Source organism: Hypanus sabinus, chromosome 7 (assembly GCF_030144855.1).
Source record: "Hypanus sabinus isolate sHypSab1 chromosome 7, sHypSab1.hap1, whole genome shotgun sequence".
NCBI classification, from domain to species: Eukaryota; Metazoa; Chordata; class Chondrichthyes; order Myliobatiformes; family Dasyatidae; genus Hypanus; species Hypanus sabinus.
Genome location: NC_082712.1, coordinates 124,958,250 through 125,030,338, shown reverse-complemented (window position 1 = coordinate 125,030,338; position 72,089 = coordinate 124,958,250). Strand labels below are relative to the sequence as shown.

The window sequence follows — 72,089 nt, the reverse complement described above, 5'->3', positions numbered from 1 at the left end:
CCACTGCTGCCTAACAAATCCAGGCCAACAGTTTTAAACAAAGTTGTTCTGCTTAACCTGGTGAAGTGTATGCATGGCCTATATGTTTCCCAGGAAGGAAGTGATCCGTCCTTCCTCTCCTTTCTCAGAGGAAAGAGCACAAGAGGACATAGTGCTTCAGGTGTGTTCCCACAAAGATCCCTAGTCAAGGCAGTGGAATGGGAGGACCTGCATTCCTCACTTGAATGATGTAGAATTAGGCTGAGGGTGATGGGCTGGTAATGTCCAGAACAAATGTCAGGCATGTGAATTGAGCAGAAACCAAACCGCAAATCCCAAACTGAGTCAAGCAGTGATCCACATTATCTTATAAATAAAGAAATTTCTCTGTTTCTCTGAGCAATTACTCCCATATGGTGGAAGATTGGGTGGGGTGGGGTCTGCAGAGAACCAGAGATGAATGCCTCAAGCAATTTTTGCACCCAACTTGGCTCAGGATGTTCCCTTTCTTTTTTTTTTGACTCTCCCAGGAAATTACTATGTGACAAAATCCGTGCAGATCCTGTGGCAGGGAAGCCCAATGCAGATTAAATATAATTCCAGTGCTGTCCCTCCCAACAGGGTAGGCCCACTGAGTCACTACCAACCACCACTCTAGCAGCAAATCAACCATTGCGATCCAAGCCTCCAAGCCAACTGAAACGTCTAATAGACGCCTGAATGAGCCCACACCCAGCCCTGTGATCTCTTTTTTTTTACTGGTTTTGTGGCTGCAACAACTTGCATTTATGGAGAGCTTCTAAAATATCATGGCAGTGACTAAACCAGACTAAACGTACTAAAGTGTGAAATGAAGTCATGGAAACAGCCTCTTCAGCCAATTGACTCATGCCAACCAAGATTCAGTCTCATTTGCCTGGTGCCTGAAGTTTTGCCCACCAATAAGGAGGCAATGAAAGTGGAGTTGTACAAAGGGGAGTATAACATGCTAAGAGAATTGCAAGACTGAAGAGTGTAAATATATTGAAGGAGAAATAATCAAGAATATTGTGATGAAAAGAGGGGAAGTTTAAATTCAAGACATTGGTGTGGTACCAATGTATGCCAGCTAGCACCTGAGTATTACTTGCCCTGGGCTTGTTTTAAGTTAGGATGGATGGGTGGGGGGGACAATAAGGTTTTATATACTTTCAAAATCTATTGAAGCTGTCGATGGACCATTGTAGCATTCTGGAGGTTAGAAAGAAAAACACTGAGACACTAATGTCAGGAGGGCTGAGATTTTGATAAAGTACAAATAAACATTTGAGCACAAATTGGTGATGTTGAAGAAAAAAAGGACAATGAAACATTTAGCACTTTGCAAAGCAGCTGTTCAATCGACACATAAATATCAAAAACTGTCCGAAAGGAAGACACTAAATTGAGAGGAAAGTGATATCCAAAAGATTGAACAGGTTCTTTGCTCGAGAAAAATCAGTGATAGGGTTTTTTTGTTACCATAAGCAGAGGCAATTGGTAGAGCACCTCAAACAATATGCCAAATTCATTTCACATTAAAGTGATTGTGTAAAAAGGTTAAAAGCTTTCTTCTTAGGCAGTCTACAGAACTGAGGATAATTTCTGCTCTGGTGTTGTGTGTTCTGAGGTGGCGAATGAACCCATGTGGGAACTGCAGACTTCTTCACAAGTGGAAAGGATGTAAGTTTGTGTGCCACTTACATGTGACTTCTGAGTGCTCCATTACATGAACTCGAGAGTCTGAATCCCATCGCAAATGCTATTGGAATCCCCAGAAGTGAGGCCTTAAATGTATTCAGTCAGTTCCATTAGACAGGCCATGTCATTTGCATGGCCAATACCAATCTAACGAAAGAAAACACCTCCTCTTCCTATTTTAGTCAGGGAAAGTTATTAGCACACAGATAATGCTCAAAAATAACTTCTTAATTAATTTTAGAATATACAGGAATAAGAAACATCACCAGAAACAGGTAAGTTAGCTCTTATTCAGTAACATCACATCTGATCAGATCATTGCCTCAACATTAGTTTTCCTATTTCCTCCCCGATTCGCTGACTCCTTCATAGTTTAAACATTTTAGTCTCAGTGCAAAGCGATTCAGTGATTCTACTTCAGCAGCTCACAAGGATGGAGAATTCCAAAGATTCAAAACCCACTGAAAGGAAGAATTTACCCCCACCTCTTTCTGAAATCAGTGACCCCTGATTCTGAAACTGCACTCCCCTCATTCTGGGCACGTCAAATGGGGTTAATATCCTCTCAGTAACCAACCTGGCATCTCCTCTCTCAATCCTAAATGTTTCAATGTGCTCGTGTCTCACTCTTTTATACTCCAATGAGTACAGGCTCAATCTTTCTTCATGTATCAACATTTTCATCCAAGGAAACAACCGAGTGCGCCTTCTCTGGGCTATCCCTAATACAAGCTTATCCTTCTTTAAAAGTGGACAACCACTGCTACGGGAACAATCTCACCAGCACCATTTAATGTTGCATCAAAACATCACTACAGTTCCTTTCAGTGCCTTTGCAATAAATATTACACTCTATAATCTTTATTTGCAGTACTAGCATGCTAATATTTTGTGGTTCTTGCACTAGGAACTGCAAATCTTTTTGTACTGCAAAACTTTCTAGTCTCACTCTTTTTAAATATAAATTATTCACTTTTATTCTTCTTTCCTAAGTAGATATACTCACATTTTTCCCACTTTGTACTCTATCTACCAACTTATTGTTCAAGCACTAAAGGAATCTGCATTCATTTGTTGCCTCTCTGGGTCCTGTTCACAACTTGCTTGTCCATTTATCTTTGCATCATCAACAAATTTGCTATTAGTCCTTCCATCCATACCACCAACACAGGTAGTCAGGCACAACAGAGCACCCTGTGAAGTCCTACTTGTTACAGATTATCAGTCTGAAAATGATTCATTCTATGGGTTGGTCACTCTCCCAATGTATTGACCCAACCCATCCCATGCAATAACCTTTTAAATGAGACATTTTTGAATTACTTTTGGAAATCCAAATACACTGTACATATTGGTTCCCTTATCCACCCTTTCTATCCATCATCATGAACCAGTCCAATATGATTTCCCTTTCATAAAAACACGTTGACTTTTTCTTGTTTCCTTTATGACTTTCCAAATGTCCTGCAATGACCCACTTAATAATGGATTCCAACATTTTCTCAATGGCTAACAGGTCTATAGTTACCAGCTTCCTGACTCCCTCCTTCCTGGAACAGTGACACTACATCTGTGGTTTTCCAGCCGACTGGCACCTCTCCAGAACTCTGGGAATTTTGCTAGATTACAGCCAGCACACCCACCATTGCCATAGCCACATCCTTTCAGTCCCAAGGATGTAAGCCATCAGGTCTCAGAGTCAAATTTTCTTTCAACCCCATTAGATTGCCTACTGGATTTCTTTTTGGACACAAAATTATCTCCTATTATTATGATACTGTTAGTGCCTTCTACCATAAAGGCCAATTTAAAATTATTGCCCAAAAGCATGTCTTTGGGGCAACAGACAAAGGTGAATGATAGCTTTTGTTGCTTTTGGGAAGTGCATAGCAATATAATCACTTTAGCAGTAAGTCACACAAATGGCAAAATTGCTTTTACCCACAAAATGCAAACCGTGAAGTGCATCAGGTGATATGATCAAAGGTGTTTTACTTCATAAAAGGATCCAGTTGAGTAAATGCAGAGAAAACATTTCCTCCAATGTTGAATCAGTAATGAGTGTATGTAACTTACTTACAGACCCAAGTTAGTTTGGATTGGCAACAACAGCTCCTCCACAATCTCCACCAACACAGGTACACCATAAGACTGTGTGCTTAGCCCCCTGCACCACTCACTTTATACATATGACTGCATGGCTAAGCACAACTCCAATGTCATATTTAAGTTTGCTGACAACACCACTGACAGTGGCTGAATCAAAGGCAGTGACAAATCAGCATATAGGAGGGGGATTGAAAACCTGACTGAGTGGTGCCACAACAATCTCTCCCTCAATGTCAGCAATGAGCTGATTATTGACTTCAGGATAAGGAAGCTGGAGGTACTCGAGCCAGTCCTCATCAGAGCTTCAGAGGAGGAGAGAATGCGAAACTTAAATTCCTCAGAGTTATCATTTCAGAGGATCTGTCCTGGGTCCAGCATGTAAGTACAATTACAAGCAAAGCACGGCAGCACCTCTAATTTCTTGAAAGTTTCCAAAGATTCGGCATGTCATTTAACAAAATCCTACAGATGCGTGGTGGAAAATATATTGACTGTCCAGGCATGTAAACACCAATGCCTTGAATGGAAGAGCCTGTAATAAGTAATGGGTACAGCCAGTTTATCATGTGTAAAGCCCTCCCCACTACTGAGCACCTCTACACAAAGCCCTAGTGCAGAAAAGCAGCATCCATCATTGAGGACCCCCAGCATCCAGGCTGTGCTCTCTTCTCATTGTTGCCATTAAGAAAAAGGTTCTGGAGTCTCAGGACCCACACCATCAGCTTCAGGAACAATAATTACTCCTCAGCAATCAGGCTTTTGAACCAGAGGTGATAACTTCACTCGGCCCATTACTGAACTACTCCCACAACCTATAAGCTTATTTTCAACGACTCTTCAACTCATGTTCTCGATATTTATTGCTTATTTAATTTTTTTTCCTTTATATATTTGTACAGTTTGTTGCCTTTTGCATATTGGATGGGGATAGTCATTTTGATTCTATTGTGCTTCTTGAATTTACTGTGAATGCCCACAAGAAAATGAATCTCAGGCTTGTATATGGTTCAATTTAATATCAGAGAATGTGTACAGTATCCAACTTGAAATTCTTACTCTTCACAGACATCCAGAAGAAAGGTCAAAGGTTGAATGATAGTAACATCAAAGCCCCTCCTCCCCTCCCGTCACAAGCAGCAGCAGAATCATCGCCCCCTTTCTGCCCCACTTGCCCCACCATGCAAGCAATAACAGAAGTTCACAAAAAGGCCTCGATGTCAAGTCCACCAAAAACTAGAGTCCATAACCCTGCACTTTGGTATCTCAGACAGGCTCCCCCTCATGAGAGAGAGAGAGAGAGAGAGAGGGGGGGAGGGAGAGAGAGAGAGAGAGAGGGGGGGAGGGAGAGAGAGAGAGAGAGAGGGGGGGGGAGAGAGAGAGGGGGGGGAGGGAGAGAGAGAGAGAGGGGGGGAGGGAGAGAGAGAAGGGAGGGAGAGAGAGGGGGAGGGAGAGAGAGAGGGGGAGGGAGAGAGAGAGAGGGGGGAGGGAGGGGGAGGGAGAGAGAGAGAGAGGAGGGAGGGAGAGAGAGAGAGGGGGGGAGGGAGAGAGAGAGGGGGGGAGGGAGAGAGAGAGGGGGGGAGGGAGAGAGAGAGGGGGGGAGGGAGAGAGAGAGGGGGGGAGGGAGAGAGAGAGGGGGGAGGGAGAGAGAGAGAGGGGGGAGGGAGGGAGAGAGAGGGGGGAGGGAGGGAGAGAGAGAGGGGGGAGGGAGAGAGAGAGGGGGGGGAGGGAGAGAGAGAGGGGGGAGGGAGAGAGAGAGAGGGGGAGGGAGAGAGAGAGAGGGGGGAGGGAGGGAGAGAGAGAGGGGGGAGGGAGAGAGAGAGAGGGGGGAGGGAGGGAGAGAGAGGGGGGAGGGAGGGAGAGAGAGGGGGAGAGAGAGAGAGAGAGGGGGGGAGGGAGAGAGAGAGAGAGAGGGACCTTCACCTTCACCACCTGCTGTCCCAATGTTTCAATCTTCCATGACTCTTCAGTCAGCAAAACCGGGGAGGAATGGGTCATCGACCGGGCTGCTCCCCGAAGGTGCAAAACTTTGACGCTGCTCCTGGAGATACCAGAATGGCAGGCCCCACAGCCGATCCAAAAGCCCACCGCTCGCGGATAACCGTAGTTTAAGCTGCAGCTGCAGATCACAGACTCCGACAGAATCTCAGCCACCTTGAAAAGAAAAGTAAGATGTAAGAAAAAAAAGGTAACTTGTTTTTTGGATGATTCAGAAGAAGTTGGCTGGCTCTACAAAAACTTCTGTCGCCATCTTTCCTAACTCCTCCCACTTCCTTTCTATCCCCACCCACTCCCTTCCTAGCTCCTCCCATTCCTTTCCTAGCTGCTCCCACCCTTCTAGATCCTCCCACTCCCTTCCTAGCCCCTCTCACTCCCTTCTTAGCTCCCCAACTCCCTTCCTAGCCCCACCCACTCCCTTACCTAGCCCCTCCCACTCCCTTCCTAGCCCCACCCACTCCCTTACCTAGCCCCACGCACTCCCTTACCTAGCCCCTCCCACTCCCTTCCTAGCCCCACCCACTCCCTTACCTAGCTCCTCCCACTCATTTTCTAGATCCTCCCACACATTTGGTGGCATGTATGTACTTAGATAACAAATTTATTTTGAACTTTAGACTTTTAACTCTTAAATGGATGGATCATTCAAGAAGAAGATCATATTCAACTTCAAGTTTAATTGTCATTCAACCATTCGTAAATACCCATGAATACAGCATTCCTCTGGGGCCATGGTGTAAACCACATTACCAACAGTTACACACAGCACAAGGCTAATGTAGCACATATATGTTATCAGAAAACATACATTAACACAATAAAATATATATACAGTATAGCCCATGCCCCTGAGCATCATGTCCTGTAAATTGACACCTGAGTGCTGTTGACAAGAACGAACGGTTCTGCGCAGTTCACAGACGTACATGTGCAATCCGTCTGGTCTTCCAGCGAGCAAACACTGGAGGGAACGGACAAGGCGGAGCAGCCGCCAATCCAGCATGGGCGCCATACCGCACCAACTCTGGCATCTTCCCTCCAGCCAAGCCCACGGTATGAGGTCTAGTCTTCGTGACAACCGAGGAAACTATCATCCAAAGTACTTTATCGGCCAAAGGTTGGTTGGAATCTGGAATTTGCAACCACAAAAGACTGTGGTTGCTGGGATAAGTGAAGCTTTAAACAATGAGATCAGCAGAGTTTGGTTGCTCAGTGGAGGTATGTGGAACAATGGCTGTTTTCCGGAGGAAAGACACAGAATTGCCAAGATTCCTTCGAAAACTTGAAAAGGTTAAAGCTCTGAAGGCTAATTCTTTTCCTACATTCCAGGCATTACTCCTGTTTAAGTCGATGCTACACCGACACTGAATCCAATTACAAAAGTATTTCTGTGTCTCTTACACCTCGCAATGTAAAAGAATAAAATTAATGACTTTGCCATAATCACTGTCTCAGCTGCAATACAGCCGATGGTATTAACTCTGAAGAAAAGCAGAGCAGCAGTCTTGAATATTTTGGCTAATTTTTCCACTTAATAAATATTAAGTAAAACATTATCTGCTCATTATTTTACTGGTATTTTACTGATCTCTGCATGTTAATAATATTCCAAGAATGACTACACTTGAAGCACACACTGGCTGTAAGGCTTTGTTTGAAGGCCTGACATAATGGAAGACATTCAAAGATTCCAGCTGTTAGCTTAATAATGCTGGTCAGCACTTAGTGTGACAGGAACTGGATGTCAGAATTAATTCTTAGTAGGAATCCTGAGTTTACACCTGCGTCCTGATTTATATATATGCACAACAGTAGCTCTTCCATTAAAGCATGGTACCTCGTTTATTACAGACCACAATGACTTAAAATGCCATCTTACTGCTTCATTCATTTCTTCTACTGGTGCCAGTCAAGTAGGTGTTCTGAATTATGATTCATGTGGGTTTAGTTTCCCAGCTAAAGCACACTTATACTGTAGATATATATATATATATATTTGCAGTTGCAGTACAGGTGGCCCAGGTTCAATTCCCAACACTGGCTGTCAGGAGTTGATACGTTCTCCCCTCAACCACATGTGTTTCCTCAGGAAATCTGGTTTCCTCCCGCAGTCCAAAAACATACCATGTGGCAGGTTAATCCGTCATTGTAAATTATCCTGTGATTAGGCTGGGGTTAAGTCAGGGGTTGCTGGGCAGCCAGAAGGGCCTATTCCTGCTGTATCTCAATAAATAAATGGTTTCTTAGTTTATAGACACTCATTTTATGAATTTTCGTTAAAACTCCAGCAACAGTTTGGACCATGTGCCTTCGAGTAACTAAGCTGTTTCCCACCATTATAAACCTGAGGAATGTTTGTTGTAGCAACAAGATTCTCACATGGTGGTAACCTGATTATCTTGATTGGATGCATGGTGATCAACTGAAACCAGAAGTTCGGAAGGTTTTTTTTAAGTTATGGAGAAAATAAAGAAGTTCCAAATAAAAGTGGCATTCAACCACAGTTGATCAAACATGGAATAATTAGAAAAAGATGCTTTCTAAGTTCTGTTCCACAACGATCGCCATTTATGGAGCAGTACTGAGGTTTGTAAACCAAGCCAATGTCGCAAATAGTTTAAGTTGGATTACCTCTTTGAAGTTGTCTATGTAAAGATGAGAACATGGGTGAGGCTGTACTGTCACATCGACCTCAAGCCAAGGCTGTTTAAGTGAGAGAGTCAGCAGGCCAACCATAAATGTCATTGCAATGTGATATGTCAGTGCTGTGGAACTGAAGATTTTGCTGTTCAGTACATGGGAACTGAGGAATTTACACCTTTCCAAATCTATGTTCTATCTATGCTGAGAGTGATTGATGTTAGCTCTTAGTTGCACATTAAGACAGAAAACTATTTTCATATCAGTTACTTTTCGCCAGTGTTCTAAAGATGTTCTCCTTGACACAAAATCGCTTTTGGGCATTGTAGCATTGAGGGTTTGATATGTCATATGTATAAATCCAGATTTAAAATTAAACAAAAAGGCTAAACTTTGTAATAAAATGCAGGTCCAGTTCCATAAAATTTGCCATTTCATTATTTCTGCTGTTCATTATTTTGCATTGATTTATTTGCATAAGTTTTCCAGCCAATTAGTTATTCTGGTACAATGCAGGCAATATGGGGCTGGCAAATTGGGCAGAAATCCATTGTGGGTAAAGCTTAATCTGCCATTTGGCCAAAATGTCTAAAAAACTTTGTTTTATTATGTAATTCGTGGAAATTGCATTTAAATCAAAGAATATGCTGTGCACTGTGCTTTCCCGTATAAAATACATGTTGCATGCCAGGGACATTGGAAGCCCTCAGAGTTATTTATTAAAGTTTAAAATGCATGTTGTTAACAGCTGTATTTTCTCAAAACTTTGGATTTACTTTTAAGAAGAGCAAAAAGATAAAGGCAGGGAAGATATAATCATTTACAACAGAGGTAAGATGGGCACAGCCATACTTAATCATGGCAACCAGATGCAGAAGCGCTGTGTGGCAGGGATCATTGAGTGTACTTTATTGAATGGCGGTGCTATCTGTCAAAATCAATTTTGACCAAGCGTCAGAAATTCCATTGGCAGAGAAAGTTGCCACACCACAAAAAGATACATGGTTGAATCAATGGAAATTACCATCAGGAGTCTGAGTTCATGAAGGAGGCCAATATTGTGTTCTTTACCAGAACAGGCACCATTATCAGAGATCTCAAGGCAACTGGCAGCAGGATGTAAGAACTCAGCAATGTTTATACACTGTAGACTTTCTCTTGTTCGCAGATTTACTGATGGCACTCACATGGCTATTGTGCTACTTCTCAGAATTTAATCACTTTGATGAATTGCAAGTGCTCCACACCCACAATAAGCCAATACTAGGCAACAAGCAACACAGGATCATTCAAGGCAAGGCTTCCTTCATAAGCAGGATCCTTAATAATTAAGAGTAACACACACAAAATGTTGGCAGAACTCAGCAGGTCTTCACTCTCACTGAGCGACGCTCGATGTAGTAACATCTAGTGCCATACGCGGAGATTTCTCGCAGCACAAATTGGGCCATGGCTTGTACAAACCAAATGATGATATTTTGCTCCCAAAAAGCAGTCCGAAGCGACTCTGGAATTGTCCAAGAGTATTGGGACATCAGAGGTCTGTGAACACTGTGGTCGTCTACTGTTCATTATGGACACCCTCCAAGGTGACGCTTCTTGTGTGACACGGATGCTCAAGCATCACCTATTGATCATAAGGCAAAGAACAACAAAACCTCACTGGAGGCTGCCTACGTCAGGAGGATCCAGACTTGCAGGACACAATGAGTGATGTTCTGCTTCAACAGACGACGTTACACATGGGACTTCGTCCTGGCTAAGTTGGCCAGACCTCTGTTTGGCTCAGGTTTACTTTGTGCCCAAGTACTCTTTGTTGATTTTGAGAACTGCTAGCTTGTGGATGTCAAGGAATTTGGGTCATTACCCTACAGGTCAGGCAGCATCTGTAAAGTGGAATAAAGAGCCGACGTTTTGGGCCAAGACCCTTCATCATCAATTCATTTTCTTTCATGGTGGCAAGAATACTTGTTAGAGAAAGATGACTGGAAAGGTAGTTAATTGTTACTTCAATTCTGCCTCGTGGTATTAATAGACAAGCCATTATGAATAGTTTACTGTGGTCACAATGGAGCCCGCCCAAGCAGACAAATGACACAAAACTCTACTTCTGATGCTAAAGTCTGGTTGGTTTATTTTGCCTGGTGCAAGCTTGCAAGTTTATCTCACAGAGAAAGCTGAGCACAGAGGAATCATTGGAGACAGCCAAATGTAACTTGACAATAACCCATTTGAAACAACTGCACAGCCAGAGTACTCAAGGTGTCAGCTTTGGCTCAGTCATAATATCCTTTCCTCTGTGCCAGAATTGGATAATGTTCTGACATATTATTGCAGCACTGAGGACATGCTGCACGGTCAAAGATGAAACATTTGACTATGTCGATGAACCAGGGCCAGTTAGACACATGATACCGAATGATAGTAGACACTTACACACAGTCAACATTTAAACAACTCTCAATCGGCATCCAAAACCAAAGATATGGACACTTTTTTATTGCTGTTCATGGAAATGGGTGTATTTTTTCTCTAATTGTAACTGTGACAAAACTTCAGAAGTATTCCTTATGTTCATAGTCAGTGGGATATTGAAAGGCATTTCTATAAATTAGAGTCTTTCTGTTTTCATACCCTGCATTCAGATGAGGTTGCCACTTCAATGCACAGTCCTTCCAACATATTAAAAGTTCTCTTCACATGTGCACATTGCAATGGCCCAATACATCAGGATTTTCCTCAACTGCTTTGGGAACTTACCCACATCACCAGCTGACAAACTCCAACAACATTCTCTTGAGAGGCTTTCCTGTTGTGCCTATCCTTGATAACTATTCCAGCTGTGATTCTTAGAATACTGATGATCCAAACAAAAACTTGCATTCAAGTCCAAAAGGAAGTGGAGGTAGGTTTTCTAACTTGAATATGCCAGAAATATAACCGCGGAGTAGCTGTGTCAAGTTTGGAAATGATTGGTGGATACCTTGGACACCTGCTTCCTAGGCTTTTTTTTTGCTTTGCCTTTCTATTTATTCGAAGATGTAAAAACTTCCATGGCTACGTGATGAGCATAAGAAGTACACCTCAGTGTAAGAAAGAAAGGCATCTACTATTTTTTAAAAGCATGGAATGCACAGCAACATTCATGAAAACTGACCTAGAAAGCATATCATTTATTTGTGAATTCATCTAAACTTGGTGCCCGTTCAGATGCTTTGTAGTTCTACAGTCAATAAAAGGCAAAAATAACACTCATCCAACTGTTCTTCAGGAACGCTGCAATCTTGATTTGGTTTTGATTTGGATTCAGGTGCAGGTGTAAGATTACAGTTTCTAAAGCACTTATCCTTCACACCTGAAGGGCATTAACAGTGATTTAGCATGTTAATAAGCATCTTATTAGCACATCTGTGGATTAAAAGAAAAAAGTTTGCCCAGACAAACATTGCATTTTCATAATGTCCTTGCTCTTTCCAGAACAAGCATTAATTCTATTAAGGTACTGGAGTGAAAATTTCTACAATTTGGTGCTATAACTGCACTGTCCCTTCAGCTCAACTCTGACCAACCAAGCATTCATTGCTACATATATCCTATCGGAATCCACTTTATTCTCCCCATGTTCTTATCAACAGTTCCCCCCCCCCCCCCAAACCAGGCTCATCTACCCACTAGAGGGAATGTAGAGGTCACATGACTACCAAGCCACACATGTGTAGTATTTTTAAGGAAATCAGAGCACTAGGAAGAACCAACATGAACTCCAACAGAGAGCACTGGAAGTCAGGACTGACGCCCAGTGTCTGAAGCCATGAGGGTACGGCTCTACCAGCTGTGCTGACACCATCCAATAATCAACAAGGTGTTGAGAATGTACTCAAACTATTAGCATAGTGGTTAGCACAAAACTTTGCAGTGCAGGAGAACCGGGTTCAATTCCCACCACTGCCTGTAAGGAGTTTGGACGTTCTCCCCGTGACCGCGTGAGTCCAAAGATATACCGGTGGGTAGGTTGATTGGTCATTGTAAATTGCCCCATGATTAGGATAGGGTTATATCAGATTGCTGAGCAGCATGACTCCAAGGGCTGGAAGGGCCTCTTCCACACTGTATCTCAATAACTAAATAAATATGCTGTAGAGAAGATCTCTCACCTTCGTTCACATCATTTTGGATAAATCGGAAGTGGATCTTTCCTCTGGAGCCAAAACAATCAACTTGACCAAGAACAAAATGACACATCCTCCCTTGACTTTGGTGACCTTCACCTTAATCACAAATTGGTTTCTGCTCTGCAGGCATGAATAATGGTGAGTGCCAATAACCTCTATTTAGAAATCAGGTACTATTTAATTGGCCTGTATAAGAAATCAATATCTCAGCAAAGTACAAGGACAGAGAGTTCATTATGGTTTTGAAATTACACAATATGAAAAACATCACTACTCTCTCATGTCAAATGATCACAACTATTGTTCCTTGCTTTATGGAAACCAGTGACTGAACAATATTTTTCCAAAGCCATCTTTAACTTTTAATGTCAGAAAATAACTCAATTTAAACACTTAGAAATAAGTAATGAAGCTAATGCAAATTTCTTATATTGTCTTGTGATACAACAAATTAACAGACAGATAGCAAATGAGGAAAGAGAAACAGAATTAAGATTTCAGGTCAAACACCCATAGAAACAGAAACATAGAAAATAGCTGCAGGAGTAGGCCATTCGGCCCTTTGAGCCTGCACAGCCATTCAGTATGATCATGGCTGATCATCCAACTCAGAACCCTGTACCTGCTTTCTCTCCATACCCCCTGATCCCTTTAGCCACAAGGGCCATATCTAACTTCCTCTTAAATATAGCCAATGAACCTGCCTCAACTGTTTCCTGGGGCAGAGAATTCCACAGATTCGCCACTCTCTGTGAGAAGGAGTTCTTCCTCATCTTGGTCCTAAAAGGCTTCCCCTTTATCCTTAAACTGTGACCCCTCGTTCTGGACTTCCCCAACACATCGGAAACAATCTTCCTGCATCTAGCCTGTCCAATCCCTTTAGAATTTTATATGTTTCAATAAGATCCCCCCGCAGTCTTCTAAATTCCAGTGAGTATAAGCCTAGTCGATCCAGTCTTTCTTCATATGAAAGTCCTGCCATCCCAGGAATCAATCTGGTGAAACTTCTCTGTACTCCCTCTATGGCAAGAATGTCTTTCCTCAGATTAGGGGACCAAAACTGTACACAATATTCTAGGTGTGGCCTCACCACGGCCTTGTACAACTGCAGTAGAACCTCCCTGTTCCTGTACTCAAATCCTTTTGCTATGAATGCCAACATACCATTTGCCTTTTTCACCACCTGCTGTACCTGCATGCCCACCTTCAATGACGGGTGTACAATGACCCCCAGGACTCATTACATCTCCCCTTTTCCTAATCGGCCACCGTTCAGTCACCCTGCATCCTCAGCATCCTCCTCACAGCTAATACTGCTGCCCAGCTTCGTGTCCGCAAACTTGGAGATGCTGCATTTAATTCCCTCATCTAAATCATTAATATATATTGTAAACAACTGGGGTCCCAGCACTGAGCCTTGCGGTACCCCACTAGTCACTGCCTGCCATTCTGAAAAGGTCCCGTTTACTCCCACTCTTTGCTTCCTGTCTGCCAACCAATTCTCTATCCACATCAATACCATACCCCCAATACCGTGTGCTTTAAGTTTGCACACTAATCTCCTGTATGGTACCTTGTCAAAAGCCTTTTGAAGCTCTAAATTTACCACATCCACTGGCTCTCCCCTATCCACTCTACTAGTTACATCTTCAAAAAATTCTATAAGATACGTCAGACATGATTTTCCTTTCACAAATCCATGCTGACTTTGTCCGATGATTTCACCTCTTTCCAAATGTGCTGTTACACATCTTTGATAACCGACTCTAGCATTTTCCCCATCACCGATGTCAGTCTATAATTCCCCAGTTTCTCTCTCCCTCCTTTTTTAAAAAGTGGGGTTACATTAGCCACCCTCCAATCCTCAGGAACTAATCCAGAATCTAAGGAGTTTTGACCCTTTGTCAGAACACCTTACCTGAAATCTTTGTGTCAGACAGCTTCAGTTCTTATGTATGATCAACCTATTTGTTCCCTTAGTTTGTCAAGCAGTAAATGTTGGACAACTTTCTGGGAACAGATTATTATACATTCTTAAATTGTATCAAATACATTGGTATCTGAGAAACCAGTGTCAGTTGTGATAGAGATGCAGGAAGAATTCGGCTGGATATAGGCATGCAGAAAGAATCAACAAAGACAGAACAGACAAGTCTCCCCACCACTTTCTGCAGGGATCACTTTCTATGTGACTCCCTTGGCCATTCCTCTCCCTCCTGGCACTCCTCCTTGCAAGTGGAACAATTGCCACATCTGCACCTACACCTCCTCCCTCACTACCATTCAGGGCCCCAGACAGTCCTTCCAGGTGGGGCAATACTACGCCTGTGAGCCTGTTGGTGTCACAAGCTGTATCCGGGGCTCCCAGTGTGGCCTCCTGTACATCGATGAGACCTAGCGTAGACTGGGAAACCACTTCACTGAGTACCTATGCTCCGTCCAGTGGGATCTCCCAATGTCCACCTACTTCAATTCTACTTCCCATTCCCATTCCGACACATCAGTCCATGACCTTCCCTACTGTCACGATGAAGCCATGCTCAGGTTGGAGGAGCAACACCTTATATTCACTCTGGGTGGCCTCCAGCCTGATGGCATGAATATCGATTTCTTGAACATCCAGTAATGTTTCCACCACCCCCTTCACCATTCACCATTCCCATTTCCCTCTCTCACCTCATCTACTTACTGCCCATCACCTCCCCCAGGGCTCCTCCCCCTTCTATTTCTTCCATCGTCATCTACTCTCTCCAATTAGATTCCCCCTTCTCCAGCCGTTTAACCCTTTCACCTATCAGCTTCCCAGCTCTTTACTTCACCCCTCCCCTTCTCCCGGTTTCGCTTATCACCTACCACCTTGTTTTTCTTCCTCCCTTGCCCCACTCTCTTACTCCAGCTTCTTATCTTTTTCTGGTCCTGATGAAGGGTCTTGGCCCAAAACGTCAACAGTTTACACTTTTCTATAGATGCTGCCTGGCCTGCTGTGTTCCTCCAGCATTTTGTGTGTGTTGCTTGAATTCCCAGCATCTGCAGAATTTCTCTACATTATCCATCATTAAGGACCCCCATCACCCAGGACATTCCCTGTTCTTATTGCTACCATCAGGAACGAGGTACAGGAGACTGAAGTCAAACACTCAACAATTTGGGAACAGCTTCTCCCCCTTTGCCATCTGATTTCTGAATGGACAATGATCCCATGACCACTACATTACTACTTTTTAAAAGTTTTTGTTTTTGTTCTACTTATTTAATTTATACTGTATATACTTACTGTAATTTACAGGTTTTTTTTCCTGTATTGTTATGTATAGCACTGAACTGCTGCCTCAAAGATGACAAATCTCATGATACATGCCGTAGAGATTAAACCTTATCCTGATTCCGATTCAGATTTGGATTCTGATATACTGTGGAAAACTGTCAGGTCATCTACTTAGCCAAACACAATTAGGAGCAGATCTAACAGAAACAGGACAAATTCCAACTGGTTTTGGTGAAATCAATGCAGGATGATATGTCCATGTCCGGAACCAATGGTTATTGTCTCAGAATTGGCAGTCACCCATTCAGAACTTAGGTGAGTGGAAAATCCCTACCATCAACAGGCAGATGACCTTGGATATTCCCTAACCAAAGTGCCTGTAAAGCTTCAGTATATTCAAAACAAATATCAATAGATTTTGGGGTTATTACAGAAAAGCAATGCCCGCTTAAAAGATTAGCTTTCATCTTAGTGAATGGCAGAACCAAATGGCCTACTCCTGCTATTTCATATCCTTCTATGCTCTATTTTTAAACTGCACCGAAGTCACCAACCCACTGTAGTAAGAGGAAAAAAATTGGATAGGTATATGGACAGGAAAGGAATGGAGGGTTACAGGCTGAGTGCTGGTCAGTGGGACTAGGTGAGAGTAAGCGTTCAGCACGGACTAGAAGGGCCGAGATGGCCTGTTTCCATACTGTAATTGTTATATGGTTATGTCTCTGCTTCTCGTTACTTCAAACACCTGAGCCACATCAGAACCTTGGGTTGCCAACCCTCCTTGTGACCAAACATGGCTTCCAGGCAGCTGCATTGACAATCAATGACAAAAAAAAATTCAGTATACAACATGTATGAATTCATAGACACTGGATTATACGTAGTTGAAAAGTTGTTTGCAAATACACAGACAAAGCCTTCTGATGCTCTTGTTTCAAGATGGCTGCATAGTAAACTGAAAATGTGAGAGGCAAAGATTGGATGAAAAATAAAAATGATAGAAAAAATGGAAATATTAGGTTAAACAGCATCTGTAGACAGAGGAAAAAGTGTTATGTTTCGAGCTGGTGGCCTTTCATCAGAAGTCTGATGTCATTTTCAGTATCTTGTTGTTGGATGTCCACAAAACAATTGAAAATTATTTCTTTATTATTCATCTAATATCCTAAATGCTGCACAGCCCACAGTACAATTTCTGTCCAAAAAGAAAAAGGGAATATGAAATATAAATGGCAAAATTGCTTAATAGACTAGAGGTTATCTGTGGAGAGAAAAACCTAGCCAACACCTCTCCTTCCCCTTCTATTGTCTCCAAAGGGTCATGCTGCTTGTCCAATATTCAGTACTAAATGGGCAGAAATTTCCTCCGGTTCACAACTGGGTAGACAGAAACCATCTTTGTCCTCCTTTCCAAACTCCATTTCTACTGACACAAATCCTGTCTTTGGGAACCAGGCAAGAACACTACAAATGTATGAACCATAATCTTCCAAAGCTGACTTCAGGCAGGAACTGTCTATGAGCTTTCTGCTCTCAAGTGTACAGAAGGTAATAAGAGAAAACCAGGAAAGTAAACCATTCAATCATCAGGAAATTGTCAGACTGTGTAATTAAGGTGCATCAGCATCTTGGAAATTTTTATTTGATTAAGTAAAATCAGTATAGATTTGTAAAGTGTAATTTGATTAATCTGAATTATTATTTTAAGAGCTGGTCTAAATTAATCAAGGAAATACCTATGGGTGTTATGGATTTATTATGGATGTATGCATTTGCAGAAGGTATTTGATAAAATCTTTCATAATGAGCAATTGTCTAAACTTCATGTACATGGAATTAAAGGCAAAATATCACTCTGACTTGTGAAGCGGAGAACCAAGAGTGGCGTTAATGAGAATATAATTAGAATGATCTGCAGCATGAGGGGAGTTGCCTCACCTAAATTTTTATGTTGAACCTGCACCAGTTCACTTTGTCCATTACTCATTACACCATTAAATGACTGAAACACAAAAGAAGGCCATCTGTTCCTTTGAGTCCATGCTGACTGTAAAGAATGAGGCAGGTAATACCACTCCACCACCAAAACCCTGCAATATACTGATCCAATTCACTTGTGAAAACCACCCATTGTGTCTACCACCGCCACTCTGTCAAACAAAGCGTTACAGCTGCTTACCCCTGTGTAATTCTTTTCAAGTCACCTTTGTTTTATTTAATGATTGGATAGAAAACCACATGTCCAAATTTGCTTACAGCACAAAACTTGAAAAGAACCTCTCCCTCAATGTTGCAAAAACAAAGGAGCTGGTTGTGGATTACAGAAGGAATGGAGACAGGCTCACCCCTATTGACATCAATGGATCTGGGGTTGAGAGGGTGAATAGCTTTATGTTCCTTGGCATATTCATCACCGAGGATCTCACGTAGTCTGCACATACTGGCTGTGTGGTGTAAAAAGCATAACAGCGCCTCTTTCACTTCAGATGGTTGAAGAAGTTTGATATAGGTACCCAAATCCTAAGAACTTTCTACAGGGGCACAATTGAGAGCATCCTAATGGCTGTATCACTGCCTGGTATGGGACTGTACTACCCTCAATCATAGGCTCTGCAGAGAGTAGGGTGGAGAGCCCAGCGCATCTGTAGATGTGAACTTCCCACTATTCAGGACATTTACAGTGACAGGTACATAAAAAGGGCCCGAAGGATCATCAGGGACCCAAGTCACCCCAACCAGAAACTGTTCCAGCTGCTACCATCTGGGAAACGATACAACAGCATTAAAGCCAGGACCAACAGGCTCCGGGACAGCTTCTTCCACCAGGCCATCAGACTGATTAATTCATGCTAATACAATTGTATTTCTAAGATATATTTTCTGTCCTGTTGTACATACCATTTATTACAAATACTATAAATTGCACATTGCACATTCAGATGGAGGCGTAACTTAAAGATATTTACTCCTCATGTATGTGAAGGATGTAAGAAATAAAGCCAATTCAATTCAATAAATAGAAGTATGATGTTTCAGAGATATTTTAATTTATTAAGCAAATAAGCAACTGAATGTGAAGAGTTTCAGATGTAGGATACTGAAAAATCAGAATAACTGCAGGTGCTGGGAATCTGAAACAAAAATTCAGCAGGTTAAGCAGGATTGATGGAAAGAGGAACGATTAGCATTTCTGGCCAAATACTTGCCTCTTGTAGGGATCCTATTCTGTTCCCTCAGCTTCTCTGTCTCACTACATTTGCCACAATGAAGTGACATTCTACTATGATGACTCTGAGATCAAGTCATTGTCATTTCAACCATAAACTGCTGGTACAGTACACGGTAAAAACAAAACAAAACAAAACAAAACATTCCTCCAGGACCCTGGTGCCACATGAAACAACACAAAACTACACTAGACTATGTGAGACAGCGCAAGGCTACACTAGACTACGTAAAACAACATAAAAACTGCACTAGACTACAGACCTGCACAGGACTACGTAAAGTGCACAAAACAGTACAGGGCAATACAATAATTAATAAACAAGACAATAGGCACAGTAGAGGACAATTTTCAATATAATAATAAATGATGTAGATGTCAGTCTAGACTCTGGGAATTGAGGAGTCTGATGGCTTGGGGGAAGAAACTGTTGCACAGTCTGGTCGTGAGAGCCTGAATGCTTTGATGCCTTTTTTCAGCAGGCAGGAGGGAGAAGAGATTGTATGAGGGGTGCGTGGGGTCCTTCACAACGCTGTTAGCTTTGTGGGTGCAGCATGTGGTGTAAATGTCCGTGATGGTGGGAAGAGAGACCCCGATGATCTTCTCAGCTGCCCTCACTATCCACTGTAGGGTCCTGCAATCCGCGATGGTACAATTCCCGAACCAGGCAGTGATGCAGCTGCTCAGGATGCTCTCAATACAACCCCTGTAGAATGTGATGAGGATGGGGGGTGGCAGATGGACTTCCCTCAGCCTTCGCAGTAAGTAGAGACAGTGCTGGGCTTTCTTTGCTATGGAGCTGGTGCTGAGGGACCAGGTGAGATGCTCCGCCAGGTGAACACCAAGAAATTTGGTGCTGTTAATGATCTCAACAGAGGATCCGTCAATGGTCAGTGGAGAGTGCTCACCCCGTGCTCTCCTGAAGTCAACAACCATCTCTTTTGTTCACATTCAGAGACAGGTTGTTGGCTCTGCACCAGACTGTTAGCCACTGCACCTCCTCTCTGTATGCTGACTTGTCGTTCTTTCTTCTTTCTTCCTTAAGCTTCCTCTGTACAATAGTAGATAGAACCTTTGGCAGTGTTTCATCCATACATTTCAGGTCTTTGATCTGAAATGTCAAATATTCCTCTTTGAACCAATGCAGCCTGCCTAACATGCTGACTTTCTTTGGCATTTTCTGCTTATATTTATGAAATTGAAAAGCTATCTGCTTTGTATCTTTAATGAAGAGAATGGGGTAATATCTAAATGCTGACAAGGAAGAAACTGGAGGTCCAGAGGGTATTGGAACATCATTGCATTAAGATCATAAAAAGTGTCATGAATGTGTGCAAAGAATTATTGAAAGGTTTAAGAAATTGCTGGCCTTTATATCGGGATGACAAAGGACACACATTACGCTATGCAGCAGCTATTTAAATTCAACATGATCACAACCAAACTTCTGTGAGCTCCTATAGAAGATAAAAACTTAACAGAGGCACATATTGGTCTCGGTGGGAACGTACATACAACAGAATGATACCAGGACTTCAGGGGCATTACTACAAGAAGTGATTACACAAACTAGGATTGAGATCCTGGAATTTAGATAGTTAATGGGTGAAGGTACAACTTGATTAAGAATTTGAAGATGTTATGGTGATAGGATAGATGGGGAGAAACTACTTCTGTAGGTGGAAATGTAATCTACAATATAAAACACGATCACTGAGGAATAGAGAGTGGAAGCATTTCTATCCAAGAGTGTTAGAGGTTTGGAATTCCCCTCCAAGGCACGTTAATTGTTAATTTAAAGTAAAAGATTGCTATTTCCTATTAAAACTGAAGATAATGGAGGATAATCAGGGTAAGTTGAGAAGATGGGTGGTAAATCATTATGAGCTTAGTGAATAGTGAACAGGCTTGAATGTTTAATTCTGTTCCTTCAAATACGACAACCACAAAGTACAAATTAAATGTAACAACAATATATGGAAGCAATGTGAACATTTCCATAAGTGGCAGCACAGAATCAAATGGAATGCTCAAGGGATAGTTCATTTGGCACAAATGTCTTGCAAGATGGACTAAATGAGATTAAAAGGTTGCATTATTGATAAGGAATTATACAAGAGTAATAAGCGATAATTTAAAGCAGGAAGTAAGTTTGAAGAATAATGTATCCTGAGCAATGACAGGAGTGATAAACTATTAATTGAAAAATGCTAACAAGACACAGTAAAGATAACAAGTGTGTAAAAACCAGTTAACCAGATAAGAACATGGTGCAGTTTAATGTCCTAATTATGGAAGAATTTCCAACCACTCATAGTTCAAATGGGCACGACCTAGGAAAGAGAGAAGTTCAGTGATGGAATTCAACTAGTGCAACTTGTGAAGATTGGTATTTAGTGATTCACTATCCATGAGCTGCATTTAACGTTCATAGGTGACCATGGAACTGTTACATTTTACACTGTTGTCGGAGGGCAAACACAGTACTGTGCAGCTGGCACTACATATTGAAAAGGCAGGGTCTTGAGAAGTAGGGAGGGGGTGAGGATAGTAATGCTAACTTGAAAAAAATTCAATATTACTTATGAAGGATGAGATAGAAAGGCAAAATCCATTTACCACAATATCAAGAAATGTAAAATGTGGAGCACTAGGATTCCTTAAAAAATACAACTGGGAAAAACAAGGCCAAAAAATTAAAGGGGATTAGCAAAACTGTTACACTTGTGAAGGTAAAATGTAACAGCACACACAGATTCCTTTCCCCATTTCTGGTTAGGGACAAGTCTCACACATTCTATTTTAGTTGCATGTTCTGATTAATCCAATTACAAATGTGGTGTATGTACATATATAAACTGTTACAATTAAACATAGCTATCATCCTAGTAATCTGGGTCATTTGGTTGACTGTTGCAGACACGCTCCCCTGATGTTACTGGTCTGAGTTATTCCACAACTCAAGTACTCGAACACTTAAATACACTACCAAAAGTTCCTAAACATCTTCTGAGCATTCCTCTTTCACCTCTGATGGTTGAAGAAGTTCGGCTTAAGTCTCCAGATCCTAAGGACTTTCTACAGGGACATATCTGAGGGCATTCTGACTGGTATGGGAACTGTACTTCCCTCAGTCACAGAGCTCTGCAGAGAGCAGTGCGGACAGCCCAGCGCATCCGTGGATGTGAACTTCCCACTTATTCAAGGACATTTTACAGTGACAGGTGTGTAAAAAGGGCCCGAAGGAACACTGGGGACCTGTGTCACCCCAACCACAAACTGTTCCAGCTGCTGCCATCCGGGAAGCGGTACCACAGCATTAAAGCCAGGATTAACAGGCTCCGGGACAGCTTCTTCCTCCAGGCCATCAGACTGATTAATTTACGTTGATACTATGTATTTCTATGCTATTTTGACTGTTCTGTTGTATATTTTACTGTGTATACTATTTATTACAAATTACTACAATTTGCACATTGCACATTCAGATGGAGACATAATGTAAAGAATTTTACTCCTCATGTATCTGATGGATGTAACTAATAAAGTCTATTCAATTCAATAATTTCTGCAAGACAAAACTACTACTACCCACACTTTCATTCCCAAATGTTTTTGAATACACTTTGAATACACTTTAATACACTTCTGAATACAGTAACTTATTCCAAACCCTGTCCCCTATCACAGCCCAGGAATAATGTGAGAAGCAGATATTTTGAAATGTTTGTACTTATATTACAAAGGAGAATTAATCTTCAGTTCACATATGCAGGTAAGTGTTACACCAAATCAGAGATGGAGGAATAAACTTCTAACCACAAGGACACACCCTTTATACATTAAGGGGAAGGCTATGCTGGAATTGAACCTCCCATTTCAGAAATGCAGAAATATTTACCAACATGGTGCCCAGTGAAGCGAGGTTTCGTACATTTACAGTCTGTCAAAGCACTGGAAATTCCTAGCATGTCTGGCACAGCCGCAATAGAGTAGTTTCAGAAAGCTCCTATAATTTGACTAGAAACAAGGAAAACAGGAAAGCTTCCTGGTGTGCGTACAGTGTTAATGGTGCACATGAACCAGTGGAGGTCTTCTTTAGTGTCTTTAATAAACACTGATAGCATCTTGTCGATGTGGAGTACCCTTGGAGAAAGATGTTGCTGCAGCTGATGTTCATAAGTGAAGGAATTAATCACAGCTGTTAGAAGCAGTACCGATGGTGACCTGAGTCACTCGGTTCACTTGCACTCTTTGAACCAGGACCAGCCTTCATTCACTAAAGCTGCATGATCAAAGATCCTCTGCACATAAAAGTCTTTTTCAAGCAGAAAAAAAAACAGGCTGAGCTTCCAGTTAACGTTCATGGGAGTCATACACATTTTTCACCCTATCTGTTTACCCTCAAAATTGGTGCATGATGACAAGGAAATGAGGAAGGCTGTAATCCCTCCTCCTCTTTCCTGGCAGTCACGCTTGGCAACATGGGGCAGGAGAAAGTAAACAAAAAGACTGGTGCAACATTACTGTCAGCAGTGACACAGGCTTTTTAAACCAGCTTATTTTCAGAAGCATTTTAGGACAAAACAGATGGTGATGTAAGGTCATGCGGCTTTGTGAAAGCATGCCTAAGCGGGTTGGTGCCAGCCTAAACTTGTTTGAGCGAATCACTGTATCGTGCTTGATACACTTATATTGGTGGGTAGTGGGACAAGGCTAGAACAAAGTAATATAGATGGCAAGCTACCAGTTGTTCAATCCACTGAAGAGAGAGGAGATCACATATAACTGTGTCTAAAGTTCACCAAGCAATGTAATGTTCCAAAAGGTAAACTATGCACTGACTTCTTTTTTTTTCAGTGCGCTTGTGTATTGTTGGTGCCTGAATGCCTTTTTATTTGTTTGAATAGCTGGAGAGATGGGAGTCTGTTCTGGTCTTGCTGCAGTTAGAAGCTGTTCACCCACAAGCTGGACAAGATGCACATAAGCAGAGAGGATGCAGAGTACATGTAGCTGTTTCTTTCAGCATCAATGGGAGGGATAGCTTTGTAAGCGCACAGTGTGTAAGACTTTGGGCACAGGCTGTGCCATTTCAGAACAGAAGAAGTTTCAAACAGCTGACCTCCCACTATGACACCCTATGTCTCAACACTCCATGGACTTTGTGCTGGTAACGATGGACACCGAGGCTTGGATTGTAGCATTCACTCCACTCCTTCCTCAATATCATTAAAGCCTCATGAATCCCCTCTAATCTTTGACACTGCCTCTCTCTCTCATTCTTCAGAAGGTTAGTAGGGTGGGTGAGAGACCCCAGGTTGAGAACTCTGTTATAGAAAATGGCCAGCAATCTTCTCTTCTCAGATCAACCCACTGCTGGTATCCAAGCCAATGTGTTATACATGAATGATTTACTGCTGAGAAATCCTAAAGATCCCTCCCTGTGCTGCCTTAGTCCCAACCTCCTCTGCCCAATACTCCTAAATTAGAGAATGCCTTACTCACTGCTGGATTCAGTACAAATTCAGCTCTTTATCTCTACCTCAGTACTTTAATATAGTCATAGCTGGCACATAATACTGCCCCGAATGCAGCTGCTGCCATTGACTGAAAGAATATGTGCAGGAAAGTGATTTATTTGCTGATTTTTGATTTACTTCTTAATACTTTAAATTCATTCTTATCACTTAAATGGGTTTTAAGTAAAATTATTAGTTTTCTTACCCTTAATCTTTTTTGTCAGTATTGAAGTACTTCTGAAATATTTTTAACTGCTTGTGATTACCAAAAACATTTCATTCAATTACCTATCTGCTGGGAGCAAGCTGTTAAAACCCCTTCAAGATGGTTGGTGCAGTGAGGCCTTAGGATGCATCACCTAAGGCCCAGTAGACACTTCCAGACCATTTTGTTTCCTGGGACCACTGTGGCAGTGAGAGTTTGAGCTCCACTTGAGCATGAGGTCACAGTCAGCACAAGAATAGTGAGGGTGACACATGCAGGAAGCAGATAAGATCAAGCACAATTCAGCCCAGTAACAAAAGGAATGAAGTAATACAACAACATACCACTTGACAACCTCTACATCTGGTGCTAATTGTGTTATATATTACCACCTGCATATTTCAGTTTGTTTCTGAAATTCAACTGGTATTCAATTTCCAGCAATCATATTTTAGAAACATTTGGCCAAGAGCAATTCTCAAAAAAGTGCAATAAGTTGTTTCTCATTATTTTTATTGTTATTTCCTACAGTTTTTTTTCAAGCTGAAGCAACCAAGGAAGATGTCAAACATTCAACAGAATGCCTTGCTGAGCAGTTCTGGTACATTCAGGAACAGAATGAACATGACATTTGCTGAAACCCTGTGTAGAAAAGTACAACCAACGACCCTTCAGCAGAGAGAGGTAAATAAAGGCCACATTTTTAACAGGGATCAAGAACAGGGAATTCTAGGGTATATTGGACCTCATTTGTCCACTTACACTGCACTTTATCTTTATTTTTAACTTTGTTTTTCTTTTTGTCCTTTTGTACTGCCTCAATGTCGTTGTAAATGGAATGATCTGTTTGGATGGTATGCCAACAAAAGCTTTTCACTGCTGCTCAGTGCTTCTGTCAATAATAAGCTAATTACCAATTATGTGCATAAGTCATTGAAAGCGACAGTGTAGATTGAGAAAGCAGTTAGGAAAGTATATAATTAGAAGCTTGAAATGCATGACAAAGCTAACCACACTAAAATGCTTTGGATGCAAGTGGATTCAAGTTTCTACTTATAGATGCCAAACCTCAAGAAAATAGGTAATGGTTTTATAGAGGGTGCAGAAGATATATACCAGAATAACTCCAAGGAAGAGAGGCTCTAGTTGTTGTAATTAAGATGTTTCCTGGGGTGTGGGAGGAAAGGAAAGTGCCCATAGTGGATGCTGGGGACGGGGGGATTGCAGGAAGAAGTGACTGAGTTCTGGAGCGTACTAATAGAGATGGTGATGAAGACAACAGTTAAAAAGTATTGAAAAAGTACTTGAAAAAAGGACTATGGAGGATGGAGTGTAGGGCACGTGGGATAATTTGATAGCTGGTGAATAGAAATTGCATATACTTAATAGGCCAAGTGCCCTTCTTCCAATAGGGAAAGATTCTCTGATCCTATGAGTTTACTTTGTGACTGAGTAGAAATGGCCTACGCCCATTACAATTTAAAATATTAAGAGATGATACAACACATTAATTTCCTAAAATGATTGCCATGAGGGTGTTGAGAGAAGTCAAGGATTAATGGGGTATGGTCTCAGGTTAAAGTTTAGCCCTCTGGAACAAGGTGAAGAGAAGTTTCTCTCTGCAAAGGATTCTGAATGCTCAAAATCCTCTACATGACATTTAACCTTTAGTACTGGATATATTCAAAGACTGAAGGTATGAAGGGAATTGGGAAACAGGCATAAATCGGAACAAGTTTACAAACAATCACCAACTCATTCAATGGCAGAGCAGATTCAGGGAGGATCTTTGTTGTAATATTCTGCTACATTCTACATGTCAACAAGCTATGTATGTCAATACCTTCTCTACATCTGTCCTATCAAACCCTTCATAATGTTAAAACTTGTATTCAAGCATGTGTTACCCTTCAGTGTTTCTTCTGGGAATAAAACTCTATCCTCTTCAATATTATTTATTCACAGCGCACTACAATATAGAAACAGACTCTTTGGCCCATCTAATCTACGTTGGCCTGGTTACCTGCCTAGTCCCATCTATCTGCACCCTGACCGTATCTCTCTCATACATGTGTCTGTCTATCTTCAAAGTTTAAAGTAAATTTATTATCAAAGTACAGCTGTGTCACCATATACAACCCTGAGATTCATTTCCTTGCAGGCAAACTCAACTCAATAAATCTAATAACTTCTCCTAAATGTTATATTTGAACACGCATCTACCACTTCCACTGGCAGCTCATCCCACACTTGCAATACTTTGAGTGAAGTAATTCCCCCTCAAATTCCCATTAAATATTTTACTTTTCACCCTAAACGTGTGACCTCTAGCTATCGTCTCACCCAGTCTCAGAAGAAAAAGCCTACAAGTATTCAGGTGTTGTCACCAATAATAAAACAAATAAAATGAAATATCTAAAACAGCTGGATACAGAACACACGCTCTCTTATGACTCAAACATAATTTATCTTACTTGTGCACTAGGAGAACAACACGGCTCCTCTCACTGCAGCGTTCTGAAGACTGAACAGAAAACTGCTGTACTTGTACACAATTAGCTTATTGGTTACGATATTGACCATTCAGTGTATTGTGTATGCTTCACTCCTTAATTGCAAAATCGATCGTCCATTCAAAATACTGATGTCAAAAGTCACTCAAAACTTCAAGCTGACAACTGACAATCTTTTGAAGTTAGTAAAGCAATCGCCCCTTTGCTGTTAGGTCTATTTCGCATCCTTCCATTGTCTGTCCCTACTGTGGAAAGGGAAGCCATGTTTTTCTAGGCTGATAACACACTGACGTACTCGTTCTCACCTGTCTTCCTGCAATGGGCAAGGTTGGCTCCAGCAGTCCAATTTCAAAGGTCCCCCTTATCTGGGTTTGACTACAAACCACCTGGTTGTTGTTTTTAACCCTTGCCTTACTGCCATTTCGACGCACGTACCTAATAAATTGGCCATTGAGTGCAGTTTTGGATGTTCATGGTCTTCTGCTGCTGCAGCCTATGCACTTCAAGATTCGATGTGTTGTGCATCCAGAGATGCTCTTCTGCACACCGCTGTTCAAATGCATGGTTATTAGATTCACTGCTGCCTTCCTGTCAGCTTGTACCAGTCTGGCCATCCTCCTCTGACCTCTCTCACTAACATGGCATTTTTGCCCACAGAGCTGCTTCTCACTGGATATGCTTTTTTTTTGTTTTTCACGGCATTCTCTTGTAAACTCCAGCAGGGTTCCCACCCTGGGGTCCATGGACCATTTGCTTAATGGTATTGGTCCATGGCATAACAAAGGTTGGGAACCCCTGGTCTAGAGACTGCTGTGTATGAAAACCCCAGGAGACCTGCAGTTTTTGTGATACTTAAACCACCCCCTCTGGCACCAACAATCATTCCAGAGTCAAAGTCACATTCCTTCCCCAATCTGATGTTTGGACTAAATAACAACTGAACCTCTTGACCATGTCTGCATGCTTTTATGCAGTGAGTTGCTGCTACATGATTAGCTGATTAGATTCTTACATTAATGAGCAGGTGTACAAGTGTACCTAATAAAATGTCCACTGAACGTATACCCCTCATAATTTTGTATACCTCTATAAGATCTCCCCTCACAGTCTGACACTCCAAGGAATAAAGTTGTAACCCATTCAGCCTTTCACTGTGAATCAATTTCTCTAGTCCTGCGAGATTTTATATTGTGTATTACCAATCTTTTGGTTCTGGCAGTTCTGTAGAATATTTTCCTACTTCTCCAGATACTTCATTTCCTTTATTGAACATCAGTTGCAATCACAAGTGATGAAATTATTGCAGCTCTAAACTTTAGACCACCTTCTGTTTGATAACTGAGAAGTTAGAAAAATAAATTGACTTGAGTATGGAAACACGATGTTGGAATATCACATTATATTACTACAAGGTAGGAATTAGGACGCAAGGGTGCTGTCATAACACTATCACAGCTCAGGGCATCAGAGTTGAGAGTTCAATCCTGACGTTCTGTGTAAGAAAGTTTTTACGTTCTTCCCATGTGGCCATTGGTTTCCTCCCACAGTCCAAAGATGTGCTGGTTCATAGGTTAATCGGTTATTATAAATTGCCTTGTGATTAGGCTAAGGTTCAAAGTCCAAAGTAAAACTTGTTTCCCTAAATACATAGAAATTGCTGTTCTTCATTATTAATATCTGCCCATGTTTTTGAAAGGCGATTATAAGTGCCAGAATTTAATGAAACCAACTGCAGAATAACAGCTGTTCCAATTAATTTCTTTCCTCACCAAATTAAGACCACTTTCAAATAACCCAGCTGTAATGACTTCACAGGGCTTTTCCCAATTTCCAGTCTGAGGGACTGGAGTGCATTGTGAAAGGTAAGCTCAAAACAAGTACTGCCACATGGAATCACAAAATAGGACCCCTTTAAAAAATTGACAGGACTGTTTATGTTTGTCAATAACGTTCCCTTGGATTATCTGAAAAGAATTTCTTTCAAATATTTCTGTTTACGTGATAGCCATTGAAAATCAGCAATATCACTTGTCAATTTTGCCAACTAAATCTAATCAGTCCTCTATAATTGTTGCTCTAGGCTGGCCTATCAAACCTCTACAGAAACAAAAGTTGAATCATCCATGGATGGCGAGTTTACAGGACCCTTGTATAGGTGGTAGATGGAGCATACCACCTCACGAACCGCTCACGCACCAGCCTCATCACGCCTGTCAGGCTCCTTCTGTGCTTTGGTGGAAGAGTCCGCAGTTTTACCATAGTAACCTCCTCAGGGCCCGCAAAACTTGAGTATAAGCAAGTCAACCTTGATCCCAAGGAACCGTCGAAGAAGACGAGAGCCCCTATAACATAAATGCATAAACAATCCATCAAAATAACTCAATTAGTGTTGATGCTGGTTACATTTTGCTGTAATCAGAATCAGGTTTATTATTACTGCCATATGTCATTAAACTTGTTTTGTGGTACAAAATGACATAAAAAGTGACTACAAATTACAATAAGAAATAAAATAGATATATACTGCAAAGGAGGAAAAGTGAGGTAGTGTTCATGTGCTCTTGAACCATTCAGAAATCTGATGGTGGAAGGGAAGAAGCTGTTCCGGAGTTTGTGACTTCAGTTTCCTGTACCTCCTCCCTGATGGTAGTAATGAGAAGAAGGCATGCCCCAGGTATGAGGGTCCGCCGTGATGGATACCACCTGCCTGAAGCTTTGCCTTTTGAAGATATCCTTGATAGTGGAGAGGCTTCAGTCCGTGAGGAAGCTGGCTGGGTCTACAAGCCTCTGCAGTCTCGTTTGATCTGTCCATTGGACCCTCCAGTGATGTAACCAGTTAGATTGTTCTCCATGATACATCTGTAGAAACTTGCTAAGTCTTTGGTGACAGACCAAATCTCCTCAAACTCCTAATGAATCATAGCTGCTGGCTATCATATCATCTGACCTTTTCCTTATCATACTTTTAAGCTATTGTGTTGTACTAGGCTTGGCATTAATATTCAGTTTTCCGGGAATAACTTCATAATCCCATGGCAAGCTGCACACATACAGAGCATGACTCAGAGTTGTTCAGCAATTCTTTACACACTGGTAGCACCTGATCATAGGGTTACTTCTCTGTAAAATATTGCTTCATTGAGGGGCCAGATTAGTTCCCAATGCAACCATTGTTAATGCTTTATCACTTTAAATGCTACCACCAGTCACAAGGAAGCAATACCATGGGCCCCAAAATCCAATGTGATTTCACTGGGAGTCCCTAATGAAAAGGTGGATGAAGGCAAAGTCAGCAGCAGTCTCAGATCATCTTTGGTTCCATAGTTTAATACACCCAGATCTGATTCAGAATACACAGCAGCGGCTGGAACTTTTTTTTTAAGAGAATCTTTGTTATGTACCAGTTAGTGTAGGACTCTAGATTCGTGCACAAGCATGAGGTAGAAATTTCACTTTGTCACCTCACAAAGGTAGACAAGTGGGAAGACAGTTGCAAAAATCTATCCTGACACATACAAAATGCTAGAGGAATTCAGCAGGTCAGGCAGAATCTATGGAAATGAAAACAGTCAATGCTTCAGCTCCAGACTCTTCATCGGGACTATCAGGACCCTTCCTTTCTCATTTATCCATCATCAGATTCCTGTCACCTGCAAGACAAGAATCATAAGTTTGTTATGGATAAGAAAGTCCATTCATCCCAAATCATATTTAGGTCAATTCCAGTAAGATACTATCCCGTTGTTGAAAAATTCTAATCTTCAGTATCTAGCTCATAGGGTACTGATCTCCGAAGTTCCCATTCATATACCAGGGCCCTTGTTTACACATTGGCTTTGACAACACCAGGAAATAGGAGCAGTTGTAGTCACCAGGCCCCTTAAGCCACCTGCCACACAATATGATCATGGTCAATCTATCCTAGACCCTTCCACCCCCAATCTATCAAAATAACATCCACCCTCATACTAAATACTTCTAACAATCTCGGAAGTAGAGAATTCCTGAGACACACACTGTGAGAAAAATGAATGTGGTTTTCCTTCATTCAGGATTCTCCTACAAGAGAATACAGATCAAGACTAGCACACACATTTCCAGCATCAGCAGAATCCCTTCTGTTTAGAAAACATATCCAACCTGTTGAGCCTCCCTTGATAGGACATTCCTCTCATCCCAGGAATTAACCTGCTGAATCTCCTTTGGACTGTCTGCAATGCTACAAAACTCTTCCTAAATAGAGACCAAAACTGTGCACAGTATTCCAACAGCAGCATCACCAACACTCTGAAGAACTGTAACAAATTATTCTAAACTCCACCTCCTTTGCAATAGTCCCACATGCCATTTGTCCTACTAACTACTTGCTACCTTTTTTGTGATTTATGTTCAAGAATACCCAGATCCCATTGCATCATTCATTTGCTGTCTCTCTCCATTTAAGTAATAACGTGCCTTTTGATTCCAATTTTCCTCATGAAATTCTATTTGCCAAGTTTCCATCCAATCACCCACATCATGTCCTGTTCATCAATCTCCTCTTCTTCTCGCTACCTATATCCCACCCACATATCCTTCACCAATCCCCTTCTGCTTTCACTGGCCATATCCCACCCATACACTGACTGCTCTACCATCCCCTCCTACTCTCATTGCCATCTCCCACCCATGCCAAGTCCTGTTCACCAATGCCCTCCTGTTTTCACTGTCCATATCTCCCCCACACCAAGCCCGGTTCACCGATCCCGTCCTACTCTCACTGTCCATACCTCACCCACACCGTCCTGCTCTGCAATCCCCTTCTGGTCTCATTGTCCGTATCTCACCTGCACTAAGTCCTGCTCACCTCCTCTCACCTCCCATATCCCAACCACACCAAGTCCTGTTCACCAATCCCCTCCTGCACTCACTGCCCAACTCGTGATCTCCCAGGTCATGCATTGTACTTTATTTGTTCATTGGAGCTGCAGTTTTGCTGTAGCTAAAACATTCTGTGTTTGCATCTTACTACTCCAAAGTACTTATATATGGCACGACCAACTGAGTGCACACAAACAGAAGATTTTCGCTGCATCTCAGCACAGGTGACAAAAATAAAACTAATACCAATCAGGAACCAATCAAAAATAATATCAAGTTCAAGTTTATCGTCCTCTGACTGTACATATATACTACCAAGCAAAACAATGCTCCTCCGGACCACAGTGCAACCACAAAACCCGTATCACACATAGCACATAAAACAAAATATTACCACAAATAATTTTATAAAATGTAATTCAAAATGCATACAGTGCACACAGGCAAACAGTAAACGGTACAATATAGAGTAAGCAGCTGACTGTCTTAGTGACGAGAGCTTGGTGATGTCAGGGTGCTCATCCAGCTGTGACCCGGTCTGGCAGTCCCGGTCTTGATGAACCTGTACCTCCTTCCTGACAGTAGTGGGTCAAAGAGTTTGTGGGATGCATGTTAGGGATCCTCAACAATGTTTTGGGCTCTTCAAATACAATGCTTCCAGTTAATGTCACAAATAGGGGGAGGAAGACCCCAATGATCCTCTCGGTAGTTTTTACTGTCTTGCAGTCCAATGCCTTACAGCTTCCACACCACAAAATGATACAGCCAAACAGGGCACTCTCGAGAGTGCTTCTGTAGAGAGTTGTTAGAATGGGGGCAGGGAGCTTTACCCCAGAAAGTGTAGATGTTGCTGTGCCTTCTTGACTAGTGAGCGCGTGTTGTGGGTCCAGATTAGATCATCCATTATGTGCACACCAAGGAACTTTGTGTACTTCACTCTCCCCACAGCAGCACCATTGATGTACAATGGAGAGTGATTGGCCTGGCCTTCCTGAAGCCCGCAATCATATCTTCTGCCTTGTCCATGCTGACACTCAGGTTGTTCTCGTGCCACTCGACAAGTCTCTCCACCTCTTCTCTGTACGCCGACTCTTAATTCTTCCTGCAGGCATCGGCTTTGATTCTCGTTGAATACTGGTGCTTTCCTGCACTTCTGTATCCTCGTGCACTGCTTCCCCAAGTAGCTGTAGTAAGCTGAGGCACAAAGCGAGGGTTCACTCCCCGCATTTGGGCGTAACTGAGCAGCACTTTTGTGATACCGCTTGCTAGTGAGATAGACTTGTAGATTTTAGAGTTTTTTATGACCAGTAGTGTTTCTCGATTATAGTCACAGATCACAGAAAAGATTAACAAGACACGTAATTTCACTATTGATTGGAGCCAGAGAGGTCATTGTGACACTGCATGCCTCTTGTATCTAAAATGGAAGAAACTTTCATAACTCGATCTCCTCAACCAATTTTTTTATCTGCTATTTTTTGTTGTCTTCTTCATTCTGGAATAGTGCTCTGAGATTCTATGGAAACACTATGGAGCTTTTCAGCAGCTGAGAAAGTATGTTTATCTAGTATCTCCATCTTTGGGAACTTACCCTTTTCCTCTCTCGCACCCAGCACGTCAATTAAAAAAAGATAATGTTCACCTATTTCATACAGCTCTGCTCACTACAACACAGGGAGCACGCAGTAGCATTAGAAAGAACGCAGACGAGATTCACGTAAGATGATGCCTGGCATGGAACAGAGAGCTTTGCTTGAAAGGAGAGAGAGAATCTACGTTTATTCTCACTGGAACACAGGAAGCTAAGTGGTGATCTTATGGAGGTTTATAACATTTTGGGGGGCATAGGTAAGGTAGGTAACGTTGGACAACAATTTTTTTTCTAAAGCTTTGCTTCTGTGGATCCGGAATTGGCTTGCCCATAGGAGGCAAAGAGTGGTTGTAGCTGGGTCTTATTCTGCATGGAGGTTGGTCACCAGTGGAGTGCCTCAGGGATCTGTTCTGGGACCCCTTCTCTTTGTGATTTTTATAAATGACCTGGATGAGGAAGTGGAGCATCATCTGTTTGATGTGGCAGTCATGACTGGAAAGCTAGCAATGTGTGCAAGCTGTGGAAAGTGACTTGAGGCCTGCAGTGGTGCTGAGTGCACAGGATTGACACTGTTCTGTATAGCTCTGAGTGTTTGTTTTCAGGCCTATGATGGGATTGTGTTGGTGAATTGAGCACTTTTTGCTTAGTAATGAAATTGGACAACAGGATATGGCATTTGCTGATGCATTTGCCTGCAAGGATATTCTTTGTACCATTAAATGTCTTCCTGTGCTGTACAAGTATTTCTGAAGCTATATCCCTGGCACTGAGCTCTACACCTCTTTCCACTGCCCTCTTTGCCTAGAAAGCCACCACATTCTGATATCTTAAATGAGTAGGAAACAGAATTTGGCATGTCATCTGCACAGGATACACACACAGCACGGTCCCCGTGCCTGTTTCAAGGGACTCTCCAGTTTAACTTCAAGCTACCCTGTTCACAGATTTATCCCAGTAGAGAAAGCCTTGCTGGATCAGAAACTGATGTCAGCAAGTTTGCAACCAAAAGCTCACAAAAGCCCCATGGCAACTCTCAGCACAGTGAACACTAGGCACAGTTCTTTCGATAGTGAACATAAAGTCAAATAGTTCATTTCAAATGCCAAAGTGCGTTCCAATTTCAAGCTGTTGATGGCTTTAGATCAGATTCTTGGCATTCACCAGCTTTCATCCTTCCCTCAGCCTGAGCCAGAATCCATTGCCTTCCAAACATTGGTCCAAGAGAAAGATGCTTCAGAGAATACCTTCAAACCTCACACTCCTTCTGGAGTGCGAGGGAAGCCTCATCTGCCAGAAGCACTTAAAATAAATGTAAGTTGTGTCAACTGAGAAACTCATGATTTTCAGATCATTTTAATTATTGTCAAAAAGTCTTAATACAAAACACTGCAACTTTCCATAGAATAACAGATCTTTTGGGATATTAATTGTTGGTATAATCTAGCTAATTTTAACACTACTTTTCAATGCAACCTTTAATTTTTAAGTCTATGTACTGAGCTTGGGGTATTTGGTATTGAGTCTGAATTCAAGGAAAAAGAAATTCAGACTTCAATTTTCTATCACGTGCTGCAATCGCTTAAACAAAATTTTGAGTGGTTGTCAGCAAAGTGGTTCACAAATCATACCAGTAATGTATATTTTCTCAAGGGGAAATTTCTGCAGAAGAGGAAATTAAATATCTTTGCAATATTGTGACATAGGTTTAGCTCATTGTGCCCAGTAACTGTGTTACATGACTGCGTATCTGGGTGTAATACAGTGCATGATATAGTCCTGTTGTTCTTTGCAAATTAGCAAAGGCACATTACAGAGCTTGTGCTAGTTTGAGTTGAAAATGCAGAAACCTGTTTGAAAAGCTTCCAAACGTCAGTGGTGCTTGGAGGGCGCGCTTACATCAAGGTCATGTGTCTGTTGTTTGTGGAATGTTGTCTTTGACTCTAGACTACTGACCTTGCATCAGTAGTCAACAATGGGGAGACATCAGGGCTACATTCAATGACTATGTTTCTATACTGTGAGATCTTCACTCTGCTTCAGCTATGCCCTGACATACTAATTCATCTGAACTATCAGCCATAGCACCATTATAAAATGCACCTAGCTCCATTCCAGTACCTTCAGAAAAAATCAGTGGGCCTAGTTCTTAAAGAAGACTCTCACAATGCTCTTTACACAAATGCATTAGTCTGATTGTTTTACCCAGACTCCTGTGTTTCTGCATTACAAATGATTAACACTAATTCACTTCCATGAGTGAAAACAAAGTTTCCAAGACTCAATGCCATCTACGCTAAGCAAAAGAACTGCAATTTCAAGAACATTCAGTCTCCATTTCCAGCAGAAGTGACTAAAGAATGCTGAAGGGCTCTTAATGTTTTCTCTTCAAAATCAGGGACTCCTAGTCAAACCTAACTGAGAAGTAAATTTATGCACCACTGCCATTATTAGTATTAAATAACTAAGGTAATGGTATTGCTGTGGAAAACTACAGAACACCAGCTGTAGTTAGAGGGGTTGAGATGAAGGAGAGAATAAGAATAGTACAGTAATGGGGAAATAGACAGATTTCTTAGTTCAACAGTGCAATTTACTTCTGTAATTGTTCTACTGATGATACAGGTGCACTGAAAGTTCTCCTCTTTGTAGGAAGGAGAGAATACGGACCACACAGACTGCTGTGTTGTAGTGTGGTGCCTGCAAAGCAACTCCTACTCTATTTTCCCGGCTGACCTTTGTACCAAAGGTCATCCATCTTGGTACTGGAACAATGGCTTCTCAAATTTGACCATCCAAGCTTAAAGGGGCCAGGGTCTTCTTTCAAGAGCACTTGGTGTCATTTCAAAACAAAGGAACTGGGATTCTGATGGGTTTAATTCACTAATTCCGATTGGTGAAGCAATCTAGCAATCCAGCCCAGGTACCATTCAGAACTTTGGACCCAATGGTTGTACTGCAATGATAAAAACCAAGTGTTTGATCATATTCCTAACATGAACTTTACAAATTATAGGGAAGACTGAGGTAAGAAACTCATTACAAAGCAAACAAGGACATTGCTTCTCCAGTCAATGTCGAGTCTCACACAGTTGTTGGAGTAATTCAACCAAGATAATCTGCTATTGATGAAGGAAAGAGGAAATTTCCTTTATTCAAGCCACGCTGTACATCAGGTTTCCCTCATCTTTCCCTTTCTTCCATGGTCCATTGTCCTCTCCTATCAGATTTTTTTCTTCTTCAGCCCTTTATCTCTTCCACTTCCTAACTTCTTATTTCAGCCCCTTCCCCCACCAACCCAGATTTTCCCCTCACCTGAACTCACCTGTCACCTGCCAGCTTGTACCCCTTCCCCTCGCCTGTCTTCTTATTCTGGCTTCTGCCCACTTTCCTTTCTCGTCCTGATGAAAGGCCTCGGCTTGAAATGTTGACTGTTTGTTTCCCTCCATAGACGCCGCCTGACTTGCTGAGTTCCTCCAATATTTTGTCTGTGTTGCTTGAAATTTCCAGCACCTGCAGAATCTCTTTTGTTTATTGTGATGAAATGTTAACTGGCCTTCTCAGAGCAAGCCTGCTGAGAGTGAAAGCCCCTCTCACTTGGCAGATTAATCTATCCACTCTCTTCAAGTGCTGAGATTAAATAAAGTCAGGTCTCAAAATATGTCAAGTGTAGGCATTAGCAAAGCCAGTAAGTCACTGGCTAAAACTAGCTCTACTTCATTGTTTGGAAAACACTGAAAGTTTTGTATTCATAAGTTCCATTAAATATTGTTTGTTATCCGGGCCTTGTTTTGCAAAACCAAATTTCATTTTGTCCCATAGTGTACACCTACTTTCACTTCTAAATTCCTATTCAAATCACAGCCTATTGGATTAAATTCATGATGATGACACTTCTATTACTTACGTAAAGTAGATGTTTAATAAAAATGTAAGTACTTCACTTCTTGTTTATAAGTTTTGGGGATTTCATGGTCAGGTAAGCTCCCCTCCTAGAACGTCCCCCAATGCTGACAGCAGAGGTCCGCCCTCTTAGCAGCAATATACAGTGCAGGAAAGGTCATTGTCCAAGTCAAAAGGTTTGAAATGTAAAATGTTTTGCTGTCTCGAGGTCTGAGGATGTTGACTGTTTGATGAAGAATGATTGGCCTTTGTGATTGTACAAAGAATGAACGTGGAGGATCGAGTCTGAGAACTGGAGTGGGAGACCCATCTGAAATAAGGAGTCAGCGCAATCGGATCTAAGCTACTTACCAGCCTGTTTATCTTTAGGCTGTGGGAGAACTCCAGAGTGTTCATGAGTAACCCACATGGCGACAGGATAAACATGCACTCTACCTATCAGTATATCCAATTTACATTTCAAAACACTTGGAATGGCTTTATTATTGCACTGCAATGATTCATAAACTATTATTTCCAAAGCCCTTTGTTGAACTTGACAAGGAGGCATGTTGTGTACAAGGGATCGATCTGATACCAAGAACCACACACCAAGAATGGTAGGTGCCTGGAATGCGCTGCCAGGAGAAGGGGTGCAAACAGATGCAAGAGTGGTGTTTAAGAGGCCTTTCGACATACACTTGAGAATGCAGAGAATGGAGGGATAAGGGTCATAAGCAGGCAGAAGTTAATCAGCTTAATTTAGCAGCATGTTCAGCAAAGACATTGAGGGCTGAATGGTCTGTCCCTAGTCTTTGTTTTGTATTCAATGAGGGGGAATCTGGAGAAAATCTATTTAAAATGTAATTCCAATGAATTCAGGTGTCTTCTGCAACTTCGACTGGGCAGTTATACTATACAGAATGAGTTTCGGTGCTGTGGTGGCCCAGTCCTGTTACAGGTGGAGTACAACCTGCGCCAGTTACATTTCAGAATGCAACAATCTGATAACTTACATTGCTTTTGATAATCCTAATGGCCGACTTGCTCTGCTCTCCTTCAGAAGATAAGGGCATTTTCAAGGTGGGAGTGTGACAGGCACTGCTCTATCATTTGGTAGGTAGTTTTAGACTATCCATCTAAAGATCGCATCTGCTAAGGCAGAGCCTGACATCCAGAATGAATCCTTGGCAACTTTATTCAGACTTTCACCAGCTGCCACTGGGATCAATTATAGCAGCCCTGCTAGGATCAGCAAAGTTTATCCACGCTGAAGAACAAACATTGTGGTTTGACTTGCTTATTCAATGGCGAGGTCTCGTCAACCGTTGTTCCCAATCACTGACACAAACCCAGACTCCCCTGGAATGTTATCACTTCCATATGCAAGTGAAACCTCAGCTCAGTATCATTTCCAAGATCCTGATGCCTTTGACAGCCGGGCACCAATTGGGCTATTTTCTTCCATATGGCAGCTTCCAAATTTTGGCATGCCAGGAAGATGATAGAGTTACTGCAGTTCATCTTACAGAACCATAGAAAAGTACTTGGAAGTGCAGTGTCTTCTAATCCTTGTGTATTAGTGCGGAGAAGAAAAAGATTTGGTGACACTGAGGTAGAAAGGAAGGTGATAATAAGTCATGCACTAGAAGGTCACATTAGTTAATATTACATCTGATCTTAAATTCCCTTTTAACCTCCACCATTTGATAAGATAGTCTATTACTTTAGATCTTAATTTCATCCTGTCGCGACAATTTGATTTTATCAGTTTTTGTAAAAAAATTTTAAAGAATTTGCTACAATGTTTCTTGTGATGGGAGAATTTGATTATGTTTACCTGGCTTAAATATGAAATTGCAACATTAAGAAAAACAAATTCAGCTCAATATTTCTTCAAGCCCTCAGTCAGGAAGCAGCATGTTTAGCTTCTTACTGGCCCAGTAGCTGTAAACTCATAGAGTTACGGAGCTGTTCAGCACAGAAAGAGGCCATTCAGCCCAACTCATCCATGCTGACAAAGTTGCCTGCATTCAGTCCATATCCCTCAAAACCCTTTCTGTCCACCCACCTGCCATGTGTCTTTTAAATGTTTTTGCTGTACCTCCTCTACCACTTCGTCTGGCAGCTCATTCTGTACACTTGCTACCCTCTGTGTGAAAGAATTGCCCTTGGATTCCTTTTTAAATTTTTCCCCTATCGCTTTAAACCTCTGCCCTTGAGGTTTAGACGACGCTCCCCTGGGAAAAATTTGTGACCATTTGTTTATAGTCAGAGGCTTTTTCCCAGGGCTGAAATAGTTGCCACAAGAGGACGCAGTTTTAATATACTGGGGAGTAGGTGCAGAGGAGATGTCAGGGGTAAGTTTAGTGAGTGTGTGGAATGGGCTGCCGGCAATGGTGGTGGAGACGGATACGGTAGGGTCATTTAAGAGGCTTTTAGATAGGTGCATGGAGCCTAGTAAAATAGAGGGCCTAGTAATCTATATAGGGACGTGTTCGGCGCAACTTTGTGAGCCGAAGTGCCTATATTGTGCTGTAGGTTTTCTATGTTTCTATTCAAATTATCTACCCCCTTTGTGATATTGTAAACTTCCATAAGGCCACCCCTCAGCCACCAAAACTTCAGGGAAAAAAAAATCCCAGCCTAACCTTATAATCCGAGCCATCCAGTTCTGGGCACATCCTTCTGTTATGCACTACCTCTGATTAGAGACATCCCATTATATTAGGTCAGCCACAGCAGCGCATAATTCTCCAGACGTGGCCTTACCTATGTCTCATGCAGCCATACTACAATGTACCAGCTCATCTACTCAATATTCCGATGAAGGCTTGAGTACCAAACACCTTCTTCACCGCCCTGTCCACCTGTGTCGGCTCTTTCCAGGAACTATATACCTGCACCTCCGAGTCTCAATGGTCCTGAGCACTTTCCAGGGCCCAACCAATCACTGTTCCAGTTTCACCCCAGAGTTAACTTTCTCAAATGCCATGCCTTTCATTTAACTAAACTAAGCTCTATCTTCTATTCTCCAGCTCAGTGGTTCAGTTGATCTAAGATCCTGCTGTAATCTTAGATTATCTTCTTTACTGTTCATTACACCATCAATTATAGAGTCATCCGCAAACTTACTAGCAATGCCACTTATGTTCTCATCCAGATCATTAGTATAAATGACAAACAATAATGGACTCAGCATCAATCTCTGCATTACACTGCTGGTCACAGGCCTCCATTCTGAAAAACAACCCTCCACCACAACATTCTGATTCCTACCATCAGGACACTTCTGTATCCAATCAGCTAGCTCCCCCTGGATCCCATGTCATCTAATTTCTAGACTAGCCTACCACAAGATATCTTGTCAAAGGCCTTGCTAAGGTCCATGTGGTCATCTACTACACTTCCTTCATTCATGCTCTTGGTCATCTATTCCAAAAACTATGCTGACTATCCTCAATCAATCCTAGTCTTTCCAGATACACACAGATCTGTCATTCAGAATCCCCTCCAACAACTTACTCACCGCTGATATTTAGCTCACTGGTCTATGGTTCCCAAACTTAAACTTTCTTAATCAAATGCACAGCATCCAAAATCTGTTCCTCTTTAAGTATCTGTCTGATTTTGACTAAAAGATCTAAGCTGCTTGCTGTAACAATCTCTCTCAGAAAGCCATTCCAAAACCTGACCACCCTCTCAGTATCCTGCCTGAATCATTCTCTTCTCTGTCAGTATTTATGTCCTTTCATTCTGTTGTCTTGTGCCAAGTCAAATAGCCCTAACTGGCCCTCAACATTCCTGAGTGCTATTCATTTAAAAATCTCAGCTATATCCACTTTCATTCTTTTCCTCTCCAATAGGATCAGACCCAAATCCTTGAGCTTCTCCCCATATGTTCTGTTCTTTATTTCCTTATTATATTTATTCTTCTCTTAACCTTTTTTTCAAGCTTAGTAAAATTCTTTTCATGGTATGCATTTCAAAAATGCATGCAGTACTCCAGATGCAACTAAAATCTACTCTATACAGCAAAGGAATTGATTTCTGTGATCCATATTACATTCTTCTTTGCTGCAGCTTGGTGTCATATTTATTATTTGGCAGTCACCAGGTCACCAGCTTCTTACCTCAATGAAGCTGGTTTTTCTGACTCCCCAGACCCCTTACACTCTCTGACTTAGTTAGTATTCCTGCCCATTTATTTTGTAATCCATCGGCCTCTCAACATCCCTAATGTGCGTGAGTTTTTACTTATATTCATTCCAAGTCCTTTAGTAGCAGATCTCCAACAGTAACCACTGCAGATATATTTCCATAGATCTGCTGTTTTTTTGGCTGATTATAAAACCACTATAAAAGTAATACTTAACCCGGCACTAAGTTCTACAGGTAGCCATTCATCTGACTCCACAATCTAAATGACTTCCTGTTCACATAGCCTGCCTCCCATCACTTTGCCCCAGTTCAGCTTATCTCAGCACACTGCCATTCTTGCCTGTTCTGTCCTTAATAAGAATTTTATAATTGGTGGACACTTCACGTTCTATTTTATGTTGAAGTGACAGCACATTCTTGATCCAATGAGGACTTGATATAAACCCTATTAACCCTTTAACTTGACAAGGAGAGACACTATTATGCACTGTGCAAAACCGCATTACATGTGAGTCTACGATACAGTATTTTAATTTGAAAAGGAAGCTAAGAGGTCTCCCAGAGAGAAAAGGGCTATCCTACTGATTAAAGGAGCGGGTTAAACAGCAGGCATGCCTAATTGTATTCAACGGTGATCGGCATCCTTCCCGGTCCTGGAAGAGCCGCATTAGAAGGTTGGTTCAGTGCCAGCCAACGTAAATCCTGAGTGAGTTTATTCTTCTCCAGCTGGCAGGCCACTGGGACAGTCACTGGCTAAACTGCCATCTATAGTGCAATTTATAGACCATATCTCCTTAACCTTTGTGGTGCTAGAACACACAGTGATCTTTGAAGGAAAATATATACAGTGTAATAGTTGGATAAGTATTGCAAAAAATAAAAATAAAACAAAAAGTAGTGACGTTGTGTTCATGGGTTTAATGTCCAATCAGAATTTGAATGGCAGAGGGGAAGAAGCAGTGCCTGAATCATTGTGTGTGTGCCTTCGGGCTTCTGTACCTCCTTCCTGATGGGAGCAATGAGGACAAGGCATGGTCTGGGTGATGGGGGTCCTTAATGATGGATGCTGCTTTTTTGAGGCATTGCTCCCTGAAAGTGTCCTGGATAACATGGAGGCCAGTGCCCATGAAGGAGCTGACTAAGTTTACAACTCTCTGCAGCTTCTTTCAATCATCTGCAGTAGCCCCCCATACCAGGCAGTGATGCATCCAGTTCTGAAGTGCATCTGTAAAAATTTATGAGTGTCTTTGATGACTTATCAAAACTTCTCAAACTCTGAATGAAATCTAGCCACCTTCTTGCGTTCGTTATAGCTGCATCAATATGCTGGGCCCAGGATAGATCCTCAGAGATATTGACACCCAGGAACTTGAAATTGCTCACTCTTTCCACTTCTGATACTTCTATGAAGACTGGTGTGTGTTGCCTCATCTTACCCTTTCTGAAGTCCACAATCATTTCTTTGGTATTACTGACATTAAGTTCAAGGTCGTTTACTGCAACACCTTTTGACTAGCTGATATCTCTGGCTATATCTCGGTCCCGTACACCCTCTCATCACCATCTGACAACAATAGTTGTATCGTCAGCAAATTTACAGTTGGTGTTTGAGCTGTGCCTAGCCACACAGTCATTGGTGTAGAGAGAGTAGTGGGCTCGAAGTGTGCCAGTGTTGATTGTCAGCGAGCTGACGATGTTACTTCAGATCCACTCAGATTGCAGTCTTCCAGTCAGGAAGTTGAGGATCCAGTTGCAGAGGGAGGAACAGAGGCCCGGGTTTTGGAGCTTTTCAATCAGAACTGTAGGAATGATAGTGATGAACACTGAGCTGGAGTCAATAAACAACAGCCTGACATAGGTATCAGCATTGCCCAGGTGATCCAAGACTGCATGAAGAGCCAGTGAGATCGCTTCTGTTGTAGACCTACAAATGAAGTGTGTTTGTGAAGTCCTAACACTGTCTGTTGCTGTTTTTATTTTTTTTTTTGCAGATTGGCACAATGACAGAGTCTCACTCTTAGGGGTTCTCACCAAACAGAAGCTGCAGCACTGCCTTCAGACACAAAACAGCAGGTACTGAGATTGTTATTACAGTGTGACCCACAGATTTCAGCATGTGTTCAGCATTACCCATCAACTTTAGCATCTAAATTTCTTGGTGGTGATAAACCCAAGGATTTTAATACACAAGCTGAGTCATACATTATTATACCTTATGGCTTTGGCCCAGCTCAATCAAGTTACCTAAATGAGCTAGTCCCAACTGCCTGTGATTGACTTATCCCTCAAAATCTTTTTAATTCATGTACCTCTTCAAATTTAAACACTGTAATTTTCCTCTACCTTTTTTTCTGGCAGCTTATTCAATGTACCTACTACACTGTATGTGAGGAAGTTGCCTCTCAGCTTCCTTTTAAATCTATGCCCTCTAGTTTTAGATTCCTCTCCACCTGGAAGAAGATTATGACCATCCATCCCTCATGAGTTTATATATCCCTATTTGATCACTACTTAGCACTTCAGTCCAATGAAAAAAGTCCCAGCCTATCCATCCTCTCCTTATAACTCAAGTCCTCCAATCCAGGTAATATCTCCATGAATCTTTTCTGAACCTTTTCCATCTTAATGACATCTTCCTTATAGTTGGGCAACCAGAACTATACACAGAACTCCAAATGTAGTTTTACCAAGGTTTTATACAACTGCAACATAACATACCAATTCCTGTACTCAGTGCACTAACTGATGAAGGCACGCATACCAAATGTCTTCTTCACTGCCCTGTCTATCTGTGTCACCACTTTTAGGGAACTATGTACCTATAACTCTAGGTCAGTCTGTTCCACAACATTATCCAGGGCACAACCATATACTGTCCAAGTCACCCTGTGATAACTTACTAATACCTCACACTTATCCAAATTAAATTCCATCTGCCTATCCTTGGCATACTTTCCCATTTTTCTAGTTCATGTTGTGATGTTAGATACTCCTCTTTACTGTCCTTTGCACAACCAATTGTGGTGTCATCCAAAAGTTTAGTAGGCATATTAGCAACATTGTTATCTATATTAAAGATTGGGTGATGAACAGAGGACCTACTGCTAAAAATTGAAACAGACTTCCTCTCTTCCTATCCATTCTCTGCAATGGTCATGGTTCCTTTTGAATCCTGTATCTTCTCAATGCTCTTTTGCTTCCTACCTCTCTTAAGTCCATGGTTGCTTTGCTTCACTCCAGTAACAATCATTGTCTTGTCACCTTGAGTTATCTCCTCAAATCAAATAACTTCCCTCCCTCTCACCCCACTGTCACGCACTGCAGTTTTAATTTAAGACCTCGCCACTCAGAGTAGAGGTTTCTTTTTACCTTGGGTCTCATGCTTTCATTCCCATCCATTCTCATAACTATTATAACCTTGTACCTTCAAGGTGTTAACAATCAACTTAGCTTACATTCTCTGGAAGCCGAATTGGATATGGTGAAGCTAGTATGGTATAAGCCTGCAATTTCTACTCATCCCCTCTCTCCATGAAAACACCATCCTTGGGCTATTTAGAAATGCAACCCATTGAATCTGTGCAGGAAGAAACAACAGCCCACTCTAAATCCTGACACATGCTCCATCAGGTACTGTCGGTTCCTTCAGTATCAGCACTGGAAGCATTGTTGCACATACTGAGTCCAGTCAAGATTTTGGGTGCATGTAACATCCAAGGAATTGATCTGACGTCTCAAGAAGGCAAGGTGTCATGAGCTCTTTGTCCTTCGCTCTTCTCCCCCTCATTTGCAGCTCATGTCACAGCATTTACAGATCTGTCTCCATACTTTGAATGGCACATCTGAGCCGGTAATGTTCAAAAGCAATATCAGTGACAAAGTGTTTTCATCTTCACTGTCTTCCTCTTCCTGTGCAGTCGGGTTCAGCATGCAGTTCTTGTGTTTACAGCGTAATAAAGAAGCAAAGGTGATGTCATGGAGTGCAGGATGGCTTTACGTTGTCTGAATCAGAGAGACTGTAACAAGGAGGAAGGTCTGATGTGAGAAAGAAGATTGGATAGTGAGACTCTGTTACCTTCAATAGTGCTGGCCATGGACTCAGCTGTGGGCACCATTGACTTCCCTTATCACCTCAAATAAGTCAATCAAATGTGACCTCTCATTAACAAATCCACACTGACTTCTGTTATGAATGTTTCAGAATGCCAGAAATGATTTTTAAAAAACAATTAATAAATCAGCAAGTTATTAAAAAAACTATTTTAGTCATAAGCTTATAAGTACCTCACAAATACAATGAAAATATTTAAATAATCATCAAAGTATCTAAAGCTGAGAACATTCTGCAGTCCCTCACAGCCATGGAAATGAATGTAGGACTCACTACGCCAAGCTGTTCGAGCAGATTCCCAGCAAACAGCTGACAAGTTCAAAACTTGCGCCCTTGCACTGACTCATTTGGAAATTCACAACCTTCTGGCATTTGAGCAGGAAAATGACAACATTTACATGGAACTGTTGCTATTTCCCCACAAAATCCGAGCAACCACTATTATGCAAACTCCAGTCTGCATTCAGCCCAACATCTCCCACATCAAATGCGAGACCATGAAACCAAACTTTGGAAGGAGGAGTAAGCCAGTTGGTCCCTCTTACATCTATGGCTATTCAATAAGATCACAACATATCCTTTGCCTCAACATCACTTTCCTATTTCTAACCCATTCATTCCGAGTTTTGTGTTCTCCCCCATGTCTGTGTGGGTTTCCTCCAGGTGCTCTGGTTTCCTCCAAAAGACATATGGTTAGGGTTAGTGAGTAGTGGGCATGTTACATTGGCACAGGAAGTGAGGCAACAATTGTGGGCTAACCGCAGCACATCAGAAAAATAAAACAATGTCGTAAATGACATATTTCACTATATGTTTTGATGTACATGTAATAAATAAAACTAAACTCCCTCTTTATCTCTCTCTCTCTCCCTCATTCAAAGACTGACCAATTCCTGCCTTGAACGTACTCAGTGAACGAGCCTTGGGTAGCGAATTCATGAGATTCCCTACATTCTGAGTGAAGAAGGTTTCTTCTCATCTCTGTTCTGAATTGCCAACACTTCACTTTGAGAATTGGTTCTTGTACCCCAGCCAGAGGAAACATTATCACTACATATTTCTGCCCAGCTATGTGAGAGTTTTGTACTTTGCAATTCGAACACCTTGCATCCCAAGCTCAAGAAAGTCAGATCCCTCTCAGATAATTTGTCCTGACCAGACGATGACCCCGAGCCCTAGAATTGATCTTCACTGTCTTCTACCCTTCGCAAGGTTACCCTATATGGATAAGGAGACAATATTCAATGCAAAGTCTCAACGCTGAGAAAAACAACTCGAGAGCCCTTGCAATACAAGCCATCGCAACTGGCTGTGTTCCTAATTCCTTGCTGCATCTGTGTGTTAACTTTCAATGATTCACATCGATACTTGGTCTATCTGAAACTTAACACTTTTGACCTCTTGCCTTTTAAAAATGGTCCATGCTCTTATTACTTCGCATTATCTTTCATCTGCCATGTCCTCTCCAACAGCCTGTCTATATCCCCTCTCAAGCCTGTCTGAATCCTTCTCACAACCCACCCAGCTTTGTGTCATCACTGGACACAGTACGCTGGATCTCCTCATCCAAATCATTAATATAGGATCCCAAGCAACAACATCTGCAGTACTACACTAGTCACAGCCATCCAACCCAAAAGTGACATCATTATTACTTACATAATACATGCAAACTGCTGGAGGAACTCAGCAGTCCAGGCAGCATCTATGGAAAAGAGTAAAAGGTCAACATTTTGAGCCAAAACCCTAACTCAGGACTGGAAAACAGAAATGAGAAGACAGAAAGAAGGTGGGAAGAAGGGAGGAAGAAGTACAAGGTGGGAGGGGATAGATGAAACTGGAAGAGGGGAAGGGGTGAAGTAAAGAGCTGGGAAGTTGATTGGTGAAAGAGATACAGGGCTGGAGAATGGGGAATCTGATAGGAGAGGACAGAAGGCCATTGAAGAAAGGGAAGGGGGAGGTACACCTGGGTGAAGTCATGAGTAGATAAGGAGATAAGGTGAGTGGGGGGGAATGGTGGGGGGTCATTATTAGAAGTTTGAGAAATCGATGTTCATGCCATCAGGTTGGAAGCTACCCAGACAGAATATAAGGTGTTGCTCCTCCAACCTGAGTGTGGCCTCATTACGACAGTAGAGGAGGCCATGGACTGACATGTTGGAATGGGAATGGGAGATAGAATTGAAATGGGTGGCCATTGGGAATTCCCACTTTTTCTGGTTGACGAAACATAGGAGCACAGCAAAGCGGTCTCCCAATCTACGAAAGGTCTCTCTGATATACAGGAAGCCACACTGGGAGCACCGGCTATAGTATATGACCCAAACAGACTCACAGGTGGAGTGTCACCTCACCTAGAAGGACTGTTTGGGGCCCTGAATGGTAGTGAGGGAGGAGGTGTATGGGCGGGTGTGGAATTTGTTTCACCTGCAAGGATAAGTACCAGGAGGGAGATCAGCAGTGAGGGACAAGTTGACAAGGGAGTAGAGTACGGAGTGATCACTACGGAAAATGGAAACTTGGTGGGGTAGGGGGGAGGGAAAGATGCGCTTGGTGGAAGTTTCCCATTTAAGATGACAGTAGTTATGGGGAGTCATGTGCTAGATGCAGAGCCTGGTGGGGTAGTCTCTTGTTTGTCATTATTACTCTAGTTTGTATCCTTTGACCATGATCCCATCTGCTCTAATTTTGCTTAAAAGTCTCCTGAGGGGCATTTTATTAAAGCCTTCTGAAAATCAAAATATATCCACATCCACTTGATTGCTCCTTTTCTATTAGGCTGGTTTTAACCTCAAGAAATCTAACAGATTTCTCCAACATTATTTCCCTTTCATCAATCTACGTTGGCTTTGCCCAGTGAAACATTTTATAATTTCCACAGTGAACATAGAACAGGGCAGCACAGGAGCAGTTAAATTTGGCCCATAACATATGTACTGATGACAGTATCAATTCAAACTCAATCTCTTCTGCTGGTACATGATCCATATCCCTCCATTCCCTACATATTGATGTGTCCAACAGCTTCTTAAACACCACCATCATATCTATTTCCAAAACTACACCTGGTTCCTCAGACAGATCCTCTGGGTATCATACATTGAAAGGAGATCCAACAATTTCATCCTAGAAAAGACTGGCATGAAACCAATACTTCTGGAAACCATTATCCAAAGGAAACTTCGCTATTTTGGACACATCTCAAGAACTGATGACACACTGGAACACACTGTGCTTGAAGGCAGAGTAGAAGGAAGCCACTCCCGAGGCAGACAGAGGACAAGCTGGATCGACAACATCAAGAAGTGGACCAGCCTCCCCGCCAGAGATGCAAGAGGTTTGACCGCCGACAGATCGCAGTGGAAGAAAGTGGTTGCCGAGGCTCTGGCAGAGTGTGGCACATGATGGTGATGACACCTGGTAGCCCATTCCAGGCACCTAGAATTCACTATGCAAAAAACTTGCCACATATACCTCCTATAAAGATCCCCCATCTCACCCTAAAGCTATGTCCTCTATCATTTGACTGTTCTACTCTGGGAAAAAGATTCTGTCTACCCTATCTGTACTGTACTCTCATAATCTTATAAACTACTTTACTTTATTGTCACCAAACAATCGATACTAGAGCGTACAATCATCACAGTGATATTTGTTTCTGCACTTCGCGCTCCCTAAAGTACAACGCAAAGTAAATACAATAAAAATTTAAATTATAAATCATAATTAGAAAATAGAAAAAGGGAAAGTAAGGTAGTGCAAGTTAGGTCCAGATATTTGGAAGCTATGGCCCAGATGCGGGTCAGGATCTGTTCAGCAGTCTTATCACAGTTTGGAAAGAAGCTGTTCCCAAATCTGACCGTACGAATCTTCATGCTCCTGTAGCTTCTCCCAGAGGGAAGAGGGACAAAAAGTGTGTTGGCTGGGTGGGTCTTGTCCTTGATTATCCTGGCAGCTCTGCTCCGACAGTGTGTGGTGTAAAGTGGTTACTATCTGATTGCTCCCCGGTCTTCACTGCTCTCAAGAAAACAGACCAAGTTTATCCAACCTCTCATACTCTCTAAATCAGGAGGTATCCTTGTAAACCTCTTTTTGTAATGAAGCAACTGGAATTGCACAAAATACTCAAAATACAGCCTAACCTAAGTTTTATATAGATGCAGAATGAGTTTCTGGTGGTTACTCAGTGCCTCAACCAGAGAAAGCAAGCAATTCATATGCCGTTACCCATCTTATCTATTTGTGTGTCCACTTTCAGAGAGCTATATATCGGGCTCTAAGATGTTGTTAACGTTCCTGCCATTAACTATATATTTTCCTTTCAAAATTCCCTACTGTCATTTCTTTAACAATAAAATTCTAGCAATTTCCATACCAACCTCAGGCCAAGTGATCTGATTCACCTTTGGTCTCTCTCACTCCTTTTCTAAATATTGGGACTGAATTATTACTCTCAAATCTGGAATCATGGAACTTTGAAAGAAGATAACCTATGTTGCCACTATTTCAAATGTTCATCATGTTCACTCCTTGGCCTTAAAAGAAGGTTGATGCTTTTAATTATATACTTCCATTGTCATTCAAAGATGCAAAAGGCAACATTATTCACAAATATACTGTACTTTGTTCTTTCTTGCATAAGCAGTAGCTTGGGACTGAGGGCAACTTACTTCCACTGAGTTTCTATAGCTACTTGGTGAATGATGAAACCAATAGTCAAAATGTAACTACGCTAGTTCATGTTAAATATGCAATATTTTTTGTTTAATGCGTCATATTTGTTGATACCTTTAAAAGAGAACTTGACATTCAGAAAACACATAATGATGAACAGGCTCAACTCGAAACATCAACTGTCCATTTCCCTCCACAAATGCTGTCTGATCCATTGCATTCCTCCAGCATTTTGTGTGCTACTCCAGAAAATATATTAATTGTGATTGAAAGAGAGTACATAGCCATGTGGTTGTGCTGCAGGAAGGCATCACTGGCTCATACCTACATGAGCCATCATATTCCATCTTCAGGAACATACTCACCAAATAACCATCAGCATGCCTCTGTTCCACTTGGGGGTTTTAACACTACAGATCACTGCTACATCAAAAGACCATAAGAATATAAGACATAGCAGCAGAATTAGGCTACTTGTTCCCATTCTACTCTGCCATTCCATTATGTCTGATTTATTTTCCCCTCAACCCCATTTTCCTGCCTTCTCCACATAACCTGTGACACCTTTACTAATCAAGAACCAATCAAATATACCCAATGAATTACCCCCCTCAGTCGGCTGTGGCAATACCACAGATTTACCACCCTCTGGCTAAAGAATTCCTCCTCACCTCTGTTCTAAAGGGATGTCCTGCTGTGCTGAGCTGTGCCTATGGTCCTAAACCAGGGGTGGGCAAACTTTTTGACTTGTGGGCCACAAAGGGTTCTAAAATTTGACAGGGGGGCCAGACCAGGAGCAGATGGATGGAGTGTTTTGGTAATACACCTCATAAGAGAAAATAAAATATCATGGGATATGTAGAAAACATGTGCTTTAATTTCAATTGAAAATGAACAAATGCATTACAACAAAATATCTGTCTTTGAAGTCCCATGGTATTTAGCTATTTATTGAAATGACTTTTAAAACACTGAAAAGTAAATGAATAAAATACAGCTTTTTTTAATAGTAACAGTTATTATTTTAAAGCACTGAAAATTCTGTTATCCTTCAAGATATTATCATCATCACTCTCCTCCTGACTGTCTTTATTTCAAAAACGGTAGGAGATGCAGGTCTACTTGTCCTGCTCCTTCTTATTCAATTGTCCCCTGTGCCAAAACTCCACAACAACCAGCACAAAGACAGAACAGTGACAGTGCGCCAGTATGCGGAGCGCGTTATTTGATCTGGAGTGCATTTTTTATTTTGAGAACGTACGTGCACCTGCGCACTACTCATGTCCATCACTTAACAGAAATGACATGTAACATGTAACGCTTATTGAAAAAAATATTTTCAAATGCATTTTTTACATAACACAATGAAGAAACTATTTTTAATTTCAGTGGGAACAGTGTTGTTGGTCTCCCTTTTTAGCCAGCGCATCAAAGTCTGGATTTAGTTTTGTTGTGGCGATTCTCAGGATGGATCTGAGGTGTTGGTCGGTTAACTTGGATCTGTGGCTGGCTTTGTTGATGTTCATGACGCTGAACGCCTGTTCACACAAATAGGTCGAGCCGAACAAAGAGTAAAGCGCAAATGTGGAGTAATACACTACACCTCAACAAAGGTCAATGTGTAGCGGTGTGCTACATGCAGCGCTAAAATTACGACACGGAGTCGGTAACTGCAGTTGAAGAAAAAAACTTTATTCGAAATCCCCAGCCTCACTTTTAAGCCTCCCTCAACCTGCCCCCCTGCGCAGAGGCTCCAAAGCTCTGTGCTCGCAAATCCCCGCAGACTATCTCCCTTAGCCGGAACGCTGGCTAATTGTGAGCCGGTTCGGATGTGCCAGGAAATGGGTCACCACAAATGTATATAGAGTGCATCATCTATTGGGAAAACGCCAGAATTGCAGGGAAAAAACGTTAACAAGATTTATTAATATAATTTCATCAAGTTCTGCGGACCGGATTAAAAAGCTTAACGGGCCGCATATGGCCCGTGGGCCGTAGTTTGCCCATGCCTGTCCTAAACTCTCCCAATACAGAAAACATCCTCGGCATATCCACTCTAATTAGGCCTTTCAATATTCAGTAGGCTTCAATGAGATCATCTCATTCTTCCAAACACCAAGTACAAACACAGAGCCATCATACACTTCTCATACATTAACCCTTTCATTTCTGGGATCGCTCTTGTACATCTCGGGACCTTCTCCAATGCCAACACATCTTTTCTTGATGGGGAGCCTAAATCTACAACCGGAATTTCCCAGTGACCAACCACCTGGGCAGCCTCTAACCTGATAGCACAAAGATTGATTTCTCCTTCCAGTTAAAAAAAATCCCTCTTCTGCTATTCCTCACTCTGGCCTCTTAATTTCTTTCACCTGTTTATCACCTCCCCCTGGTGCCCCTCTTTCTTTCCTTTCTCCCAAGGTCCACTCTCCTCTCCTTTCAGCTTCTTTCCTTACCAGCCCATTACCTTTTCTATCCACTTGGCTTCACCTATCATCTTCTAGCTATCCCCCTCCCCTCTCCTTACCTTTTTATTCTGGCACCTTGTATCCCTCTTCCTTTCCAGTTCTGAAGAAGGATTTGGCCTGAACCATCAACTGCTTATTAATTTCCATAGATGCTGCCTGACCTGCTGAGTTCCTCCAGCATTTTATGTGTATTGCTTTGGACTTCCAGCACCTGCAGAATTTCTTGTGTTCTTTGTACTCCAAATATGTTTTCACCAATGCTTTACAAGGCCACAGCATGCCATCTTTGCTTTTACATTATAGTCCTTTGGAATTGAATAGTATTCATCATAATATACCCATTGCTATACTTCTCACTCTCATTCTGGCCTCTGTCAGACTGTTTGTTGGTGATGTGTCTGCTAGTCTGCAGACAGAGATTGAAGCACAGAGCGCCATTGGAGATAGAAATGCAGAGGTATGATGAGGACCACTGGACTGCATTGTCAAGACCACTTTATCCATCCCAGAAGAGTATAGCTCAACCATCAGTAGTTTCATCAAGAAATACATTGACAATTTCATTCCTGCAAAGATCATTTGGGTCTATCCTAACCAGGAACCTCAGATGAACAGGTAGATCTGCTCTCCGCGAAAGTCCAGATCCAAGTCTTTCAGAATGGATGAACCTATACTGTAAATGAATCTCCGTAAAACTATCAGAATTCCAGAACAAGCTTGAGTCTCGAGTGAATGCTGGGCCACTGTGGCAAAGCATGAAAACCATTATAGGCTGCAAGCAGACATCAGGAGTAGTCTCTGGCAATGACATACCTCTGCTAGGATGAGCTCGAGGGCTTTTACCAGCAAAGTTCCACCAAAGCATGTTTGCCATTTACTGCTGCCCCTGCTCCTCTATTTCAGTGGCTGAAGTCAGATCTGCTTTCATGGGGGTCAACTCTGGGAAAGCTGCTGCCCAAATGGTAGTCACTGATAGGGTTCTGAAATTTTTCTCCTATCAACTGGCCATTGTCCTCACTGACATCTTCAGCATCTCACTTCAACAGTCTAATTTTCCATGTGCTTCTAGGAAACCTCCAGCAGTCCAATCCCCAAAGAAAGAGAAGTGTCTCAATGAGCACTGATCTGTAGTTTTCATGCCAATCGTTACAAAGTGCTTTGAAAGACTGGTAATGGCCCACAACAGTGTCAGTCTCCTGGACAATTTCGTCCCCTTGCTTTCTCCAAGCAGGCCAAAATGGTCTAAAGGAAACACCATCTTCCTTGCACTACCTTTAACTCTGGATTGTCTTGACAATACAAGTACCTATGTCAGGATGCAATTCATTTACTACAGATCAACCTTCAAAACAAGGAAACCAAATCAGCTAATCTTGAAACTGGACCTTGTGCTTGGGGCCATCATTGGCCAAGTGACTGTAGACTTAATGACCAACAGACTTCAGTTAGTTAGAATTGGTCATAGCATTTTACCTACCATGACCCTCAACAATGGTGGTCCTCAGGGATGTGTCCTCAGACCCTCCTCTATTACTGTATACCTATGACTATATGGCCAAGTGCAGCATCAACTGGATCTTTATATTTGTCTGTGTTATCAGCCGGATCAACAACAACATTGAGACAGAACATAGGAAAGAAATCACAGTATCGTGGTGTCAAAATTTGGCCCTAATGTCAGCAGGACGAAAGAGTTAATTGTCAACCTAAAGAAGCGGGGGAAAGGGATGAACACAACTCTGTCCTCACCACTGGTCTTTGGCAACCAGATCATGCAGCGTCCTCCACAATGATGCAATGATCAAGGCAGCACAGCAGCATATTCATCTTCTTAGTCATCTGAGAAAATTTGGCACATCCTCGAACATTCTTACGAAGCTTTACAGATTCACTCTGGAAAAGATCCTGACGTGTTGCATCTCAGCTTGTTTTGGCAACCACTTTGGTCTGAAGCAATGGAATCTGCAGAGATTAGTAAACACTGCTCAGTCTTTTACAGGCTCTTCACTTCTTTACATCTAGTTCATCTTCACAGAGTGCTTCAGGAAAGAGAAGATTGTTATCAAAGATGCCTACCACCCTGGTTGTTCCCTTATCTTTCTTCTATCTTCTGGGAAAAGATAAAGGATTTGAATGTCCAGATACCCAGACATAAGAACAGCTTCATCTCCACTGCATTCAGAGCTCTGAATCAATAATCTCTTTCACATAACCTTCAAAGTGATCCGACCACATTCTGGGACTCTAACTCTACCTGCTTCAGTTATTCCACTGTCGTTACTTTATATTTCTTGCACTATATTAGCTGGCACTTCAGTCTTAGCACCATCCTGCTGTTTAGCATTTGCCTTTGTATTTATTGTTGTATTATTCAAAGTTCAAAGTACATTTTTTAATCAAAGTATGTATGCAGAATCCAACCCTGAGATTTGTATTTCCACAGACAGCCACAAAACAAAGGAACATCATGGAATCTGTTCAAATAAAACATCAAACACCCAATATGCAAAAAACAAAGAACAAACCGCGTGAACGGCAAAGGACAAGCAAAAGACACAGAATATAAAACATCAAACCACAAAGTCAATGAAGTTGTCTAGTTTAGTTCAGGTCAGTTCAATTTAGCGCTGTTTCGTTAGTTGACTACAGGTCGCAGAGCCAGTCTGCCCCAATCAAAATCGCCCACAATAGCAATTTAAAAAAAGGAAGTAAGCAGACATCAGAAACCTGTCATAACATGAAGTACAGAGTCCAATCCACAAACTGCATCGATTAAACCTTGCCCAAGACCCAAGACTCCGGTAATATTCTCCGGCAGCAGTAAGCAAAAGTGAGAGAGAGACCAGACAAGTACGGACAGACGGCACTGAACTCTCGATCACCATTCGCTCTCATCCCCATTGATTTTAATCTTGTTCAACACTTCAGTCGGTGAGAAATTAAGTCATTCATGGGCTTGCACCCTGTCTGCAGGATTCCTGGCACACTCTGCTCGAAACTTCCCCAAACTCCCTCAGTGACAGCAAAATGCCAAATCGTTCAAAACACCCCATCAAAATGTAAATCACAGGTTCCAAAAGTAGCAGAATCATATTTGAAAGGAGGAAAAGTAAAAGTAGTTTCATAAACTGCCTTTGGTCGCTAGCACTATCTTCATACATCTTCATACAATGTAGCTATTTATTTTGTCAGCTTCATGCAAGCAAGGAATTTCTTTGCAGACTGGAGGTATATAGCAATAAACAAATTTAATCTAATCTGCATGTCAGAATTGACCAGGAAATATAACAAGTAAAGGGGATATTTAGCCTATGATCGATATAGCATGGATGATATCTGAACTGCTGAAGGTTTTCCATATTTTCTGCCTTTATTTTCAGATTTCCAGAATCTGCAGTTCTTTGAATTTTAAATTAGACAAATATTGCCCTGCATTGGACAGACCTGATGCAAAATTACGATTCATATGCCAAACAACTTGATAGAACTTGCTGCAAAGCAAGATGAAGTTCCACAGAGTGCTGGAGATTGAGATTACAGCAAAATCTTTGTCAAGTCACAGCTGAGTCCCCAGTGTGGAGGAAAGAAAAGCCTAAACCAAGGAGAATGTCTTTATTATTACAGACTGTGGCATTGCCAGGGACCTTTGTTTCCCCAGAAACTATGATGCTGTTGCCAAACATTGAGCTGGTTGGGTGGTGGTAGGATGCCAGTGAGGAATAAAGTAGGTACAATTATTGAAGATCATTGGACGCAAAGAACCAATTACAATCGGAAGTACAGGCCATTGTATATTTGAAAAACCAGGCTGAAGACTGTCCCAAAAAGGAAGTTAGTTTGAGGGAGAAAGGGAAAATCAGAATGATGCTGTTTATTGACCAGTGTGCAATAAGGTCATGTCTTTTGTAAGGTTACATCAGGTGGCATGCTCTCATATTTCTCTCTGATCGGCAATTGTTTGTTAATTGGATCCTACAAGACTAGGAAAGTAAAAGGAAAGTGAGTATCATTCTGGTGACGTGGGGATTCTCAGCTGAGTGGTGAACTGACGGTGTCTTGCAAGCAGCTTGATGAGCAAGATCCCTAAATCCCTAGACGTTAACAAAAGCACTCCATTACCCGTTGTTGTCTTCTGCCTTACTGAAATGTAGATCTTCCAAACACACAAGTTCTCTATTCCTTGTTAAAGTTTCTATATACAAATACATAAAGCAATATTCAAGGTGAAAGGAAGTATGGTGAGATGAATCAAAGTGGCTATGGCCATATTTCTAAAGGGAACTATTGGCATTATGTAATAAGGTTGAGGTCTGTAATTGGATTGAAACACTCAAAAAAAAACCCAGCAGATGCTAGAAATCTGAAATAAAACCAGAAAATGCCAGGAACACACAATAGCTCAGGCAGGAGGATGAAACAAAATTAACATTTCAAGTCAGTGACCTTGCTTCAGAAGTGTATTAATGAATCCAGTTGTTCTGTTGAAAGATCATTGTCCTGAAACATTAACTATTTTTCCCTTTCTTCAGATGGTTCCTGATCTTCAGAGTATCTCAAGGTTAAATAAGGTAAGTAAGGCAAGTTCTATATTTTAAGTAATTATTTTAATGTTATAATTATTTCCTTGTGCTGTTAAATATTTTTTGTTTTAATTGTTTCAAACTAATTAGAATCATTTTAATAGTTGTAATATATCTTGGAATGTGAAATGTTTAAAACATCTTTAAGAGTACTTCTTTGCAGGCTCGGTTACATATTAAGGCTTGCCTTTTGCTAAAGCTTGTAAAGGCACATCAGGAAGGGTGTGACACTCTGGTGGTTCACCCTGGCTCTGCAGGATATCGGCTTTTTCATTCCTCCATAAATAGACCAGGTTAATGGGGCCAAACCACCTTAATTTCATCTGATAATCTTTTTAAGGAAATATCATGGGTTGAAGTACAATGTAGTTGTTTATAATTACAGTAAATTCAAAGATTATTTTGAAAGGAGGGATTTCCTTTTAATATCAAGCTGAATATCTGGCCTGTTTTTTCTATGTGCAAGAAAGTTATTCAAATTAAAACAGCTTATTTCCCTGGCAATTGATCTGAGGTCTTCTGAAGACTGATTGGTTGAGAACAGGCCAAGGGTAGTGTCGGAAAATCTTCCAACTATTCAATCCAGAACAACCATCTCTTAAAGCAGCCAGCATGGTCAAAAACTACACCCACCCTGCACATTCACTATTCTCTCTGCCATCAGGCAGAAGATACAAAAGCCTGAAAGTCTGTACCGCCAGACTCAAAGCCAACTTCTACCCCACTGTTAATAGACTTTTGAATGGTTTGCAAATATAAGATAGACTCTTAACTTCACAATCTACTTCATGATGATCTTGCACCTTGATACTACCTATATTGTGCTCTGTTTGTGGCTAATATACTCTATTCCACATTCTAAATTATATTTTCTTGTACTATCTCAATGCACCGTACAATGTATTGACACATATAATAGTATGCAAGACAAGCTTTTCACTGTACCTTAAACATGTAACAATAATAAACCAATTCCAATTGGTTCTCAGATGAACAGAAGTGCAAAATAGGTGACAGAAAATCTATAGCTCATTTTACACCCTGACGTGACTGTGAACCGAGCCACATGAGAGACGCAGCTGGTAGATGAAAAAGTCTTTATTCAGCACACGTAATCTGACAACCGAGACAGAGAGAGGCTCCCTGACCCAACATTACGGCATATTTTATATACTACAGAACAAAGGTAACAACAGGACAATTTCTATATTTATAATACATTCATAGTGCTTCTTTTTAGTTACTGTGCTTATATTTTTTAAATACCTAGGTCTTCACACCAACACACCAAAAATGAGTGCTAGTCACTGATGACTCTGAACTACACTCACATACGTGCAGACATCTCCGGTGAACTGGCTGTTTATTGCATTCATTCATATGCAGATATTTCAGGTCAATGGGTGTTTCTTGGTTTGCAATCACCCTCAATCTCAGCTCCAGGAAGACCATTTTTCTGAGCTGCATTTTAAATCAATCTACAACCCACATTCAGACCTGAAGACTGGTTACTTTTGAAATTAATATTTGCTGCATTCCATAACTCCAGAATGCACCCTAACACACACTACCCAATTTCATTCTTTCCTTGAAAGAAAACAGGAAATAAATTTGACTAGGTGCAAAAATGGACAGTCAATTTGTTCAGATTCATTTTGGGCTTCTGCCCCTGACCTACATTATATCTGATATTTGCAGACTTGCCATTGTTCACTATTTTTAACTTATCAGTTTGAACTTGTTGGTTTATTGTTAACAGATTTTCCCCCTACAAATGAGCAATCCTTTGGTGTGTAAACCCCATGCTGGAAGGATATTACCATCTTATCTTATCCACTATAACTTGACCTACAAGTAGCATTCATTGGTTAAAGCCAGCAAAGTTTCCATCCTCTTGAACCTTTATCCAACTGTTGCTGATGCTTTTCAAGACTTGACTGAACCCAAGTTTATCACTCATCTGTTGGAAATGGAAAAGGAAAACAGATTTTCCTTAAACATTAGTTTGATAGTTTGCTGTGCATCAACCTTTTAAAACATCCAAGCATGCTCTGTGCTATTTGTAGACAAACAGCAACACTCCAATAGCATGACTTTTCCTGACACGTGCAAAGATGCCCTGCTTTCAAATCTGTTCCAAATTAGACACCTCCAAGAGATATAATCCCTTCTGTCCAAAGGACAAGCCCTAGGCTTCTTTGAAGAAAACCTTGCCCAATTATCACCAGCATGTAACTTGTTGCAACAGAGGTTCCAACACACTACACCACTGCTACACTACGATACGGATTGCTTTTTGTTCCTTCCCGAGACTGCATTTTGGCATGTAGGATCATTTGGCTGTACTCATACTTCCTGCATAAAGACAGAGCCTAAAGACGAGGCTCCATAGATCAAGACAACTAAGAGGTGGTCGCAGGAGGCAGAGGAACAGCTACAGGATTGCCTTGAGTTAGTGGACTGGGCCGTGTTCAAGAACTCATCTGGGGACCTAAATGACTATACCAGGGTCATAACAGACTTTATTAACACAGCTGTAGATGAGTGTCGTCCTCATGAAATTGTTCAGGTTTTACCCCAGTCAGAAGCCCTGGATAAACCATGAAATCCAGAACCTGCAGAGAGCCAAATCAAGGGCATTCAAGTCTGGAGATCAAGAACGCGACAAAAAGTGGAGGTGAGATATCTGAAAAGTCATCTCATGAGCCAAGTGGAGATTCCAGACTAGACTGGAATCAACGAGGGATGCTCCACAGCCCTGCCAGGAATGCGATAACTTCTTACAAGGTTAAATCTTGTGATATAGGGGACAGCAGAGCTTTGCTCCAGATGAGCTCAATGCCTTCTATGCTTGCTTTGACCACCCGAACAGGGAGGATCCTTCGACCCCCCCTCATGTCTCCCGATGATCCTTTGGTCTCAGTATCTGAAGATGATCTGCAGGCTGCCTTCAAGAGAGTAAACCCAAGGAAAGCATCCGGTCCAGACAGAGCACCTGACCAAGTACTGAAGGTCTGTGCTGACCAACTGACTGGTGTGTTCATGGACATCTTCAAGTTCTTCTTCTGGCAGTGTGTGGTTCATACCTGCTTCAAGTAGGCTTCGATCATATCAATGCCTAAGAAGAGCATGGTAACCTGCATCAATGACTATCACCGAGTGGCATTTACATCCACAGGGGTGAGGTGTTTTGAAAGGCTAGTCTTGAAGCATATCAGTTGTCTGAACGACAACTTGGATCTGCTCCAACTTGCCTACCAAAGCAACAGGTCCACAGCAGATGTCATCTCATTATCTCTTCATACAACCCTGGAACATCTGGACAGCAAAGGTGCATACATCAGCTTTATCAATTACAGCTCAGCATTTAATACTATCATCCCCTCAAAACTAATCAGTAAACTCCAAGACCCTGGTCTCAATACCCCCTCGTGCAATTGGATCCTGGATTTCCTCACTTGTAGACCCTAGTCAGTTCGAATTGGCAAAAGCATCTCCTCCAAAATCTCTGTCAGCACAAGTGCACCAGCGGTATGTGTGTGTAGTCCTCTACTTGCTTTATACCTATGCAAACACGAGAAAATATGCAGATGCTGGAAATTCAAGCAACATACACAAAATTATGGTGGAACACAGCAGGCCAGGCAGCATCTATAGGAAGTACAGTCGGTGTTTTGGGCCAAGACCCTTCATCATGTGTTGCTTTATAATTATGACTGGGTGGCTGAGTACAGCTCAAACACCATATACAAGTTTGCTGTTGACACCACTGTTGTGGGCTGTATCAGGGGTGGTGAAGAATAAGCATGCAGGAGGGAGACTGAAAATTTGGCTGAGTGGTGTATTAACAATAACCTCTCACTCCATGTCAACAAGGCTACAGAGCTGATTGTAGACTTCAAGAGAGGGAAACCAGAACCAGTACTAATCAGAGAATCAGAGGTGGAGAGGATCAGTAACTTTAAATTCCTGGGTGGCACTATTTCAGAGGAGCTGTCCTGGACATATCAAATATGATATGTCTTTGATTGCAAAGAAAGCACAACACCACCTCTGCTTCCTCAGGAGTCTGCAGAGATTCAGCATGTGACAAACCTATATAGTTGTGTGATGAAACGTGTGTTAGCTGGCTGTGTTACAGCCTGGTATGGGAACACCAATGCCTTTGATCAGGAAATCCTACAAAAGGTAGTGGATCTGGCCCAGTGCATCATGGGTACATTCCTCCCAAACGTTGAGCACATCTACATGAAATGTTACCATAAAAAAGCGGCATCCATCATCAAAGATCCTCACAACCCAGGCCACACTCTCTTATCTCATCAGGTAGAAGGTTTCAAAGGTTTCAGAGGCACAAGAGTCTCAGGACTCACACCAAAAGGTTCAAGAACAGTTACTGCCTCTCAACCATCAAGCTCTTGACCATTCTATTTCTGGTGTTCCCACAACCGATGGTTTCACTTTAAGGACTCTTTATCTTGTTATTTCATGTTTGTGTTTTTTATTGCTATTTATTACATCTGCATAGTTTGTTGTTCATTGATCCTGTGTACATTTACTATTCGATAGATTTGCTAAATATGCCTATAGGAAAGAGTCTCAGGTTGTATGTGGTGACATGTATGTACGCTGATAATAAATTTTACTTTGAACTTTGACTCTAATGTATATCTTAGGAATGGCAAATGTTCAAGGACATTCAGCCTTTGTAAATTCATCCTTCTGAAATGCCTGCTCTCCATTGTAGGTGACCACTGCTCAATATGAACCCCACACACAAAATGCTGGTGGAACACAGCAGGCCAGGCAGCATCTACAGGGAGAAGCACTGTTGACGTTTCGGTCAGGACGAAGGTCCTGACAAAGGGTCTCGGCATGAAACGTCGACAGCACTACTCATTTCCATAGATGCTGCCTGCCCTGCTGAGGTCATCCAGTATTTTGCGTATGTTGCTTTGGATTTACATCATCTTGTGTTTATGAAAAACAAGGAGTATTTATATGTTGAAGATAAACATTCTGTAAAGAAAAGATGTCTAGTTTAGACTATTGTAAAGTCTTACCCTGGTTTTCTCCTTCTCAGCTCCCACGTCACTATCCAGTTAAGTTGGATGTCTGTGAATGAAAATTTATGTCATTTACAATTAGCCACTGTAATCCAGAACATTTGCACAGTTTCTTGCTGTTGGAAGAAACAAATAATAAATCTGGTCACTTGCCGGTGAAATGCATCCAGAAGCAAATTAACACGTTACCCTGGCCCAATGTTAATAAGGAGTCAGATCTAACATACCATGAAGTGATCAGTACAGCCAGCTAAATGAAAACACTTGTTCAGGCCTCCCGAAGTGTATAGAGGTAGCCAAATCTCTTAAGGCTCGGCCAATTTAACCACATTATTCCATTGTTAATACCCAGAAGCATAACAAGGGAACACCAACTTTGTGTAGAAATGTCCCAAAGAGCTGCATATATACTGTGGGGTATTAGTTCTGGTTTCCAGAACCTTGATGTAGGCTTCAAGGACTGTCCTAAATTCCAGCACGGACCCAAACAGTCAATGGGTGGAGAAATAACAATCAGACACAATGGCTGGGATAAATAAATTGTGCTGATCCACATGGGCCTTCCTTCCAGAATATCCTTAAGGGAGTACATTTCAGCAGAATCTTTTTTTCATTATTTCTCATTTTGTGGCCATCCAAGTTCTGTGTTTATGAGGAAATCATTGCAAATGGTTTGAATATGGTAAAAATGAGGTGACTTCTCAGGGTCTGGGATCTTCCATCATTGTGTCGTATCAGATTAGGAGTTAACATTGGTCATTAGTTAACATTAGTGCTCTGAATTAGTACAATCAAACTTCTACGCATGATTCTAATTATTAATCATGTATGGATGTTGTGGAACTCATTTTTTTTTAAATCACTCATCAGCCTTGCTTTCTCTTTAAATGATACAACTCTCTTTACCAATCTTAAAATCTATCACAGCAGAGACTCCTGTCTCGACTACAGGAAGGAAGATCGATTTTGATGGCTGGAACTGAAAATGTTATGTCTTATAAGATCATGCTGAAATAGCAGTGAACATTAAGGAAGCTAATGCTATAACTAAAATCAATAGATCTTCAGGACTTCCTGCCTCGTATGTAGTAAACACAGCTAAAGATTTCTGGCTCCTCATAATATATTACTTTGAAGGGTATATTCTTGTTTCTAACCTCACTGTGAGATTAACAGTACTTTGAATAAATACTGCGCATCAATTCGCCAAAAACTTCAAATAAATTAATTGGGGAAAATACCTGAAATGAAACTTGGTTTAACTGAAGACATACCATATTCCAGTTTTGTCAGTTTAACTACCCATCCTGTATGCACTACAGCTATTGCTTTTATTGAATGTTAAAAAAAAGTTGAAGTTATTTTTAATCACTTGCTTAATTGCATTGCCATATCTTCACTATTGATATGTCATGATACATAAAACAGTTACAGCTTAGAAAGTAAATTGTGCTGTGATACAATATTATGTTGTATGCAATTCAATTTCAGTAACAAAACAAATGTAATTGAAAATCAGGAAAATCGATACAAATGGCAGGAAGTCTGTGATTTTCATTAACCCTCTGTTACCTGATGTTCTGTTGCACACAGGAAAGGGGCCTTAAGCCTTTCATGCGATGCTAGGTTTTCACTCCGCTAGCTTCGATGTTGGAGCAGAAGGCTGGGATTGGGAAACTGCCTCGGGCAGGTATTTATCCAGCTCTCTTTCAGAACACTCTGTACCTTCCCAGACCACACCTCAGAGCTTCCCACTTACTCAGAGTTTATAGCTATTAAATGATCAGCCCCTTACCCACAGCTCTGATGAGCTGACATTCACTACTCTGCATCCCTCTCCCAAACCTCTGATCCATACTTTTTGCCATCAAATTTCCCATCCAATCAATGATCCATGCTCGACCTGTGACACCACCCAACCACTCATCTTACTCTGTCCACCTAGGCTACAAAGCCCACCAACCCCCTGGATTTACAACCTTATTTCTACTCCTTGTCAGCCCAGCCACTAAAGCTATTTCCCTAGTATCTATTAAAGGGTCTTTGGCAGTTCTTTCAAGTGATACTCATTCAGCAACGTACCTGTGCACCAGACCCTAATTACACCCTTGATCTAAACAAGCACCAAAGGACTGTGTACATATGGGAAACAACGGTTGGCCATTTTAGAAGTGAAGATGGAGAAAGTAAAGAGAGAGAGAGAAGGAGGGAGGGAGAGAGGGATTCTGGTCATGGCATTTGGCAGCATTTGTCCATATGTGGTATCTGAGTCCTGATAAGACTGAAGTCAATGTACATCAGGAGAAAACATTCCAGTGATTGGAGTCCCACCATACACAACGTTTGGGTGTATTTGTTAAACATCATTCATTCGATCCCTAAAACGTTACTGCATGAGATTCTCAGTATAGTATCCTGTGTCCAATCAGCTTCAGCTACTTCATAAATTATCTTCATTTTATCATAATGCCACAAGTGGGGATGTTCACTAATGATTACACAGTGTTCAATTCCACTCACAACTTGTCTGAAAGTCAAGAAACACATGCCCGCATGCAGCAAAACTTGGGCTAAAGTTAAGCCGATAACTTTAATGTCATGAAAGGCTCCAGGTAATGACAATCTTCAGTACATATAAGCAAAGCCATTGATTATCAAAGGCCCATCCATTAGCTTTGACATTCAGTGGCTGAGCCTCACACCAACAATGCTTTGGAGGTCATCATTGCCAAAAAACCATCTGACCCATCACATGAATCATGTGGTTACCAGAGGCTGGGTATCCTGCAGCATGTGATTCACTTCCTGGTACCCCAAAGCACAAAGCAATTGACAAGGCACAAGTCAGCAGTGCAGTGAAATATAGATATCCCATCTTTATGTACTTCCATCCACCTTCAGGAAGGTCTTAAGGCACATTGCCTCTTTCTGCAATAAAGGTCTGCCCAGTTCCTCTCCACCAATACTCTCATCCACCTAGTAAGATGTGTACTTATCCTGAACAACTCTTTTTATTTCCCTTGCTTCCTAGTTCTGACACATTTTGAGTCTTCCTCACTTTTTTTCTCTTTGCCTGTCTCCATCTATCATCCACCTGCCACTCCCACTCAACTCCAACCTTTTCCCTCCTCTCCCCAAGGAGCAGACAGTAACCTGGTTGGCATTTTTCACCTTTTCTCAGTCTACCAATCATCTCATACTCCTGTCTCACCAGTCCTTTTTTCTCCTTTAGAAGGGCCATCTCCCCTGTTCACTCTCAGTTCTGATACACTGTTTCAAATCCACCTCCGTGGAGGCTGCTCAATTCCCTATGTTCCTCCAGCAGATTGCTTGCCATTCCAGGTTCCAGAAGTCTCTTGTACCTCTATGCAAAGGAATATTTTGCACTTCCCTGGAAAAGCTTCAGTTACTTTCAAGAAAGTCAACACAATTCAAGAGAAAGCATCCCACTTCACTGGTATCCCAACAACCAATTTCAACACTTGTGCTCCTCACATTCAGTGGACTGTAGTTTTGTTGTGCACCATCCTCTGTACATAGTGTTGTTACTCATGGCTATGAAGTTTCTTGCTTTGTGGCAGCAATACAGTGCAATACATTAAAAATCACTGTATGTTTCTATATAAAAAACAAGTAATTGTACAAAAAAGGAATAGTGAGGTTATATTTATGGATTGTTCAGAAATCTGATCACGGAAAGGAATAAACTGTTCTTAAAATGTTGAATATGGGTCTTAGGCTCCTGTCCTCCCTCAAATGACAGTAATGAGAAGAGGGCATGTCCCTTTTGAGGAGGTTCCTCAATGATGAATGCTGCCTTTTTGAGACACCACCTTTTGAAGATTTCCTTAATGGTAGGGAGGCTTGTAGCAGTGAGGGACCTGGCCGAGTTGATACTCCCAAACCAGCAATTGCCACCACCAAAAATGAGAACAGCAGCAGATGCAGGAACCCCCCCTAACTGTAGGGTCCCCTTCAAGTCACACACCACCCTGTTTTCAAGCTATAGCAACTTCCCGTTGTCTTCACTAGGTTTCAATCTTGGAATGTGCTATGAATATCTCTTTGGATGTACTTTCATTAGAAGGAATACAGTCCTTTAAAACAATGTGTCATCACCACCTGCTGAATAGCATTAGGGATGGGCTGTAAGTGCTAACCCATATCAGGAAAAATGAATAAATTAAAACATAGATGTTGTGTATTTAATATTTCAGAAATACAGTATTTTAGTCATATTGTAAATGTTTGATTAAGCATTCTTTGCTGTTTACATAATTCATTATGGGTTATATGTAAAAGTATATGACTGGCATCTGTTATTATGCCACCACATCATAAGTGAATGCCTCACTACAGTTAAAATGAAGAGTACACATTTATCCCAGTCATTCATGTTTTTCGTTCAATTCATTTCTGAAGTTCCAGAACATAAAAATGGCTACGAGTAGGTTTTGAAATGAACCTTACATGACTACCTACCTGTTAAAGCACAGAGAGAAAAATTGTCAAGTAAACAAACACACAGCATGTTTTTTTCTCTTTGCAAGAGGAGAGAGAGGTTCAAGTTTAATGAAAGTGCAGCACGTGTCTCTTCGGAAGAGGGAGAGAGATGGTCGAGTTAAAAAGAGGCAGAAAATGGACAAAACTCAAAGGTTCAAAACCAGTGAGCAGCAAGGGATAATAATCATAAACAAAAGAAAAAGCAGTAATGGCTGACTACATCAAAAAGATAGACATATTTGATTGCACAAAAGATGACTGGGTGGTGTATACTGAATGAATACAGCATTGTTTTGGAGCAAATGAAAAGCGAGTGCCAGTGTTACTGAGTGCAATAGGTGGAAAAACACACAGTATTCTTCAAAGTTTAACTGCTCTAACTAAACCAGCCAAAAATGAGGTTTGCTGAATGCTGAGTGTGATGCAGGAACATTTAGATCTGAAACCATTGTTGATTGTAGAACAGTTTAGGTTTCAAAAGCTGAATCAAGATGAAGGTAAGTCAATTTCATCATACATGACTGAAATGAAGAGATTGCCTGACCATTGTCAGTTCAGGGATGGGCTTAATTACACACTGAGAGATCATTTAGTTTGTGGAATCTTACAAGAAAGCATTAAAAAATGGCCGCAAACTGAAACACAACTCACATTTAAAAGAATAGTTGAAATTACTGCAACAATGTAAACAGCAGCCAGAGACACAATTGAGTTGCAGTCAGGAATGAAAGTGAGCGTGAACCTGCCTGGCTGAACAAATTGTGCTACCATCGTGTCAGGGGCTCACGTACACCAGACCAATGCAGGTTTAAAGGTGAAAATTGCAGAAGATACAACAAAGTAGGAGACATACAAAGAGCACGATAAAAATAAATGGGCTGCATAGGGAAGAGAAAAAGATTTTTAAAAAGTCAAGTTGTGGTTTCAAAAAGAGCACTGATCTACATGCCGTTGAAGAAAAATCTGATAATAATGAGTTGACAAGGGACTGAGTAGCCTTGAGATTTGCAATGTGAAAACTAACAATAGGAAAGCAATGAGGCTTACTCCAGAAATGAATGGCAAATTAATGAAAATGGAATTGGACACTGTCTCAGATATTTCAGTCATTGCACAAATTGAGTTTGAATAGTATTTCAGAGGTACTGAACTGAAGCCTGCAGATATTCAACAAAGGAACATATACTGGAGAAAAATAATTTCTGTGGAAATTGTATTTGCAACAGCAAAATACAACCCCCAACATGCCACATTGGGCTTTTATGTGGTAAAAACAGGAGGGCCAGTGTTGTGGGGCTGTGGCAACTACATCTTGTTTGGAGATCCACCCACAATTGAATGCCGTATCCCCTGCAAGAGTCAACTGAAAATGAATTAAGAGAGGTACTGGATGATGCCACAGCACTGTTCAAGGATGGTATTGGAGATCTCAAACATATCAAAGGTAAAATAGTGTTAAAAGAAAATGCCACAACTAAGTTTTACAGAGCCGCTCTGTCTTGGAAAAAGCTGTAATAAAGTGAGCTCAATTGCATGGAGGCTGAAGGAATTCTTTCCAAGTTTGAGTGGAGCCCATTGGTAATGCCAGTGTTCCAATAGCTAAGAAGAATGGGTCTGTCAGGATCTGTGGTGATTTTAAGGTCACTGTCAATCCACTGCCCAGAATAGAGGATATCTTTGTAAATCTTTTTGGAGGAAAACGCCTCAGCAAAGTGGGTTTAGCTGAGGCCTACCGATAGATGGAGATGGAAGAAGAGTCCAAAATGTTTCTCATCATAAACTCTCAGAAAGGGCTTTATTACTTTAATTGGCTTACTTTTGGAGTAGCATCTGCGCCTGCATTCTGGCAGAAAGCTATGGACCAGGTACTGCAAGGCATCCAGACACCCAGTGTTACCTGGGTGACACCATTGTTATCAGTAAGGATGACAAGGAACATCTTCAAAATCTCAAAATAGTGTTAAAAAGATTAGAAGATTATGGGCTCAGAGCACAGCACAACAAATGTGAATTCTTTAAACCAAGCATCACTTCCTGTGATTACTCCATTGGCGGACAAGCTTTGCTGAGAAACTTCAAGAAGTGGTGGATGCCCCAAGGTCAAAGGGCATGTCACGGCTGTGATCCTTTCTAGGATCTGTCAATTACTAATATAGGTTCCTGTCATACCCGGCTACTGTGCCCTACCCCTTGAACTCATTACTACAGATCAGGAAGAAGTGGCAATGGACAAAGCAGTGTGAAGCGGCTTTCCAAAAGGCAAAGGAAGTGGTGACATCAGACACTGTACTCACACATTATGACCCTCACCATTCAGTGAAGTTTGTCTGTGGGGCCACACCTTATGGAATGGTTGCAGTCATGTCACCTGTTATAAATAATGGAAGTGAATGCCGACAGCAATAGCATTATGTTTTCTGCAGAGGAAAATAGCACACAGGTTGGCAGAGAGGCCTTGAGTCTGGTTTGGGGCGTAAAACATTTTAACCAGTACTTGTATGGGAGAGGGTTTACCCTCATTACTGATCATCAGTCATGAGCATCCATTTTCAATCCCCAGAAGGGTGTACTGCTAACAGCAGCAGCACGAAAACAGAGATGGGCCCTGTTTCATGGAGGACACAATTGCAAGATAGAATTCAAGAGGACAACAAATCACGTCACTGCTGATGGATTGTCCCATTTACCTTGGAAAAGAAAATACCTGGAAAATTTACAAAAGAGGATGCTTCTCTTGACATGTTCTCCCTATTGCAAATCAAAAGTCTCCCTGTTACAGTGGAGCTGAGCCCGAGAGAAACCAGAAAAGACTCCACACTGTCTCCATAGTTACCCAAAATGGCTGGATGGGCAACAGAACTCCAGTTCCCTCGTCTTTACCAGTGCTGGGATGAACTTGCACTTGACAGAGATTGCCTTATGTGGGGATTGAGAATTGTACCATCCAAGCTAAGAGCTAAAGTGTTGGAGGAGCTATGTGGTGGTCATCTAGGCGTATACAAAATGGAAGCATTGACTTGAAGCTTTATCTGGTGGCCCGGGGTACATCAGCAGAATGAGCAGTTTACTATGCACTGTTCAGGATGCCAAGATGTCCAGAAGGTATCAAGAGCAGTGCCTCTCCATCCCTGGGAATGGCTGGCATTCTCCTGGCAGAGGATTCATGTGGATTTTGCCAGACCATTCCTGGGCACAAATTTCTTAGTAGTAGTGGATACAGCTACAAAGTGATCAGAATTATTCGCAATAGCCTCCACTACAGCCTCGCACACCGTTGGGTTGAGAAGCCTCTTCTCAAGGACCAGAGCACATAGTCAGTGACAATGGATGACAATTTGTTGCAGAACGGTTTCAGTCATTCCTGAAAATGAATGGATTAAGACATATTAAGTCTGCATCATACCACCTGGCTATAAATTGCTCGGCGGAAAGTTTTGTCCACAGTCTAAAGAACACACTGCAAGCAATGTCAGAAGAACACAGTATGCTGACACTGAATCAGAAGCTTGCCAATTTCCTCCTTGCGTTTTGTAATGTAGCACACACCACAACCAGCTGTGCTGTTCCTGGATGGTCTCTTATGCTTAGGCTTGGATGGCCTCAAACCGAGTCCCAGAAGGAGAATGCTGGACAAACAGCTGAGACAAATAGAGAACACCTCATAGAAGGAGCTTCAGTCCTTCACTCCTGGTTCAAGCAGTCCTGTCGCAGGACTACGAAGGCGATTAAAGGTGGATACTTGAAAAGATTAAGGACAGGACTAGACCACTCTCCTACACAGTGGAGGCTGCGTCTGACATCGTCTGGAAACAACACATCAATTAGTTGAAGAAAGCAGAGTTAGTGAAGAAAGGTGTCTAAAGCCGTCAGGTCCACTCCCTGCAGTTCCAGAGTCGACTTCTACAGCCACCACGGTGAAGGCCCCAGAACCTGAGATTATTTCACAGCCACATGTCTTACCTGCCAAGCACAGTGACCCCCTCTATCCCCCTTCCTTGTCAGGAAAGACGTTATCCCACAAGGGTAAGAAATCCTTCACAGTGATTAAATTGTGAATGGGATTATTTAAAATTTACTATGTTGTGGATATATCATAGTTGTATAGGGAGGAATGTTGTGTATTTAATATTTCAGTAATATTTAAGAAATATTGTAAATATATTGTTTGATTAAGCATTCTTTGTTGTTTACATCATTATGAGTTATATGTAAAAGTTTGTGACTGGCATATATTATTACACCACCGCAACAAAAGTGAGAACCTCACTACAGTAAAAATGAAAAGCACGTGTTTATCCCAGTCTCCCATGTTTCTCTTTCAATTAATTTCTGGAATTACAAAACATTACAATAGATATGTTGAAAGTAAATTATGCAGAAACAAGAAAATATAAAATATATGCAGGCCCTCTTAAAAAAGCTGAATAGCTATATTGAAGGTAACTGCACTTGCATCTCCAAGTACTTTGGATCAACATAAAATCCAGGAACAGGGACCATATCCAGTTAAGTTCAATTTATGCAATCTAATGAACATTGTTCAAACTGCTGGAAGATACATTAATATCACACAAAGCAGGTACCTTTCTGTATCAGGAGACAAAGGCATACAGTATTGACTTTGAATAGCAAAGAATTGCTTTGTGCATTTGAATCATGTCTGGTTCCTTTTAATTTTCTACTTAACTCTCCTCAGAAGGTACATCATATGCCTGTTGTTCTCATGCAAACAAACACAGAAGGATTCCATCCTCTCCACAGCCAAGCTTGTTGGAAATGCATAACCATGGATATTCTGGCTATCCTTGCTTTGCTGTCTGAAAATCACGGAGATTGGACCTGTGATTGAGG

General features: G+C 41.6%; 1 long non-coding RNA gene across 2 annotated transcripts; it reads left to right on the top strand.

The window, feature by feature from the left end:
* Nucleotides 1–23,809: 23,809 nt before the first annotated feature.
* On the top strand, nt 23,810–62,321 carry LOC132396391 (uncharacterized). 2 transcript variants are annotated; one of them, XR_009512968.1, is made up of 6 exons: nt 23,810–23,933; nt 25,361–25,513; nt 43,825–43,906; nt 55,533–55,699; nt 57,619–57,657; nt 59,429–62,321. It is a non-coding gene; the product is annotated as an uncharacterized LOC132396391 (long non-coding RNA). The 2 variants fall into 2 exon arrangements; XR_009512969.1 differs by lacking the exons at nt 43,825–43,906; nt 55,533–55,699; nt 57,619–57,657; nt 59,429–62,321 and adding an exon at nt 29,423–29,780.
* Nucleotides 62,322–72,089: the final 9,768 nt, after the last annotated feature.